This window comes from Panthera leo, assembly GCF_018350215.1.
Source record: "Panthera leo isolate Ple1 chromosome Y unlocalized genomic scaffold, P.leo_Ple1_pat1.1 chrY_random_Un_scaffold_80, whole genome shotgun sequence".
Lineage (NCBI taxonomy): Eukaryota > Metazoa > Chordata > Mammalia > Carnivora > Felidae > Panthera > Panthera leo.
The window spans coordinates 72,325-142,752 of record NW_024962234.1 but is presented as its reverse complement, the minus strand read 5'-3'; the positions used below and the strand labels follow the sequence as shown (position 1 = coordinate 142,752).

General features: G+C 48.8%; 4 protein-coding genes and 1 long non-coding RNA gene across 5 annotated transcripts; 2 read left to right on the top strand and 3 right to left on the bottom strand.

Moving 5' to 3' along the window:
- The first annotated feature begins 10,632 nt into the window (after window positions 1–10,632).
- On the top strand, window positions 10,633–11,868 carry LOC122212842 (coiled-coil domain-containing protein 71L-like). The gene is given in 2 exon segments (XM_042926817.1): window positions 10,633–11,027; window positions 11,029–11,868. Coding segments are annotated over 2 exon segments (945 nt in total). The 5' UTR covers window positions 10,633–10,763; the 3' UTR covers window positions 11,710–11,868.
- A 14,622-nt stretch (window positions 11,869–26,490) lies between these two features.
- LOC122212840 (testis-specific Y-encoded protein 1-like) lies at window positions 26,491–30,843 on the bottom strand. Its single transcript, XM_042926816.1, has 6 exons — window positions 29,387–30,843; window positions 28,087–28,164; window positions 27,819–27,930; window positions 27,535–27,680; window positions 27,338–27,429; window positions 26,491–26,644 (listed from the first exon to the last, which is right to left on the bottom strand). Exons 1-5 carry the CDS (start codon window positions 30,164–30,166, stop codon window positions 27,358–27,360), a joined length of 1,188 nt encoding a protein of 395 aa, XP_042782750.1. The 5' UTR covers window positions 30,167–30,843; the 3' UTR covers window positions 26,491–26,644; window positions 27,338–27,357.
- A 5,395-nt stretch (window positions 30,844–36,238) lies between these two features.
- On the bottom strand, window positions 36,239–39,530 carry LOC122212839 (testis-specific Y-encoded protein 3-like). The gene is made up of 7 exons (XM_042926815.1): window positions 39,113–39,530; window positions 38,391–39,022; window positions 37,621–37,698; window positions 37,365–37,476; window positions 37,127–37,272; window positions 36,949–37,033; window positions 36,239–36,431 (listed from the first exon to the last, which is right to left on the bottom strand). The coding sequence occupies exons 1-7, from the start codon at window positions 39,528–39,530 to the stop codon at window positions 36,403–36,405; spliced, it is 1,500 nt and encodes a 499-aa protein (XP_042782749.1). The 3' UTR covers window positions 36,239–36,402.
- A 3,851-nt stretch (window positions 39,531–43,381) lies between these two features.
- On the top strand, window positions 43,382–46,041 carry LOC122212841. Its single transcript, XR_006199339.1, has 2 exons — window positions 43,382–43,888; window positions 45,582–46,041. It is a non-coding gene; the product is annotated as an uncharacterized LOC122212841 (long non-coding RNA).
- A 5,294-nt stretch (window positions 46,042–51,335) lies between these two features.
- Window positions 51,336–55,693, bottom strand: LOC122212843 (testis-specific Y-encoded protein 1-like). Its single transcript, XM_042926818.1, has 6 exons — window positions 54,232–55,693; window positions 52,932–53,009; window positions 52,664–52,775; window positions 52,380–52,525; window positions 52,183–52,274; window positions 51,336–51,489 (listed from the first exon to the last, which is right to left on the bottom strand). The coding sequence occupies exons 1-5, from the start codon at window positions 55,009–55,011 to the stop codon at window positions 52,203–52,205; spliced, it is 1,188 nt and encodes a 395-aa protein (XP_042782752.1). The 5' UTR covers window positions 55,012–55,693; the 3' UTR covers window positions 51,336–51,489; window positions 52,183–52,202.
- Between the last annotated feature and the right edge of the window lie 14,735 nt (window positions 55,694–70,428).

The following is a 70,428-nucleotide window of genomic DNA, read 5'->3' as shown; positions in this document are numbered from 1 at the left end:
TGTATGGATGTAGTGACAACTATGAGGAAATCAAAACAAAATGCAGTGTTTATTGAGTGTAATGTGCCAGGATTTTTTCCACACATTTTACAGGCATTACCTATAATCTCACAACTATACTGAACATAGGCGTTATACTTCCCCTTTACAAGTTGGAAAAGCAAACTCTGAGATATAATTTGCCTACAATCTAAAACCTGGCTGGTAGAAGAAATTGATGGGGCCAGGTAATTTAAAAAATCCACAATTTTGCCCAAGGTAACCTCTGGGAAATCAGAAAATGAGCGGCTTTCATAAGCGCAGCTGCCCAGAGCCTTTTGGAGGAGCCGTCTGTGTGGAGCCAGGGCTTGGGCGCCATCACATCTCCAGGATCTCACTACCAGGAGTAACCCCCATTGTTGGGAAGGGCAAGAACCTCTATCCATGGCAACTTAAGGTGTTTTAACCCCTGTCAAGATAGTGCAAACCTCCAATTACTTCATTCGGTACTTCAAGGAACAAATCAAAGCACACCTCGTGGGATTTTCAAAAATCACTCTGAGATGAGAAATCAAACAACAAAAGTCATAGCAACACAAAGCAAGTAACACTTTCCAAAACACACTTCCAGAAGGGCCAGGCCATGGAGAGGGGATGAGCCCACTTTAATGTAGCAGTGCTCTCAGGTGCAGAGCACATAAAACAAAACAAAACAACAACAACAACAACAAAAACATTAAAACACACAAGAGATAGAAAACTATCCAAAATGATGAAATGGAAGAATTCCCCTCAGATGAAATTCCAGGAAGAAGTGACCATTAAAGAATTGATCAAAATAGATAAAAGCAGTATAACAACAAGAATTTAGAATTATAGTCATAAGATTCATCACTGGGCTTGAAAAAAGGCATAGAAGACAACAGAGAATTTATTATTGCAGTGATAAAAGAACTAAAACATAGCCATGATTAATTAAAAATGCAATGACATAGAGATTGATTTTAATTACTGATACAAAAACAGATAAGCTGGAAACTTGGACGTCCATTACCCCAGTTAGTAGTTATGAGATTGTAGCAAAAGCTAATTCTAAAAAACTATTAAATAATTAAAAACAGAAAGTTAAAATATGTCAAGGTTTAAATACCTAGCATGAGCTGTGCAGCTGTATAGTTGTTTAAAATTCTAGAATATCAAATAATATTATGTGATAGCAATAGTAACACATGTAAAGTTCACCATTTCTACCTTTGCTCTTCTAAATGTGGAGTAATAAGTTATTGGGCCTCATAGAATAACTGAAAAAATGAATATTGAAAATTAAAAAGTTTTTGAAAGTATATGTTTCTAGTGAGTTTGGTCATGTCAAACAAAGTGTGTTATTTCCAACACCTATTCACATGCACTGTTATTATGGCTAGAGTCCATGAAAAGTTATTGCACAATTGCAATAAACATGATTAACAGTGCAATCTATTTTTTTAATTCCATTTGTTCATTTATTTGAAAGCCAGAATAGAGCATGAAGCATGTACCCTGTAGGTTCTGGATTATCTCCTTGATTCCAAATGTCTTATTTGGGCTGCTACCATAAAGACGGTAAAACAATATTATCTGTACCATGAACATGTAAAATTTGGTACACCTCACTAGTATTACAATTTTGCTGTTTAGCATATATGTTTACAAATACACACGTGTGCACTGGGTGAAGTTAGATGTTTCATACTTCTATCCATATCATGAGGAATTCAATAGATTTTAAAGCGTTAGATTCCAGTTACCAAAACTAATGTGGGATAACATGCACAGTTCTTGCCTATTTCTCACTTATTGTGCAATTATGAAGTTAACATAGAGCCCAAAGGGTAAATTCTTTTTAACTACACTTAACTGAACATATATCACTGAAAGTCAAACTTTGGCCTTTCAAAGATGACATGAGACTGAACGCGGAAAACCCAAAAGACTCCATGAAAACGCTGCTAGATCTGATACATGAATTGACCAAACTCACAGGATACAAAATCAGTGTAAAGAAACTGGTTGCATTTCTATACACCAATAAGGAAGCAACAGAAAGAGAAGTCAAGAAATCAATGCCAATTACAATTTCAACAAGAACCATAAAATACCTAGCAAGAAACCTAACCAAAGATGTAAAAGATCTGTACGGTGAAAAGTATAGAAAATGCATGAAGGGAAATGATGAAGACACAACAAAATCAGAAAAAACAAACAAGCAAACAAACAATCCATGCCTATAGAGTGGAAGAATAAATATTCTTAAAATGTCAATACTACCTAAAGCAATCTACACATTTAATGCAATACCAATCAAAATTGTACCAACATTCTTCTGCAGACTGGAGCAAGCAATCCTAAAATTTGCACAGAACAACCAAAGAACCTGAATAGCCAAAGTTATGTTGAAAAAAGAAAGCCAAAGTGGGAGGCACCCCAGACTTTAGCCTCTCCTACAAAGCTGTAACCATCAAGATAGTATGGCATTGGCACAAAAACAGACACATTAACCAATGAAACAGAATAGAGATCCCAGAAGCGTACCCACAAGTGTATGGCCAACTAATCTTTGGCAAAGCTGGAAAGAGAACCCAATGGATAGAAGACAGTCTCTTTACGAATGGTGGTGGGAGAACTGGACAGCAACATGATGAAGAATAAACTGGACGACTTTCTTACAATATGCACAAAAATAAACTCAAAGTGGATGAAAGACTTAAATGTGAGACAGGAAACCGTCAAAACACTAGAGGAGAAAAGAGGAAAAAAAACCTTTGACCTCAACTGCAGCAATTTCTTCCTTAGCATGTCTCAAAAGATAAAGGAATTAAAAGCAAAAATGAATTATCAGGACCTGATCAAGATAAAAATCTTCTGCACTGCAAAGGAAACAATCAACAAAATTAAAAGGCAACCGATGGAATGAGTGAAGATATTTGCAAATGACATATTGAATAAAAGGGTTCGTATACAAAATCTATAAAGAACTTACCCAAGTCACATCTGGAAAATGTAATACAATGAAAAAATTGGCATAAGACATTAATAGACACTTTTCCAAAGGAGACATCCAGATGGCCCACAGACACACGAAAAGATGCTCAACATCACTCATCATCAGGAAAATACAAGTCAAAACCACACTGAGATACCACCTCACACTAGTCAGTGTGGCTAAAATGAGCAACTCAGGAAACCACAGATGCTGGTGAGGATATGGAGAAAGAGTAACCTTCTCTCACTGTTGATGGGAAAGCAAACTGGTGCATCCTCTCTGGTAAACAGTGTGGAGGATCCTCAAAAAATTGAAAATGCAACTACCTTATGGCCCAGAAATCAAATCTAGGATTTATTCAGAAGATACAAGAATGCTAATACAAAGGGGCACATTTATCCCAATATTTTAGAGGCACTTTCAACAACAGCCAGAATATAGAAAGGGCCCAAATATCCATCAACAGAAGAGCGGAAAAAGAAGATATGGTTAGGGGCGCCTGGGTGGCTCAGTTGGTTAGCTATCTGACTTCGGCTCAGGTCGTGGTCTCACAGTTCGTGAATTCGAGACCCACGTCAGGCTCTATGCTGACAGCTCAGAACCTGGAGGCTGCTTTGGATTCTGTGTCTTCCTCTCTCTCTGCTCCTCCCCTGCTCACACTTTGTCTCTGTCTCAAACATAAATGAACATTTAAAAAAAAAAGAATATATGTTTTATACATTCAATGTGGTACTCTTTGGCAATGAGAGAGAATGAAATCCTCCCATTGGCAACAGACTGCTCCTGTTTGTGCTTTGGTTTGTTTTCCTTACAGGGCTATTCCAAGGAAAAAGTTAAAGCACACGTGGTGGAGGGTCCAAAACATTACTACGAGTAGGGTAATAAAATAACCAAAGTCACAACCACAGAAAGCAAGTAACAATCCCCGAAATAACACCTCCTGAAGGGCAAAACCCTGGACAGTGCATGACCCCAATTTTTTTTAACTTTTTTAACGTTTTTATTTATTTTTGATACAGAGAGAGACAGAGCATGAACGGGGGAGGGTCAGAGAGAGAGGGAGACACAGAATCTGAAACAGGCTCCAGGCTCTGAGTGGTCAGCACAGAGCCTGACGCAGGGCTTGAACTCACGGACCGTGAGATCATGACCTGAGCCGAAGTCGGACGCTTAACTGACTCAGCCACCCAGGCGCCCCGCATGACCCCAATTTAACAGAGCAGTGCTCCAGGTGCAGAGAACACAACAGGCTTTGAAAACAGGTAAGGGACAGAAAGCTAGGTGAAAATGATGAAACGGAAGAATTCTCCTCAGGAGAAATTCCAAGAAGTAGCGACAGCTAAAGGATGGATCACAACTGATTTAAGCAATATAAATGAACAAGAATTTAGAATAATAGTTATAAAGCTAATTGCTGGGCTTGAAAAAAAATCTAGGACAGCATAGAATCTATTGTTACAGAGATCAAGGGACTAAACAATAGTCAGATGAATTTTCAAAAGCTATAACTGAGGTGCACAAAAAAATGGAGGTGGCTGCAGCGCTGATTGAAGAGACAGAGGGAGACTAGGTGAATTAGAAGATAAGATTATGAAAAAAGAGAAAGCTGAGAAAAAGAGAGATTAAAAAAAAAGATCCAGCACTAGAGGGGAGAATTAGAGAAGTAAGTGATGCAATCAAAGAGAACAATATCCATATCTTCAGCATTGGAGAAGAAGAGAGAAAGAAAGGGCCCAGAGGTGTACTTGAACAAATCATAGCTGAGAACTTCCACAGTGTGGGGAAGGAAACAGACATTGAAATCAAAGAGGCACAGAGAAGTCACTTCAGATGTAACTTGAATCAATCAATCTTCTGCGTGCCCTATCATCATGAAACTGGCAAAATACAAGGATAAAGACAATTCTGAAAGCAGCTAGGGATAAACGGGCCCTATAGACAAAGGTAGACTCTTAAGGGTAGTAGCAGACCTATCTACTGAAACCTGGCAGGCCAGAAAGGAATGGCAGAAAATCTTCAATGGGATGAATAGGACAAATATGGAGCCAAGAAACCTTTCTCCACCAAGCCTTTCATTCAGAAGAGAAGGAGAGATAAAAGTCTTCCCAGACAAGCAAAAACTGAAGGAATTCATCACCACTAAACCGATCTGACAAGAAATCCTAAGGGGAACTCTGTGAGTGAAATGTTGCAAGGACCACAAGGTACCAGAGACACCACTGCAAGCATGAAACCTACAGACATCACAATGACTCTAAACCCATATCTTTCCATAATAACACTGAATTTCAATGGACTAAATGCTCCAACCAAAAAACATAGCGTATCAGAATGGATAAAACAAACAACAACAACAACAACAACAGCAAGACCCATCAATTTGCTTCTACAAGAGACTGATTTTAGACATGAGGACACCTTCAGATTGAAGTGAGGGGATGGAGAACTACCTATCATGCTACTGGAAGTCAAAAGAAACCTAGAGTAGCCAACTTATATCATAAAAAGTAGAGTTTAAACTAAAGACTGTAACAAGAGATGACAAAGGGCTTTATATATCAATTTCAGGGTCTATCCATTGGGAAGAGCTAAAAATTATAAATGTCTATGCACCAAATTCGGAGACACACAAATATATAAAACAATTAATTAAAAACATACGCAACCTTATTGATAAGAATGTGGTAATTGCAGGGGACTTTAATATAGCTGTGGAGAGATCATCTAGACAGAGAATCAATAAAGAAACAATGGTCCTGAATGATACATTGGACCAGAAGGACTTGATAGATATATTGCGAACTGTGCATTAAAAAGCAACAGAATATACTTTCTTCTCAAGTGAACATGAAACATTCTCCAAGACTGATCACATACTGGGGTCACAAAACAGTCTTATTAATATAAAAGAATTGAGATCATGCCATACACACTTTCAGGACACAATTCTATGAAACTTGAAATTAACCACAGAAAAAAAATATGGAAAACCTCCCAAAGCATGGAGGTTAAAAAACATCCTACTAAAGAATGAATGGGTCAGCCAGACAATTAGAGAAGAAATTAAAAGATGTAAGGAAACAAATGAAAATCAAAACCCTTTGGGATGCAGCAAGGGCAGTCCTGACAGGGAACAACAAACAAACAAAACAACAACAACAAAAACAACAACAACAACAACAAAAACAACAAACATTGCTATCCAGGCCTATCTCAAGAAACAAGAAAAATCCCCAATACAAAATCTAACAGCACACCTAAAGGAACTAGAAGCAGAACAGCAAGGCACCCCAAACTGAGCAGAAGAAGAGAAATAATAAAGATCAGAGCAGAAATAAACAATATGGAGTCTAAAGGAAAACAGTAGAGCACGTCAATGAAACCAAGAGTTGTGTTTTTGAGAAAATACACAAAAGTGATAAACGTCTAGCCTGGCTTCTCAAAAAGAAAAGAGAGGGCACCCAAATAGGTAAAATCACGAATGAAAATGGAATTATTACAACGAATCCCTCAGAAATTCAAGCAATCATCAGGAAACACTATAAAATCTTCTATGCCAACAAACTGGACAACCTGGAAGAAATGGACAAATGCCTCCATACCCACACACTTCCAAAACTCAAACGGGAAGAAATAGAAAATGTGAACGCACCCATAACTAGTGAGGAAATTGAATCAGTCATCAAAAATCTCCCAATAAATAAGAGTCCTGGACCAGGTGGCTTCCCTGGCGAATTCCAGCAGACATTTAAAGCAGAGATAATAGCTATCCTTCCCAAGCTGTTCCAAAAAATGGAAATGAAAGGAAAACTTCCAGACTCATTTTATGAAGTCAGCATTACTGTGATTCCCAAACCAGAAAGAGACACAGAAAAAAAGGAGAATTACGGGCCAATATCCCTGATGAACAGGGGTGCAAAAATTCTCAACAAGATACTAGCAGAACACATTCAATAGCATATAGAAAGTATTATTCAACATGATCAAGTGGGATTCATTCCTGGCCTGCAGGGCTAGTGCCATATTCACATATCAATCATTGTGCTACATCACATTAATAAAAGAATAGATAAGAACTAGAGTACACTGTCAATAGATGCAGAAAAAAGTATTTGAGAAAATACAAGGTCCTTACTTAATACAAACCCTCAAGAAAGTTGGGATAGAAGGAACCTACTTTAAACATCATAAAAGCCATTTATGAGAGACCCACAGTAAATATCATCCTCGATGGGGAAAAACTGAGAGCATTCCCCCTGAGATCAGGAACAAGACAGAGATGTCCAATATCACCCCCGTTGTTGAACATAGTGTTGGAAGTCTTAGCATCAGAAATCAGACAGTAAATGAAATTAAAGGTGTCATCATTTGCAACAACGAAGTCAAACTTCCACTTCTTGCAGATGACATGACACTATACATGGAAAATCTGACAGACTCCACCAAAAGTCCTCTAGCACTGATACATGAATTTAGCAATGTTGCAGGGTACAAAATCAATGTACAGAAATTGGTTGTGTTTTATACACCAATAATGAAGCAACAGAAAGAGAAATAAAGAAACGGATCCAATTTACAATGCTCCAAGAGTCAAAAAATACCTAGGAATAAACCTAACCAAAGATGTAAAATATCTGTATGCTGAAAACTATAGAAAGCTTGTGAAGGAAATTGAAGAAGATACACAGAAAGCGAAAAACATTCCATGCTCGTGGATTGGAAGAATAAATATTGGCAAAATGTCAATACGACCCAACGCAGTCCTCACATTATATGCAGCCCCAATCACATTGCACCGGCATTCTTCTCCAAGCTGGAACAAGCAATCATAAAATGTGTATGGAAACACAAAAGACCTTGAATAGCCAAAGTAATACTGAAGAAGAAAACCAAAGTGAGAGGCACCACAATGCCAGACTTTATCCACTACCACAAAGCTATAACCATCAAGACAGCATGGTATTGGCACAGAAACAAATACATAGACTTAATGGCATAGAATAGAGGCCCCAGAATTGGACCCACATACATATGGCCAACTAATCTTTGACAGAGCAGGAAAGAATATCCAATGGAAAAAAAGACAGTCTCTTTTTTTTTATTTTTTTTAAGTTTATTTATTTTTTGAGACAGAGAGAGACAGAGCATGAACAGGGGAGGGTCAGAGAGAGAGGGAGACACAGAATCAGAAGCAGGGTCCAGGCTCTGAGCCATCAGCCCAGAGCCTGACGCGGGGCTCGAACTCACGGACCGCGAGATCGTGACCTGAGCCGAAGTCGTACGCTTAACGGACTGAGCCACCCAGGCACCCCAAAGACAGTCTCTTTAACAAACGGTGCTGAGAGAAGTGGACAGCAACATGCAGAAGAATGAAACCAGACCACTTTCTTACACCACTCACAAAAATAAACTCACAATGGATGAAGGACGTGAATGTGAGACAGGAAACCATCAAACCCTTGAGGAGAAAGCAGGAAAAATCGTTTTTGGCCTCAGCGTCAGCAAGTTCTTAGTTGACATATCTCCAGAGGCAAGGGAACTAAAAGCAAAAATGAACCATCGGGACCTAATCGAAATAAAAATCTTCTCCACAGTGAAGGAAACAATCAACAAAACTCAACAAAACTAAAAGGCAACTGACCGAAATGGAACAGATGTGTGCAAAAGTCATACTGGATAATTGGCTAGTATCCAAAACCTATCAAAAGAACTCACCAACTCCACACCCAGGAAACAAATAATCCAGTGAAGAAACGGGCAGAAGACTTGAACAGACACTGTTCTAAAAAAGACATCCAGATTGTCAAGAGACACATGAAAAGATGCTCAACAGCACTCCTCGTTGGGGAAATCCAAATCAAAACCGCACTGAGATACCACCTTATGCCAGTCAGAGTGGCTACAATGAGCAAATTAGAAGACTATAGATGCTGGTGAGGATGTGGAGAAACAGGAACCCTCTTGCACTGTTGGTGGGAATGCAACCTAGTGCAGCCGCTCTGGAAAACAGTGTGGAGGTTCCTCAAATCATTAAAAATAGACCTACCCGAAGACCCAGCAGTAGCACTGCTAGGAATTTACCCAAGGGGTACAGGAGTGCTGAGACATAGGGGCACATGTACCCCAATGTTTATAGCACTACTTTCAACAACAGCCAAACTATGGAAAGAGCCTAGCTGTCCATCAACTGACAAGTGGATAAAGAAGTTGTGGTTTATGTATATACAATGGAATACTACTTGGCCATGAGAAAGAATGAAATCTGGCCATTTGTGGCAACGTGGATGGAACTGGGGGGTATTATGCTACGTGAAATAAGGCAGGCAGAGAAAGACAGATACCATATGTTTTCATCCATGTGTGGATCCGGAGAAACTTAGCAGAAGACCATGGGGAAGGTGATGGGGGGAAAAAGTTATAGAGACGGAGGGAGGCAAACCATAAGAGACTCTTCAATACTGATAACAGACTGAGGGTTGACGTGGGTTTGGGGAGAGGGGAAAGTGGGTGACGGGCATTGAGGAGGGCACCTGTTGGGATGAACACTGGGTGTTGCTTGGAAACCAATTTGAAAATAAATTACATTGAATGAAAACGGAAATCCAGGGGTGGCTCTTACTGAATATGAGGATAGCTTTCCATTTTCAGCACTTTATGAGCATGAGGTAGTAGTAGCTTAAGCTGCGTAGATGAAAGTTTTGTTTGTGTGTTTAAGAAAAGGAGCTGAATAAAGACAGAGGCCTCTCACATGTATCACGTTGACCTTGGCAAGTTTCTCTTCTGATTGTTACCATGACTTATCACTCTTAGTGATTCACATAGTTTGGAGTCATCCTTTCATGGGGAAGTGGATTTCAGTTGATCATGGTAGGTGGTCTTTGTAGTATTTTGTGAATGAATTGTGTATGTGGTGATGATGGATGGACTATGCTGGTTGCTTTCAAAAGCACTTACACGGACGGTGTAACACGTTTTCTACCCTTGGAGTCCCATACGTTCTCTTACTCCCTTGTGTATGACTTACCTGAAATATCATGAATTGGTAGGTAGTGAATAGGTTTTAGTGGCACTGAATGCCCTACTGGCCACTCACACAGAATTCGTTGACGCTTTGCTCTTAAGCACACAATGACTCGGTCTTCCCTAGGCTGCATGAAAGTGAGCATGGATACTAACTAGGCAAACTGTTTGCTGCTGCTGTGAAGAACAGCTTCCTGAACTGTGAGCTGTACCAACACACGTATGGAACCCTAAGCAAGGCACAGTATATCGGTATTCTTTGAAAGGGAAGAGTAGTTATTTCAATTTGGCTTTCAGTGCGTTGCATGACAAGGCATTTGATTAGCTAAAACCCTCTTAGAGTCATGTTTGATTGCAAGTTGTGTGTACTGTCCACCGCTAAGTGTCATTTCATGTTAGATGGAATTAATGGAGGCTGAAGCACCCGTGCATTCACCTCTAAGACAACCCTCTTGAACTCGTGAAGAATTATGGGCCTTCTCAGGTAAGATTAGGTACAGGTCTTTCTCAAGGGCATAATCTTAAACACAGCCAAACCTAAGGCAGCTTTGGGCAGCCCAGCGTGATAAGATATGCAGACATTGTGACCTCACAAAGCGCCTGGTCTCCTAGCAACTGCGGTGTAACTCTCACAGCCTGCCGCCTGATTTGGCTTCATGGTAGGAAATTCATCAGGGCCCTGCGGCGGCCGAGAGACCTGGCAAGCGCGGGCGGCCCCTAGCGGCCTCACATCCTGAGCAGCATGAAGAGGAGGCGGCGCTGGCCCAGGGAGGCCTTGGCCCCGGCCGCCGGGGGAGGAGCCTCTAGCGCTGCAGGAGGGGCCGCGCTGGAGGCGCCTGAGGAGAAGGTGGTGTACATGCGGTGGCAACCGTCGCGACTGTCGCTGGCCAACAGCACCAAGGCGCTGATCGACGCTTTCAAGCTATTCCTGCCCGGCAGCACGGAGTTCATGAGCTCAGACGCGGAGCTCTGGAGCTACCTCTGCAGCCTCAAGCACCAGTTCTCCCCCCCACATCCTGCGCAGCAAGGACGTCTACGGCTACTCCTCCCTCCTGGCCCTGGTCCCGGACCCCCGGCACCAGCCCCCCGAGGCCCGCCTCCAGACGCGCCGGCCAGCTGCCAGGCGGAGGCGCCACGGAGCCCGCAAGGTGGCGGTCGGCCAGAGGAAGGTGCCGCCCCCGCCGCCACCGTCCCGCGAGGACAGCAGCCCCCGTAAGCCCGCGGCACCCGGGCCCTGCTCCAGGGGCCGCACCCTGGAGGAGAGTGGGAGGGCGGCCACCCCGACGTTGACCACCTTCCCCACCATCCGCGTAGTCGGCGACGTGTGGGTCGAGAGCAGCCTGGCAGAAGCGCGGCGCCAGGCGCGCCAAGTCCTGGGAGTGAACCTGGAACCCGTGGTGAGACTCCGCCGCTTCCCAGTGCCTGGGCGTGAGATGCAGGCCACCGCCGCGCGACCTCTCAGCCCCGGGACGGGTTGTGCCTGGAGGGATGAACCAGGGACAGCAGGAACCGCGTCCCCTAGTGCACTTTATGGGCGAAGAAGCACCAGACGGTCCAGGCCAGCGCCCCAGGGATGCGGCGCCGCCTTTTGGGACTCCGGGGCAGGTGTGCCCTCTGCTGCCTCCCAGCACCGGGTCTGCGGAGGGAGGAGACCCCTGGACCGCAAGGGAGGTCCCCTTTCTTCCTAACCCCAGATTGAGATGTCTCCAGGACTGTAGGGGCAGATCCATGTGCTCTCTTGTTCCCTCATTGGTCTGAAGTCGTCAGACTTCCACCCCCACCCCCTCCAAAGGAATTTGGTTCCATGCTTGTGTAATAAAGCTAGAATTTCCTTGCTGTTCACCCACCTCCGACTCCTCCAGCCTCATTTTCTTTCTTTCTTTCCTTTTTTCACTGCCACTCTTTCTGGACGAAAGATCGAATATGTGTGGAAAGTTGTTGCAATAGTTGGTATTCTCAATACCAATTGCAATAGTGGGTATTCTCAATCCCACACCTATCTGAGTTTTAACTGGATTCCAACGCTTTGACCAAGGATATTGTCTAAGAAATTCAAGCGTATCACTGTTTTTTTTTTTTTTTTTTTTTTTTTTAATATATGAAATTTACTGTCAAATTGGTTTCCATACAACACCCAGTGCTCATCCCAAAAGGTGCCCTCCTCAATACCCATCACCCACCCTGCCCTCCCTCCCACCCCCCATCAACCCTCAGTTTGTTCTCAGTTTTTAACAGTCTCTAATGCTTTGGCTCTCTCCCACTCTAACCTCTTTTTTTTTTTTTTTTTCCTTCCCCTCCCCCATGGGTTTCTGTTATGTTTCTCAGGATCCACATAAGAGTGAAACCATATGGTATCTGTCTTTCTCTGTATGGCTTATTTCACTTAGCATCACACTCTCCAGTTCCATCCATGTTGCTACAAAAGGCCATATTTCATTTTTTCTCATTGCCACGTAGTATTCCATTGTGTATATAAACCACAATTTCTTTATCCATTCATCAGTTGATGGACATTTAGGCTCTTTCCATAATTTGGCTATTGTTGAGAGTGCCGCTATAAACATTGGGGTACAGGTGCCCCTATGCATCAGTACTCCTGTATCCCTTGGATAAATTCCTAGCAGTGCTATTGCTGGGTCATAGGGTAGGTCTATTTTTAATTTTCTGAGGAACCTCCACACTGCTTTCCAGAGCGGCTGCACCAATTTGCATTCCCACCAACAGTGCAAGAGGGTTCCTGTTTCTCCACATCCTCTCCAGCATCTATAGTCTCCTGATTTCTTCATTTTGGCCACTCTGACTGGCGTGAGGTGGTATCTGAGTGTGGTTTTGATTTGTATTTCCCTGATAAGGAGCGACGTTGAACATCTTTTCATGTGCCTGTTGGCCATCCGGATGTCTTCTTTAGAGAAGTGTCTATTCATGTTTTCTGCCCATTTCTTCACTGGGTTATTTGTTTTTCGGGTGTGGAGTTTGATGAGCTCTTTATAGATTTTGGATACTAGCCCTTTGTCCGATGTGTCATTTGCAAATATCTTTTCCCATTCCGTTGGTTGCCTTTTAGTTTTGTTGGTTGTTTCCTTTGCTGTGCAGAAGCTTTTTATCTTCATAAGGTCCCAGTAATTCACTTTTGCTTTTAATTCCCTTGCCTTTGGGGATGTGCCGAGTAAGAGATTGCTACGGCTGAGGTCAGAGAGGTCTTTTCCTGCTTTCTCCTCTAAGGTTTTGATGGTTTCCTGTCTCACATTCAGGTCCTTTATCCATTTTGAGTTTATTTTTGTGAATGGTGTGAGAAAGTGGTCTAGTTTCAACCTTCTGCATGTTGCTGTCCAGTTCTCCCAGCACCATTTGTTAAAGAGACTGTCTTTTTTCCATTGGATGTTCTTTCCTGCTTTGTCAAAGATGAGTTGGCCATACGTTTGTGGGTCTAGTTCTGGGGTTTCTATTCTATTCCATTGGTCTATGTGTCTGTTTTTATGCCAATACCATGCTGTCTTGATGATGACAGCTTTGTAGTAGAGGCTAAAGTCTGGGATTGTGATGCCTCCTGCTTTGGTCTTCTTCTTCAAAATTACTTTGGCTATTCGGGGCCTTTTGTGGTTCCATATGAATTTTAGGATTGCTTGTTCTAGTTTCGAGAAGAATGCTGGTGCAATTTTGATTGGGATTGCATTGAATGTGTAGATAGCTTTGGGTAGTATTGACATTTTGACAATATTTATTCTTCCAATCCATGAGCAGGGAATGTCTTTCCATTTCTTTATATCTTCTTCAATTACCTGCATAAGCTTTCTATAGTTTTCAGCATACAGATCTTTTACATCTTTGGTTAGATTTATTCCTAGGTATTTTATGCTTCTTGGTGCAATTGTGAATGGGATCAGTTTCTTCATTTGTCTTTCTGTTGCTTCATTGTTAGTGTATAAGAATGCAACTGATTTCTGCACATTGATTTTGTATCCTGCAACTTTGCTGAATTCATGTATCAGTTCTAGCAGACTTTTGGTGGAGTCTATCGGATTTTCCATGTATAATATCATGTCATCTGCAAAAAGCGAAAGCTTGACTTCATCTTTGCCAGTTTTGATGCCTTTGATTTCCTTTTGTTGTCTGATTGCTGATGCTAGAACTTCCAGCACTATATTAAACAGCAGCGGTGACAGTGGGCATCCCTGTCGTGTTCCTGATCTCAGGGAAAAAGCTCTCAGTTTTTCCCCGTTGAGGATGATGTTAGCTGTGGGCTTTTCATAAATGGCCTTTATGATCTTTAAGTATGTTCCTTCTATCCCGACTTTCTCAAGGGTTTTTATTAAGAAAGGGTGCTGGATTTTGTCAAAGGCCTTTTCTGCATCGATTGACAGGATCATATGGTTCTTCTCTTTTTTTTTGTTAATGTGATGTATCACGTTGATCGATTTGCGAATGTTGAACCAGCCCTGCATCCCAGGAATGAATCCCACTTGATCATGGTGAATAATTCTTTTTATATGCTGTTGAATTCGATTTGCTAGTATCTTATTAAGAATTTTTGCATCCATATTCATCAGGGATATTGGCCTGTAGTTCTCTTTTTTTACTGGGTCTCTGTCTGGTTTAGGAATCAAAGTAATACTGGCTTCATAGAATGAGTCTGGAAGTTTTCCTTCCCTTTCTATTTCTTGGAATAGCTTGAGAAGGATAGGTATTATCTCTGCTTTAAATGTCTGGTAGAACTCCCCTGGGAAGCCATCTGGTCCTGGACTCTTATTTGTTGGGAGATTTTTGATAACCGATTCAATTTCTTCGCTGGTGATGGGTCTGTTCAAGCTTTCTATTTCCTCCTGATTGAGTTTTGGAAGAGTGTGGGTGTTTAGAAATTTGTCCATTTCTTCCAGGTTGTCCAATTTGCTGGCATATAATTTTTCATAGTATTCCCTGATAATTGTTTGTATCTCTGAGGGATTGGTTGTAATCATTCCATTTTCATTCATGATTTTATCTATTTGGGTCATCTCCCTTTTCTTTTTGAGAAGCCTGGCTAGAGGTTTGTCAATTTTGTTTATTTTTTCAAAAAACCAACTCTTGGTTTCGTTGATCTGCTCTACAGTTTTTTTAGATTCTATATTGTTTATTTCTGCTCTGATCTTTATGATTTCTCTTCTTCTGCTGGGTTTAGGCTGCCTTTGCTGTTCTGCTTCTATTTCCTTTAGGTGTGCTGTTAGATTTTGTATTTGGGATTTTTCTTGTTTCTTGAGATAGGCCTGGATTGCAATGTATTTTCCTCTCAGGACTGCCTTCGCTGCATCCCAAAGCGTTTGGATTGTTGTATTTTCATTTTCGTTTGTTTCCATATATTTTTTAATTTCTTCTCTAATTGCCTGGTTGACCCACTCATTCGTTAGTAGGGTGTTCTTTAACCTCCATGCTTTTGGAGGTTTTCCAGACTTTTTCCTGTGGTTGATTTCAAGCTTCATAGCATTGTGGTCTGAAAGTATGCATGGTATAATTTCAATTCTTGTAAACTTATGAAGGGCTGTTTTGTGACCCAGTATATGATCTATCTTGGAGAATGTTCCATGTGCACTCGAGAAGAAAGTATATTCTGTTGCTTTGGGATGCAGAGTTCTAAATATATCTGTCAAGTCCATCTGATCCAATGTATCATTCAGGGCCCTTGTTTCTTTATTGACTGTGTGTCTAGATGATCTATCCATTTCTGTAAGTGGGGTGTTAAAGTCCCCTGCAATGACCACATTCTTATCAATAAGGTTGCTTATGTTTATGAGTAATTGTTTTATATATCTGGGGGCTCGGGTATTTGGCGCATAGACATTTATAATAGTTAGCTCTTCCTGGTGGATAGACCCTGTGATTATTATATAATGCCCTTCTTCATCTCTTGTTACAGCCTTTAATTTAAAGTCTAGTTTGTCTGATATAAGTATGGCTACTCCAGCTTTCTTTTGGCTTCCAGGAGCATGGTAAATAGTTCTCCATCCCCTCACTCTCAATCTAAAGGTGTCCTCAGATCTAAAATGAGTCTCTTGTAGACAGCAAATAGATGGGTCTTGTTTTTTTATCCATTCTGATACCCTATGTCTTTTAGTTGGTGCATTTAATCCATTTACATTCAGTGTTATTATAGAAAGATATGGGTTTAGAGTCATTGTGATGTCTGTATGTTTTATGCTTGTAGTGATGTCTCTGGTACTTTGTCTCACAGGATCCCCCTTAGGATCTCTTGTAGGGCTGGTTTTGTGGTGACAAATTCCTTCAGTTTTTGTTTGTTTGGGAAGACCTTTATCTCTCCTTCTATTCTAAATGACAGACTTGCTGGATAAAGGATTCTCGGCTGCATATTTTTTGCTGTTTAGCACACTGTAGATATCGTGCCAAGCCTTTCTGGCCTGCCAAGTTTCAAAGGAGAGATCAGTCACGAGTCTTATAGGTCTCCCTTTATATGTGAGGGCACGTTTATCCCTTGCTGCTTTCAGAATTTTCTCTTTATCCTTGTATTTTGCCAGTTTCACTATGATATGTCGTGCAGAAGATCGATTCAAGTTACGTCTGAAGGGAGTTCTCTGTGCCTCTTGGATTTCAATGCCTTTTTCCTTCCCCAGTTCAGGGAAGTTCTCAGCTATAATTTGTTCAAGTACCCCTTCAGCACCCTTCCCTCTCTCTTCCTCCTCTGGGATACCAATTATGCGTATATTATTTTTTTTTAGTGTATCACTTAGTTCTCTAATTTTCCCCTCATACTCCTGGATTTTTTTATCTCTCTTTCTTTCAGCTTCCTCTTTCTCCATAACTTTATCTTCTAGTTCACCTATTCTCTCCTCTGCCTCTTCAAGCCGAGCCATCGTGGATTCCATTTTGTTTTGCAATTCGTTTAAAGCGTTTTTCAACTCCTCGTGACTGTTCCTTAGTCCCTCGATCTTTGTGGCAAGAGATTCTCTGCTGTCCTGTATACTGTTTTCAAGCCCAGCGATTAATTTTATGACTATTATTCTAAATTCACTTTCTGTTATATTATTTAAATCCTTTTTGATCAGTTCATTAGCTGTTGTTATTTCCTGGAGATTCTTCTGAGGGGAATTCTTCCGTTTGGTCATTTTGGAGAGTCCCTGGCGTGGTGAGGACCTGCAGTGCACTTCCCCTGTGCTGTGGTGTATAACTGGAGTTAGTGGGCGGGGCCGCAGTCCGACCCGATGTCTGCCCCCAGCCCACTGCTGGGGCCACAGTCAGACTGGTGTGTGCCTTCTCTTCCCCTCTCCTAGGGGCGGGATTCACTGTGGGGTGGCGTGTCCCGTCTGGGCTACTTGCACACTGCCAGGCTTGTGTTGCTGGGGATCTGGCGTATTAGCTGGGGTGGGTAGGCAAGGTGCACGGGGGCTGGAGGGGCAGGCTTAGCTCGCTTCTCCTTAGGTGATCCACTTCAGGAGGAGCCCTGTGGCAGCGGGAGGGAGTCAGATCCGCTGCCGGAGGTTTGGCTCCGCAGAAGCACAGAGTTGGGTGTTTGCGCGGAGCGAGCAAGTTCCCTGGCAGGAACTGGTTCCCTTTGGGATTTTGGCTGGGGGATGGGCGGGGGAGATGGCGCTGGCGCCTTTGTTCCCCGCCAAGCTGAGCTCTGCCGTCCGAGGGCTCAGCAGCTCTCCCTCCCTTTGTCCTCCAGCCTTCCCGCTTTCCGAGCAGAGCTGTTAACTTCTGACCTCCCAGACGCTAAGTCGCGCTTGCTGTCGGAACACAGTCCGTCCGGCCCCTCCGCTTTTGCCAGCCAGACTCGGGGGCTCTGCTTGGCCGGCGAGCCGCCCCTCCGCCCCGGCTCCCTCCCGCCGGTCCGTGGAGCGCGCACCGCCTCGCCGCCCTTCCTACCCTCTTCCGTGGGCCTCTGGTCTGCGCTTGACTCCGGAGACTCCCTTCTGCTAATCCTCTGGCGGTTTTCTGGGTTCTTTAGGCAGGTGTAGGTGGAATCTAAGTGATCAGCAGGACGCGCTGTGAGCCCCGCGTCCTCCTACGCCGCCATCTTCCGGAACCCCCGCGTATCACTGTTAATAATGTAAGGATTTGTATGGCTTTGAATGTCATGGGCTCGGTGATTACAAACCAAAAGATTCAAAGTTCAACTGTGTACACATTCTTAAGACGTTTCTAAAGATTTTATATTGAAATGTAATGTTTATGTTTACTGAGCTCCTAAAGGAAATGGTAGACACTCGGGAAGTTTTGTTTAGTAAAATTAACTTGGGAAATTCTTTATAAGTGGGTAAAATTGAAAGTGCATTGAGAAACCACATGGTTTCTATTAAAAACCAAAGAGTGAATTTCAAAAAATAAATGAATGAAAAACTGGTTATGGACATGGATGGAATCCACTCGGAAATGACTTGGCCTTGTACCAATCTCGCATACTGATCTGGGAATCTTTCCAGGATAATTTATTTTAAAATGGAAATCACATAGTGTAAATGAGTAGGGGTAAGCGTGGTGACTAAACCTGCATACATAATAGCTGTTGGAATTCTCTGAAGTATTACTGATCTAGAGCGGTGGTACATTTTTTTTGGCACCAAATAACTGGTGGAGGTTATCTTTGGGCAAAATAGATTTTCCTCACTTGTGTTTGTCATTGTTGTTGGATAACAGGAAATATCCACATTACCATGCATCACTCTTATAAATATCATGGCGGTTGGTTAACAGTTTTGCTCCAGGACTTTCCTTTATTATCTTATGTCCATGCACAGTTATGTTAGCAGGTATTGGTCTTTTGTTTGACAATCAAAGACCACAGGGATCAAACAGGAGAGCCACACAGAGTACTTTTCACTTTTATGATAGTGTTTATATCCTGTGGCCCAGCATGGAATTCTTGATTATCCAGGTGACCTCAGTTATTGGTGGCAGCAAGACTTAATGGTGTTTAGTCAGTGGTGCCGCAGCCAGATTTTACTGCGATATCGGAAGGGCCAAGGAGTGATTTTGTACCACTATTCTTTTAAGTTTAAGTATTCTGCAATAGAACCATCCATCCCAGGCTGAAACATGACCTATTAAATCTTCCATATTACAGTTTCTCTCTGCTTGGCAGCTTTTAGGGGAATAATGAGAGTTGTGATTTTTTTTAATTTTCTTTTAATGTTTATTTATTTTTGAGACAGAGAGAGACAGAGCATGAATGGGGGAGGGCCAGAGAGAGAGGAAGACACAGAATCTGAAGCAGGCTCCAGGCTCCGAGCTGTCAGCACAGAGCCCGACGCGGGGCTCGAACCCACGGACCGTAAGTTCATGACCTGAGCCGAAGTCGGACACTTAACCGACTGAGCCACCCAGGCGCCCTGAGAGTTGTGATTTTGACTCTTGGGCTTGTAGAGTTCAAATGGCATAGCTTCCTAATATACAGTTTTCAGTAAGCCTCATATTCTTTTATTCACTACTCAATGATAATGTGTTGTTACAAATACTGCCACATGAGTAAATAAAAGTGAATAATTATTTAAAAGATGCAGAGGGTTAAATTATACTCGTTTCATAGGAAGCTTATATAAATTTTCGTTACTAGCTTCCATGGCCAATGGTATTTCAAATACAGAGGTTTTTCTCCCCCACCCTTCCCAAATTAACTGTTTTAGCTAATTAGCCCCTGAGGAAAAGATACATATTTGTACAACTTCCCTATTGTATATTGTTGTATAATAATTAAAAATGAATCCAATGACCATATTAGAATGTAATTTCAACATACAGCTTATCGAGGTAGCTTCCCAGAGGGTTTTGAAATTAGATGTAGCTGGGAGGATAACTTTGCTCAGCACAGCTTTGAAACACAACCATTGACACCATGCAGTTATTTGAACTTAACTGAGAATCTTAGTTTATCCCTGCTATACCTTGTTATTTTATTGCACTTGAACTTGCATTCATGCTTTGGGTTATCTGGGCTATCTGATTTTGGTTTGGATCTGAATGTCCATCCTGAATTCAATATGTTGTTTAGCTGGTCCCTTAAAAAATATTGCCATTTCTAGTTTAAAAAACAGGATGTAAAAAAAAAAATCTTTATTTTTGCCAAGTTTTCTTTAGCAAAACCTTGCTGAAGTTTTGTTTTACAACTTATAAAATGTGAAGAAACAACTAATATAGTTGATTCATATATTAATAGGAAAATGAAAGTATTTTATGTATCCTTTTGGGCAGACCGTGAAAAGGAACTTGACACGGTGGCCTTTCTGGTGAGGCATTCATTTACTGTCTTCTAAAACGAGTCTGTGCTTAGGTTGTACAGATTTTTGAAATAAATCCCATAGTCTTTATTCATTCTCGTACCTTTATATCTCATATGGCACAAGTAACTAGGAAGTTTATGACCTTGCTATGCTTGAGTGCCTATATGTGGTGACTGGCACCTCAAATAAGCTTTTGAATTCCTGATGTCATTTTTATCCCCCTTCTACTTGTCACCCAGCAACTTAATTTTCCTTACAGAACCAGTAATGTTATAATTGTAGAGAGCAAGCTTCATTGTTGTTTACTGTCACTATTGTGCTGTGTGTTTTGTGCAAGTTTGAGTACACAATTGTTCCAGTATAATTTAAACCGGTGGCTGACACATATTGATTTGCTGTGTGCAAATAATAGTACTAGTGTTCTGAACACTGTTGAATAAAAATGCGTGAAACATATTTGAATACAAAGAAATCTGAGCAATTTTGAACTCATAGTTTTTTGGTGTTCCAAGGATTGCCACGGAGCTCGTAAAATGAGTGTTTTTAGTGCATATATAATTTATATATATAATATTTACATTATTTAGTGGGTATATATATTATATAGTGGAGATAAAAAACATATATATAATATATTTGCTTTATTTGTGTGCTTAAAATATTTTTGGTAGATTTTCATGTCTTATGGGAATTAGAACTCAGTTGTTTGTCATGGAACTGAATTGTGTTCTTGGACAGTTAATGTGTACTTATGATTAAGATTTACAATCTGCTTGTACTTTTCTTTTTAATGTATTAACTGTAAATACATATTAGAAAATATACAGTGTCTGGCTCTTCTAATGATGTTGGAAAGTTTTTTTAAATGGAATCTTATGTTTGCATGTGAATCGCAAAGCAATGTGAGAAATTTTTATTTCTTTTGTTAACGGCAACATCCTGGAAGCCTGGAGATATGGTTTTTATGCTATTTTGGGAGTCAACAGTATGTCAATATCAAGTCTGATGATCTAGTGAATCTCTGAGACAATGCTTCATGCCAGAGTCCAAACCATTACCCAGTTTGCCACAATAAAGACTTTAAAAATGCATCAAAGTTCATTTTGAGTCCTGACTCCAACCCCCGTCTAGTAGTGATAGAAAGCCTAACACTCACGTGTTTTTATATTATAAAAGAACGTAAGTGTGCTGCATAAGAGTAGCAGCAGTAAAGGCTGTCCTAGAGAATAAAGTAAAGCCAGAATTTTCATTACAGCCTAGCGGGTAGACGTAGAGTGCTAGCAAGGGCAGGATTCATAGTATTATGTGCCCTGGATTTGTCTTTGTGTCTGAGTTCCTATCAATAATTGGAGGCAGCAGTGTACTAACTGTGGATCACATTGACTGTGGTGGGATGAAAGACTGACCACTGGAAACCATTAGAACTGTACGTAAGTTACAGAAATGCTCTGTGCTTTAGCTTCCTGAAGAATCACATGTGGTTAGTAAAATAAACTATTGAAAGGATTAAAAAAGGATGTTAATGGGTGAACACATAGAAAATGCTTCATAAATGCTATCAATTGGAGGCATGTGGGCTGAAAATAAATATTTATGCTGAGAGGTACTTGCGAGTTTAACATCCTGAAAATAGAGTGTGGTCTGAGAAAGCCAAAAGACAAATGATGAGAAGGTAATGTATGAGTGGGTTTAGTTGAAGAAAGAGACAGCAGGAGGTGAGGTTAAGTTGATTTATTAGGTAGTTTTCACTGTTGGAGGTTTTCTAGACTTCCTTAGATATTTGGAGTCTTTTTATCATTTCTTTCTGAAATATATTTAAAATATGCTGATACGTATATTAAACTATCTGAGAATGTATACAAGTAATAAGAGTTCTTGATGAAGAACTTGCCAAATTTCAACACTAAATTTTCACTTTGGGTAAGCTCGGTGAGGTTTGCATTAAATCCATGTGAGTTTACATGTACAAAACTAAATTTGAAGGAATGTGTGTGAGTTTTGTACTTCCTGTGTTAAAGGAAACAAGTAAGTGCAGTAGTTAGATTTGAAAAAGCTGAAAGCTGTTACCAAAGGGAAAAGCTATCCTCACATTTGAATCATTGACACACTCATCTTTAGATTTGGGTCTAATGCCTGTTATTCAGCTCTGATTCCACTCCTACCTTCAGAAGGAATACAAACACATTCTAGGTTGGGGAGCAAGTCAACATTGCACTAGCTGAAATTAACATTAAAGAATTTCCCTAGATGGAAGTTATCCGGTGGTAGGATGATCAAAACTCAGCCTGATTATGCAAGAGCAATGACTTCTCGTCAGCACTCACTTGTCTTGGTAATGTCACCTTTAACTGTACACTCCTCCTCCACTTGTTTCTTCTCCTGCACCCAGTCATTCATTCCTCCCCTCCTCCTCCTCCCCCCCCCTCCTCCTCCTCCAACACTTCCTCCACCACCTCTTCCTCCTCAGTTTCTCCCTCCTTCTCCTCCTCCTCTTTGCTCTGCTTTTGTCCTCCTCATCATCCTCCCCCAATGCTCCTGCTCCTTTGTCTCCTGGCCTCTTCCTCCTTGTCCTATACTTCCTCCTCCTCCACAAGTTCCTTCTCCTACACCCAGTCATTCACTCCTTCTCCTTTTCTCCCCTCCTCCTCCTCCCCCCTCGTCCTCCTCAATTTCCTCCCCATCTACTCTCCCTTCCTCCTCCTCCTCTGCTGTCCTCCTCCTCTACCTCCTCCCCCTCCTCCTCATAATCCTCCTCCTCTAATTCCTCCCACTCCTCTTCCTTCAACTGATCCTCCTTGTCCTCCTGCTTCACCTCTTCTTCCTCTTCCTCCACCTCTTCCTCCTCAGCCTCTTCATCCTTCTGCTCCTCCTCTTCTGCTACTGCTCTTCCAGCCCTGGCTCTATCTGTTCTCCTCCTCCTCTTCCCTCTGTTCTTGTCCTCCACAACATCCTCCCCCAATGCTCCTGCTCCTCTGGCCCGTAATCCTCCTCTTCCTTGTCCTGGACATCATCCTCTTCCATTTGTTCCTTCTCCTACACACAGTCATTCACTGCTCCTTCTCCTCTTCTCCTCTTCTTCTAACCCCACCCAATCCTCTTCCTCCAACCTCACCTCCTGCTCCTCCTCTTTCACCTCTTCCTCCTCCTCCACCTCTTCCTCCTTCTCCTCCTACACTTCTACTCATGCTCTGGAAGCCCTGGCTCTATCTTTTCTCCCCACCCTCTTCCTCTGCTCTCGTCCTCCTCAACATCCTCCCCCAGCTGCTCCTGCTCCTTTAATCATGCTCTTCCTCCTCCTCATCCTGGACATCCTCCTCCTCCACTTGTTCCCTCTCCTGCACCCAATCATTCACCCTTCTCTTCCAGCTCTAACTCCTCCCAATCCTCTTCCTCCAACTCCTCCTCATCCTCCTACTCCTCCTCGTCCTCTTCCTCCTCCAATGCTTCCTCTGGACATCCTTCTATTCTCCAGGCACATCTTTGTCCCTTAAGACTACCACAATCTCCTCTAAGGACGGGAGCAATAGATCTCGCACTGCCCCCAAGTCATCCGCAATGAGCACCGGACCCTGCGGATGGGCTCTCACAAGCCTTTGTGTCCCTGCAAAAGGAGCCTGGCAACCTCCCAGGCCTCCCGGGGAGACTCGGTAGTGGGAACCTGGGAGCAGCGACGGGATCCCCGGTGCAGCGACACCCAAGGGATGGTCATATCGTGCTCTGTCTTTTCAACAACACCTACAGCAGTATCGGACCTAGAGGCCGGGACCCAACGGGCCTCACACGCGACCCCTGACCAGCCAGCCTTGTGTCGGCAGCGCCATCCAGGAGGAAGCTCACCGACACATATGCCAGGCCTGGGACCCCAAGGCGCTTCGATCACCCCCTAGGCGGATAAGGTCAGGCCTAGGTTACTGCATGGGACCTGATGCATCCGTACAGTCGTCCCCAGTTCCTTGTAGGACAGGTCGGACATCCTCCACTGGGCCATGGGGTCTCCATGCTGTCAGCTGGCAGCAGCCAACACATGACCAGCGGTACTGGGACACCGTCAAGCCTTTCCTCTCATGCTGGACGGTGGCCGTGTGTTTACCGAAAGCCCTGTATGGGGGCAACGGGCTGCGGGGAAGGCAGGTAGGTGGGTGGCCAGGCACAGACGAGACCACCCGCTGTGCTCCCGCAGGGTCACTGGGACTTCACTTCCATCTGGCCCACACGCAAATTCTAGGGATGGGGCTTTGGGGGCAGTGCGGAAGCCTTGCAGCTTCAGCGTCAAGGAGCTGGGCACACACACCTGTGGGCACAGCCGGCAGCAGACTGGGACCAGTGTTCCTCCCTAGGCCCCTTTGACCGTCCACCACCTGAGAAGAATACTGGAGGGGCTGTACGGCTTTAGCCTCCCCAAAGCGCACACACAGTGGGCCATGTGCTGCCCACTGTGGTTTGGGGCAGGGCGGGGGGAGCCCGGTCAGAATCCTGACCACAATGTCCACAGCATCCTCTGTCGACATGCAACCGCTGAGACACTGAGAAAGGAACCCAGTTCCCCATTTACATGAGGCCAGGAGTCGACAAAGCCTGAGGCTAATCAGGGTCACCCGCACAGGGACTGAGAGGCGCATTCTGGCACCACTTACATGCAAGGGGAACACAGTTCTGGGACACACCTTGACATGTCCCCAGCCCAGCTGCAGCGACAGTGGTGATCTTGTGCTGCGGGGAGAGGTGTTGCTGGCAAGGAACTGTCCCCTCAGAGAGCAGCTGGCAGGCTGCTCACCTGCCCATCCACACATGGAACACCCACACCACCCTGCTATGGCACCCCTGGGGGACTCAAGTCACCTGAGGTCTAGGGTCCCAGCTCCTCCCTTTCCCTGGGCCTGGTGCACAGGAAGCAGAGAGGAGAGCCCCGAGGAAGAGCTGACTGGTGACAAAACATGGCTCGTCTGCCAAGAGCAGAGATTCTTGCTGGACGGCTCCCTCCAGGGAAATACCTACGCCCTCTGCACACCACGTAGCCTGACAGGTTGGGTTCCCTAGCTACCCTGTGCACAAAGCCTGGGCACACCATGTAGCCCCTACGTATTTGCTACTGTCGGCCCACCAGAGCCACTCACACACACACACACACACACACACACACACACACACTCACTCCCACATAGACACACACTAACACACACACAAGCACACTTACTCACAAGTGGTCCACTGGCCACTGGACACAGGCTTTCCTCCCCTCGGCCCCCCTCTTGACCTTGCACCAATCTCCCTTTTGCATCCTGACTTGAGCCCCCTGGCACAGCAACGACTGCACCCATCCCAGCGATTACCATCAGGACTCAGGAGGGAAGGGACTGCACTCTTGTATTCTGGCACCTGACCGTCCCACATAAGCACCTCATTCACACAGACCGCTGTGTCTCTCCTTGTCTCTCCAGTGGCCTAACCACCCACTCCTGCACACACAGAGACACACGGCTACGCAATCGCACGAACATATGCACGCTCACACTGCCGGCACCACCACGGATCTCAGGCCCACTTTGCCACAGACGCCCACACACAAACTCGCACGAACTCACGCTGGATCTCTGCCCTCGTGCGTACTCTCTCCATGAATTCCCACTCATAAGCCTCGCTGCTGCCCACAACCCACACCTGCCCCTCCCCCTCACACATCTCCCATCCTGAGCCACTGTCTGAGGACAGGGCTCGGGGTCAAAGGAGCCCCGGGTGTGGGAGGCAGCAGCAAGGTATACTGGCATCGACTATGAGAAGGCTGCCTGCTCCTGAGTTGTCCGGGGACATGTGGTCTTAGCTCTGATCCTGACTGGAGGCTTTGCTGACTGGATTCTATCTCACCAAGGACACAACACCCCTCTGGGAGCAAGGGTCCTGGATGAAACCCCCCGAGTCCTGGCCACACTGTACCACGACCCAATGGACCAATTTGGTCCCACTGTGCAATCCCCTTCCCTGCCTTTCGGCTCTGGCCTATACAATAAACCTCCAAATAACAGGTCTGTCTCTTCCTCCTCCTCCTTCCAGGCTCTTCCTGCCCAAGAAGGCAGGCCTCTGTGCACATGGCAACACCGGCCCCACCCCAGTACTGCACCTCTCCTGCACACACAGAATCACCCGGGCAGCGGCAGGACAGTCACACTCAGGTCCCTTCCTCATCGTCCCTCCTCAGGTCCCCATACACACACACACACACACACACACACACACACACACACACACACACACACACACCAAAACCAGAAGGGTTTTTAGCTTCCTGTATGTGTCCACATAAACATCGTGGAAACTCTTCAAGGCTGCCACACGTTATCTCTTCCTCAATTCTCTCCGGGGCACGTAGAAGACAGGAGACTCATCCACCCATCTCTTCCAGCACTGGTGGCGTCCTCCATTGTTTCTGCATGGGCAAAGATAGAAGCTCTGCGCCATTCACGCCCACACAGATGCAGAGCCCCTGACGCATGTGGGCACACGCAGACACATTTGCGTACACGCACACACACGCACCCCCACGCAACAGACACCAAGAATGATACGGGATATTTGCAGATACATCCCAGATGGTGTCACTCTTGTGCCTCGCCCTTTTGCGATCCCCCTTGCTTTCTCACCCAGGGATTCATTTCCAGCCCCCAATGGCCTTGGACCAGTTCTAAGAATGGCTGTCGGGTTGCGGGAGGACATGGCGTGGTGGGGCACATGGAAGGAAGTGCGAGATTCTCACCACAGTGGCTCCTGGGGACACGGCAGCTCCTGACCCAAAGACTGGCAGGCAAATCCAGACTGAAGGAGCAGGGGGAAGCCCGGGACAGGGCGGACATCCACGGGGAGCATTTGTGGTGAAGCACTGCTCCTCCCGAGTTGCTCTCCAAAGCCCCAGCCCACAGCACAACTGCATTTGGTTTGCAGGCTTCGACCCTCTGTGTGTTTGCAGCTGAGTCTCTGCAGGTCCCCTGTCATCCTCCCACCCTCTCCCCATGCTACCTGTGTCCCTGTGTCGGCGGACCTTCCATTTCCAAGCCAATGTGTGGCCCACGTTCCCTTGCCCATACAACACGCAGGTCAACACACCGCACACTGGGGTTCTCACCGACACGTGAGCACGTCAGATCACTGTCTTCTGGTCCCTTCCTCCCTCAGGTAGTACTGCAGGGGATTGGGCCACAGGTCCTCGATGATGATCTGGAAGAGGACACAGGCCGGCGCCACATTGGGCATAGCCCACTCTCCTCTCTGGCCGGGGGCCACCCACATCCCCACTGCTGACGAAGGCCTCAGGGGCCCCACCTCGGCAATCCTGTTCGCCCCTGGGCAGCTGTGCTCACACAGCCAGTTGAACAAGTTAAGGCTGGTGGGGTCATGCCTGCGACTGGGAGCTCCACGTTCATAATCCCAGAACCACTGGACTGGAGTGGAACGCGATGTCCTGTAGCCTGCAGGAAGAGAGGATTTGAGGAGCAAGCTGACGGCCTCCTCCCCACCCACCTGCCCCTCCCCCTCCCCCTCCCTCCTGCCCCTGATTCATGCTCCTCATCCCCCTGCCCCGCACCATCATGGGACCCACACCCTACCAGCAAAGCTCAGCTGATACTCCTTAATGATCACTGGGTTCCGGAAGTACGGGTTGGCCCCAAAGAAAAACATCACTCTGCAGCGGTACTTGGGATGGCCCACTTCTTCCACCTGCCGTGAGCAATGGGACAGGAGGGGGCAAGTGTCCTCCCTCGGGGTCCTGAGCTACTTGCCTGGCTGTGAGGGTGAGCACCTTTGCCTCACCCTCTCCTGCCCAAATCCCACACCCGACGGGACGGCCCCCAGCCACAGCCTCCCCGGTCTCACCTCCAAGTCGACCACGTAGCTGAGCACGTCTTTGTCCTGGGCACCGATCATGGCCGACAACTGGGGGTGATTCAGAATCTGTGCTGTGTCAAGGAGCTGTGCCTTCAGATGCTGTGGAAACAGACACAGCCCCCCTCCAACCCTCCCAGGCTAAGAGCAAGGGACTAGATCACGGCATGTGCAGAAAGACCAGGAAACACTAGTCCCCACACTCCTCAGCCTCTGCAGATGCATCAGACCCCATCGACACTGGGCAGTCCGTTGGCTTCCTGTACCTCCCACGCTGTCTGCACACAGCAGGGGGAGACTCCACTGCCTGCACGCCTCACAGTTCCTTCCTATATCTGACCTGTGTGGGCTGCCAGCAGCCCATCATAGCTTGTGATGTCGGCATGTGCTCTGACCCCTCCTCACGGCTGGGTTTCTTGGCATATTCCCGTGAAGACCTATGTTGTCACCAGCCTCCTGAGTCCAGATGGAATAACATGGCTTACAGGAACCCGACTGCACATTTACGCCGCAAGCGGAGGGTGTGGGAGGGAGAAAGAGATCGAGAAGCACGGACGAGGAGGGCCGAGGAGGGAAAAGGATTAGACACAGTGACACAGCCAGTCCGGAGAGAAAGACATGGGTGGGACCGAGCCGGAGCCTGAGGACAGAGAGGGAAGCAGGGGTGGAGATACCAGGAGAGAATCCTCTGTGTGTGTGTGTGTGTGTGTGTGTGTGTGTGTGTGTGTGTGTGTGTGTCAGGGTCTGAGGAGGCAGCTTGTACCCCATTCGGAGTGGGTCTCAGTCGTCCTACTGTCTGGCAAAGGGGCGTGGCGTGGTTCCACTAAAGGTCATGAGTGTGTGTCTGAAATGCTCTCTTTTGAAGGAACTGCTAGGAAACGTGCACAGCCTGTGAATGTGAAGGTGGGTGTGCGGCCTGCGTAACTCTCCCATTTTGCAGCGAAATGTTTCCTTGCCTTATCTGCTCTGAGTGAAGGCTGCTTTGTGCTACCCTAGCTCTGGTAGCATGGGGACACATGGCTCGTGTCTGCAAGTAATATTTGAGACCAGCCTGCAGGCCAACGTTGGCGGAGACCTAGAGGAAACAGACCCAGTCACCAAGTCCCCCCATCCCCAACAACCGCCCCTGTCCAAGGCCTTACACTGGATCCCAGACCACACCAACCCAGGGCCAGGGACCATTCCCCAGCTCTCCTCTCTGGGGGCCATCGCCCTGAGGCACCCTGCTCTCAGTGCCCAGCCCTCCTGCACAACAGCCCCCGCCATCACCCACCAGCACAAGGCAGGATACCGCCTGGGCCCAGAATCCAGGGATGTGCTTGATGATGGCCCTTCTGTGATCCAGGTAAGAAATCTGCCTCCGAAGAATCCTGCGCTTCAGCCGCCATAAGGCCCTGGAATCCTGGGCATTCCCAGCGCTGATCTCCAGCTGAAGACGCTCCAGTGCTGCCAGCGGGTCCTGGGCTGAGGCAGGACGCAGCGCTGGCTCTTGCTGCTGCAGCGGCTGTGAGAGCTGGGGCCCCTCCTCCGCCTCTGCATCTGCCTCGCGCTTCTCCTCTTGCTCCTGAAACTCCTCCTGCTGCTGTCTCTCAACTTCCACCTCCTCCTCCTCCTCGTGCATGTCCTCTGCTTCTGGCTTGGCTTCCTCAGAATTCTCCTCTCCAGCCACCTCATCCTTGGTCGCCTCGCCGTCCTCTTCCTCCTCCCCGATCACCACCTCAGCCGCCACCATTCCGTCATCCAATATCAGCACCAATTCCTCCGCTGGGCTTGCCACCTGTATCTCACACCCGGCCTGGGTTTCCTGCACAGGATGGGCGCTTGCCGCCCCTGAACCTGGGGACTGCGGCCAGCCCACGCCCTCCAGCGCCCCTGCATTCCCGCGGGGCCGGGACTCTCCACCTTTCGCATCCGGGACGATCAGGGCCCAGGGTCGGCGGGAATCTCCGCTTTGTCCGGACCGCGACACGCTGGCCATGACGCTCGGCCCCGGCCCCAGTGTAGCTAGGGCAGCCTCAGGACAAGGACAGGAAACGGCAGCAGGTGGGGGGAGCCTTGGCCGCAAGACCATTAGCTCCCTGAAGCCTCCCGCCGCAGCCCGCCAAAGTTGAGCGCAGGCGCACAGGCTCTGGGATTTGAGGACTCCGCATTGGCTGTGGCTGCTGTGGAGGAGGGGCCGAGACAGAGGCAGTGAAGAGTGTGCGCATGCGGCCTGGGGGCGAAGTGGTTCCAGGGCAGGTCAGGCCAGCTGGCCAGGTTCGGGGAGCAATCGGTTGCAAGACAGCAAGACAGGGTGCTGGCCGCCAGCAAGCGCGCGCCAATGGCCGGTCCAGGCTCTGGAGCGAGTGCCAAGGTGCCAGCGTGGCCCCCGTTTGCCGCATGTCCTCTTCAGCGCTGTCACCTTCCAGGCTTCACTTGCGAGGTCCCCGGTATCGCGCAGTCTGTGGTCGCTTATACACCCTTTCCCCAGAGGCCTCACTACGGGCACCAGAGCATTCAGCACAGGATCGTCCACGCCGTGAGCCACTCCCTGCTCCGTCCCTTGCCCCTTCTTCATGAAGCTGGGGCAAAGCCTGGAGAAGTCCTTAGTGTCACGCCTACCGGGGCCACATGGCCGTCCGCACGGTATCTCCTCCTTGGCCGTCAGGCTGAGGGCGGCGGTAAGGTGGGTGCCCACCCAGAACCAGTGACACCCACCCTAGACCCACCCCACCGCCATGTCCTTGCAAGAACACAGCTCAGTAGACCTCACTGCACTGCAATGCACAGCAAAGAACAACCCCCAGAGCACCATCTGCCACTGGTGCCCTACTGATCTCCGTACAGAGCGCCAGGGAGATGGGGTAGTAGGATTTAGCAGCTTGCTCCGGTCCTGAAATCTAACCTTCCACTAAAAGGAGGACGGCTCCAACCACGCAGGGCACGTAGGGGCCCTTCACCGAGAATTGCAGACTTGTCTGTGTCTGTCTCTGAGAAAGCCCTGTGCCTGCTTTCACTAGTACACACGAAAGCAGACGAGTTCCCTTCCCATTTCCCAGGCACCAACAAGAATTCTGAAGAAGCATGCACCCAGACACAGAAGGTCCACTGAGAGAGACAGCGAAAAAGAGACACACAGAGAGACAGAGCTATAGAGGGAGAGAGAGAGACACGTGCAAGCAGAGCAGATGAAGGAAGGACGAGTGGAGGGGAAGACCGGCCTGGAGAGGGAGAGTCCGGGGAGATTGGCGGGAGAGACAGGGAGGAGGAGCAAGACAAGAAGAGACAGAGGGGCACCTATTACAAGGAAGACAGGCGGAGACAGGGGGAGGCATTAGTGATGGAGAGGAGGGAGACGAAGACAAAGAGAGCTGGAAGGAAAGTGGGAGGGAGGGACAGGAAGAAGACAAGGGAGGGGGAGGTAAGGAGAGGGTAGGAGGAAGGAGAGCAGGGGCAGCCGAGGCGGAGACAGGTGGGCTGACTCTGAAGACAGGGCAACTGCAGTGTGCACTTTCACCTGGTGAAATTCACCTGTGCAATTTGCACAGAGACGAATGCTGTACAGTGGTCAGCCCTCAGCACAAAAGGCACCGCTCCCACCTGGACCTTAAGGGCAGTCTGAAACGATCGCTGAACTAGAAGGAAGCTGCAATGAGGTCATTCGGGGTGAGGAAGAGGGCACCGCAGGGAAGAAAACAAGGACCCGTTCCCCACAGGGCTGCTGGAAGCCCTGCACTTACCAGCAGGAGACAGGAAACGGGACTGCCGGAAAGACACAGCAGAGGTTTAGGCACAGCACGTGCGGGAAGAAATCACGTCCCAAAGCTCGGCAAATTCAAGCAAAAGCAGAGGCTGCACATCCATGAATGTCAATGCTTTCCGAGTGGAGCCAACGAAGTTCTCACAGATGCCCAGGAAATGTGCTCAACTCTGAGGCCCCCTCGCCTCTGGCAAGCTTCTCATCCAAAGCGACTCATCACAGAGAAAGGGTGGACCGTGAGCAAAAGAGCCAAGGTCTCCTTCGGATCCCCGGACGCAGACAGGTGATCCGCCCAGTAATTTCAAGCCAACGTATGGTGATAAAGGTTACCTTCCACCACAGTGATGGAGGAAACTCGCACCCGAGGGGAGGACAATGAGTGAGAACCGCATCCCAGGCTGTAAGCTAAGGACAGACCATCAAGCTGTATTGGAAGGTCACGAGACCGTGACTCAAATGTCTGTACAGACACAGAGCGTCTGCAGAAGCACGAGGGCTGGATAGTTGTAAGCAGGTAGCAGGATTTCTAAGTCTGGGCTGCCTGTATGATACGAAAGGCTAACACGTGCAAGCAGAGCTATGCCCATGTGATGCGGATCAGCCTCCTGAGGCGGTACTTTGTACCCTGTGGAGGACCTGGGAGACGCATGCAGGCGGGCTCCTTGTGCACCTCTGCCACCAGGCACACGTGTGGGAAATGTAGGGCCAAAGGGTTTGCCGCCGGGCTTAGTGTGGCTCACCCTTCTGCGGGTGCATTGAGCATCAGTGCAGAAAGCACTGGGCTCACTGAAAGAAGCCAGCGCCTGACAGAAGCACAGTGGTGGTGAGCCCTGCCTGATGGATTCCTGAGGAGACTAAAGGAGTTAAAGGCATGCAGTCCACCAGAGAGTAGAGTGGTGCTAATCAGGGGAGGGTGCGATGAGGAGGTGTCGGGGCTCGGGTGTGAAGATGCAGTCATGCCATGTGCATGAGTTCTGGAGATCTAACTTGCACAGGGCAGCCGTAAGCAATGCTTCACCGCCTCGTCAGATTTCTCAGAGGCAAGTGCTCTCACCACAAACAAAGAGGGGTCGCTGAGAAATGTCCCGGTGAAGGTGGCTGGACGGAGCGCTTGCACGTGAAGGATACGGGCACATCCGTCACTGCCCGTTGTGTCCCTCAGGCACGCACTAGTCCTGGTGGACTAAGCTGAGCTCAGAACCCAGCAGTCAAAGGTGTCAGCCTCGTTCCTGCAAACATGGATCAGACTCCCAGGTAGGACGTAATGGACAAATTAGGGACCAGAACACACAGGAGGCACACGGAAACGAGACACACACTGGCAGGGGGAAGTCTCTCCCAGCCAGGAACATGCCACGTGGCAAAAGAGTAAGTGGGAAAACGTTGCCGGTCCGCTTTTCACAATTTACGCCTGCATCTGCAATGTGCAGGCCAGTGACGTTTGAGCCCCTCGGGCGCAAAGGGTTTGAAAACAGAAGGACAGAAAATAGAGGTGTGACGGAATGCTCACAGCAAGCCAGCTGCATTTGGGGACATTGACTGGCTGGCAGTGAGTGCATGGCCAATCCTCTGACGAAGGTCCTACAGGCACGGAAGGATTTCTGGCTCCTGGAACATAGAACAGAACACGCAGAAGCCCCTCCACCTGACAGCAGGACAGCAACTGGATCTGTCAGTGGAAGAAAGGGGTTGAATGCAGAGGGAAGCACACTCAAGCGCAGAAGCATACACCAAAGACAAGACAGGCCACCAGAGCCACAGCTGACCCAACACACAGGTGTGCAGAGACGAAGGCGGTTACACGGGTACAGCTGTGCCCACTTAGGCCAGGCAAGGAGGCATCACCAGAGAGGTGTCGGCACAGGCAAAGCCAGGAAAAGACACAAACACGCCAGGGCTCACTCAGGGAGACAGAGGAGCACAGGCAATGCGAGACATTTCCTGTGAACAGAGAACAACGTGACGATCCCGACAGGCCAATGAGACACGTGTGGTTCAGAGACATGGAAGTCAGAAGGCTCCTGAATTGCTGAGGGTGTCCTCTCTCGAGGGACAGCACTCTGGAGCCCACACACGCTGATGTTGGGGTGGAAGAGGCCGCTGGGCAGCAGATACAGTTGTGCAGGGGGTTTAGCAGCTCCTGGACCCTAGGGCTCCCCGGGGAGAGCTGCGGATACAGGAGGACACCCGGGGATGCCGGGTGTGCAGCATGAGGGCTGTAATCCCTCGGACACAGAGCACCGAGGCCTCTGCCCACGGACCTCAAGTGTCCACACTTGAGGGTTTGGCTCTGGGTGCCGTGAGTGTATTCCACACCCACACTTTGTCCGTACCTTGTCTTTGGGACAGGCCGGGCGGAAACGTCACCCTGGCCCCGAAGGAGGTATTGGCTGGAGATATTAACATGTGGGGGACCCTGTGTTCACCTGTCCCGTAAAGTGTTCCTGCTCGGCAAGACCTATCAAGTAACGGCCTGCTTGTGCAGAAAGATGCCCCAAAGGGCCCAGCCTCATGACCACTGAGGCCGTATTCCCACTGCACAATCACTGGCCATACTTTCTTTGGATGTTCACACCCAAAGACTCGGGTCAGCACTGGGAGCTTTTCCAGGGTACCCTGACATTTACCCATCAAGCAGCTGAGAAGACGTGCCTCTCCAGCCAGTGTGCAGACAGCAGCGAGAGAAAGGCCTGCCTTCCCTTCTAGAGAGTGCGACAGCCTCTGCCCTGGAAGAGGTAAGGCTTGGTCGCACAGATCCTCAACTCCACAGCGTGCTGACACCCCGCTGACCATGTTGTCTGCATATGATAGGGGCAAGAGGCCTCCATGCATTGGGACTGCCCACGCCTTCTCTGGAATAGACCCACTGCAGAGAAGGCTCTTGTACTGCAGAGCTGTGCAGTGGGGATCCTGGGGAGCTTGGGCAGCTTGGGAGACAGGAATATTAGTGTCGGGAGGTCAGTGTCAGGCACGCTGTGCTGGGGGCCGTGTTACATGGGGATACAGAAGAGCCTGCGATGGACAAGGCTGAACTCTGTCTACTGCACTGCTCGCACGGTGGAGCTTTTGCCCCATCCCTAGCACAGACATCTCTGGCAAGCAGCCATCTGCTGTGTAAGGAGTATCCCAGCACTCACGTCTTCGCAGGTGAGGCTCGTCCCAGTCCTTTCTAAGCTCCAGGCCTGCCGGGGACCTCTGCACAGAATGCTAAGGCCTCACAAGTCCATCGTTCCCTATGTGGCTGAGGCAGCCTTTGTCCTGGCACTCAGGCAAAGGAACACAGGCTGCCTGGGACGAGGCGACCTCCCTGAGCGCCTGCTGGTGTTTGCACTTGGGAGTCTTCTCACAAGTCTCACATGGCGTGTTGGACACACGGCTTAAGCCTGTGGACACAGAGGAAGAGCATCACCCGACTCATCACGGCTGATGATGAGAGGGCAGAGGGCACACGGGAGAGGTTGGCGTGTTCGTGCCCTTGAAGAGCCCCACCTCCCCGCGACCCTCCCCTCTGTTGGCTTGCAATCTGGGCCACCCATTCGTAACCAGAGGTCTTTTCAGAAACAGCAAAGTTCACACAAGGGCATCAGCACTAGGACTCCTTCAGGAGTCGTGTGTGTGTGTGTGTGTGTGTGTGTGTGTGTGTGTGTGTGTGTGGTGTGTGTGAGAATAAGTGAAGCGGTGTTTGGGAGGCTCAGCTTCAGGAAGTGGAACCAGAAAAGTTGGCTGTGATTTTGGAGTTGCGTGAGACTGTAGTGGGCTGTTTTCTCTGCAGTGTGTATGTTGTCCCTGTCAACTCTGCCTGAAGCAGAACTTCATCGGTCTTACCCACCCACTCTGCCTCTGGTCCCTCGGTTCCTTCCCCTGGACACCAATCTTACAACCTGCTCACAATCCCTCAAATATGTGTGGCTGGTCCTGAGATCCTGACCTTGTCCACAAGACAGTCTGCATTGGTAGACGTCTGAAAACCAGAGGGTAATCAACCCTGGAATTCCTCCCTGTGTGGCGGTTCAGTCAACATGACTGAGGGTGTCCCCATGAGGGATTCTGGGGGCACCATCATGGACATGCCCAAACCCTGAATATTGGACATCCCTGGCCTGTGCTGGCCTCTCCGTTTCCTTGAATTTCCTCATTTTCACAGGAAAGCTATGAACCTGGGCACTGGCCTTTCTCTCAGGTTTGTGCCCTGGCCTCCCTCACTCAAGTCCCCATTGCTTCAATCTTACTGACCTCACATGCAATCCCAATGTGTGACCCATCCCTACGGACAATGTCCTACGTCCCGCCCTTCCTTGGAACTCCAATGTGCAGGCACAGAACACTTACACCTCTGGACAGCCGCATGTATACATGGACACGCCCCAGAGCGAACCTGAGAGGAAGACACACACAAACACTTCATGCTGTTTATCTCCCATTCTATATTTCTTCAAATGTATTGGACCCCCGCCCTGCGCCACGTGTCACCACCACCCTTGTCCTTATTTCATGGCCAGGAGAATCTTGTGGACCATCGGTGAGCATCGGAAGGGTTTCCACTGGGGTCGATGAAGTGCGACGCTCCTTCATACTCTTCTCAAGATCGTGCATATCCCTGGGGTATATGGGTACACACAGACAGACACACACACACACACACACACACACACACACACACACACACACAGGACAGGTGAGAGTCTTATCTTGGACCTGAGTAAGGTTGCGTGAATGTTTCCAAACGGAAAGTAGGATGGGAGGGTGTGATAAGCTGTGCCAAAGCTGACAAGGGGATCCAGAAGCCAGACAACATGTGGGATGGTGGTAGGAGGCCTGAGGGTGGGGTTCATGGTCCGGGAATGACAGTTGTCACCGTGCTATGTGATGAGCCAGCTTTGGTTGTCCCGCTTTGCTCATTCTTTTTGTCTAGCCCCCTTCCCACCTTCAGGCTCCCCAAAGGGGCAAAGCCTCTTTGACACGTTACTTCTTAAGACTCCCTGTCTCAGGCTGATGCCCTTTTGACCTGGGGTCACCTCCTGTGCCGCTGTGAGTCTCGGTGCCTCCATGCAGAAGAGAATTGTGCCCTGGACCCCACGGCACACATTTCCGTGCCCACACCCTTGGCTGCTCACCTCTTTCCCTCTCAGTTCTCTCTCCTGGGGCCTCCTTCATCTTGAAATACGGCAGGGGGTTGGGCCAAAGATCCTCTATGATTATCTGGTAGGGGAGACAGGCCAGGCCTCAGGTAGCTATCCCACGCAGTGGGGGAACCCATGAAAATCACCTCCCTTCCTTGTTACAGGGCCCCACCTCAGCAATCCTGCTAGAGCCGGCAAAGCTGTGGTCAGAGAACCAGTTGAAGAAGTTGAGGCTGCTGTTGTCATGCCTGCGTCTGTAGGCCTCCTGTCTGTACCTTGGGTACCACTGGATGGGACTGGAATGAGACGCCCTATACCCTGCAGGAAGACGAGTATGTGAGAAGGCGCCAGAGAACTTATCGCATTCAACCCTCCACCCACTGCCGCCCATGCAGTCAGTGGACACTTACCATCAAGGCCTAGGACATACTCCTTCGTAACGACTTCATTCTGGAAGTAGGAGTTCTTGCCAAAAAACAGCAGGATCTTCCGGCATTCCCTGGGAAACTTGTGTTCCTCCACCTGCCGTGGTACAGTGGGGCAGAAATGTGAAATCTTGTTCCAGGAGACCCGCCCTCCCCTGAGGAAGGAACACATCACTTCTCCCCACCACCTCCCCTCCCCACACAGCCAGCCACCCACACCACCTCCCACTCCCAGGCCGACCTTCAAATTGGTCATGTGGCGAAGCATGCTTTCATCGGGCTTACTAATCAGGGCTGACATCTGAGGGTGGTTCACAAACTGCCGCAGGTCAAAGAGCCTTCAGGTGCTGGGCGTGAGAGAGCTCGAACCAGAGAACCAGTGTGGACAGCATCCAGGCGTCCTCCCCCCGGGACTGGCGTCCTCCCCCAGGGTCTCAAGCCCTCCCCACAGGCTGCGTCCAGGCCCACGGGGTCTCAGGATCGCGCAGGGCTCTGCTAGACACGCACAGGAGGCTGTGCATGCCCAGACGCCCGCAACCACGCCTAGCTTTGTGTGCTCGTGAGGACACTGAGGACGCTTACTTCCACACAGCCAGACAGCACACATCCGGTCTCGCGCCGACCAGTGGGCATTCACATCGCCTTCCCCGCAGCAAGATGCTTAGCGGGACCCAGAAACGTGCCCCCACGCGGCTTTGTGTGGGAAGAAGCCCTCGGTCATTTCCCCGACCTGGCCTGGACCTCCACCGCCACTCCCCACTCTCCCAGCGCTGTTTCCGTGCCAGGTGCGACGTAAAGCACACATGCCTCCTCCACCCCGGCACTGCCCTCCTCCCACACTCATTGCAGAGCCAGGACCACCGGATGGGATCACGTTTGCACGTTCCCGGCCACTGGAGCGTGGCTTAGCTCCAGTCCCTGTCCTGGGTTCCTCTAAATGGCACCGCCCTTTCCTTCCTCTTGCGCAAGCCCAGCCCCCTCTGGACCCTCCACCAGCAGCAGGAAGGATACAGCCTTGGCCCAGAAACCACGGATGCCCTGGATAAGGGCACCTCTCTGCTGCAGATGTCGCTGCCGCCTCTGCCACATCCTGAGTTTGAGTCGAGCGTGCTCCCGGCTGGCTTGTTTATTCACCGGCTGTAGCTCTATCTGAAGGGCCGCCAGAGCCTCCAGAGCCTCCAGTGGGGAAGGGCAAGGACGGAGGCCTGACTCTACCTGCTCCTTCTTATCCTGCTTCACCTGCAGCTGCTGGGCTTCTTCCACCCATCGGCCTTCCTGCTCACTCGGCTTCTGTTCCTCCTCCTCCCGCTCCTCCTTGTCCTCCTTGCCCTCCACCTCCTCCTCGCCCTGCTGCTGCTCCTCCAGCGCTTCCTTCTCCTGCTCCTCTTCCTCCTCGGTTTGCAATTCTGCTCTCCCTTTAATGGCTCGCACGCCTTCCCTTCCTCCTCCTGCTCCTCCTCCTGGTCCCCTTCCCCTGCCACTGCCGCCGCCAATGCCTCCACCGCCACCGCCGCGGCCGGCGCCCTGGCCGCCGCCGCGCCTGCTTGTATACCCTGCTGCTCCTGCTCCTCCCCTTTCATTTCCGCCAACTCCTCCTCCTTCTGCTCTTCCTCCTTCTGCTTGGGCTTCTGCTGCTCCTCCTCCTTCTAATCTTTTACTCCTGCTGCCTCTCCCCCTCTTCCTCCTCCTCCTCCTCCTCCTTCTGCTCTTCTGGTCCTGCTGCTCCCCCTCGCCCTTCAGGTCCTCCTCCTCGTGAACTTGGACCTTCTCCTTCCCCGGCTCCTGCTCCTCGTCCTCCTCCCCCTTCTTCCTCTGCTCATGCCCCTCTTCCCCAGGCGCGTCCTCTTCCGCGGCCGCCACCTCAACCTCCTCCTCCGCCAGGCCCCACAGCGCCTCCACCGCCACTATGTCATGCACCAGCGGCACCGATATCTCGCTGGGGCCGCCCACCTGCCTCTCGGGTCGGGCCTGGCCTTCCTGCACAGGCTGTTCGCTTGTGGCCTGCAAGCCTTCGGCCTGCGGCACCTCCGGCCCTGCCGGAGACCCAGTGTCCCCACGGGCCCTCGTCTCTCGACCGCCCCGTTCCCGGTCGAAGGCGGCATGGGGCCTCCGGGCATCCCCAGTGTTTCGGAAACACGAGTCGCGCAACATGCGGCCCCGGCCCGAGACACCAACTGTGGCTCCTACCGACCACGAAGCGGGAGGTGAAAGCACGGCCCCCCTCCCCAGACCCAGTGAGTGGAGCCCTGAGGGCAATGGCTGGCAACTCGCTCCCCCTTCCTCCCAGAGCCCAAAGGTCGAGGGGGCGCATGCGCATGCGCATGCGCATGGTGCTGTACCCAGGATGCCTCGGCGGTGGCTATCGCTATGCCGATGCTGCCTCGGAGGCCTTTGTGGTGAGAGGTGTGCGCCTGCGGCTTTGAGGCTGAGGGAGCTCCAAGCCACGCCCAGGCCGCTTCACTGCCTTCAGGACCAATGATAGGGACGGTGGCGTGCGTGGCTTCGGCGGTCCCGCCCCTAGGTCACCCGGAAACTGGGGCGCGTCTGTTGCATAGGCAGGAAGGCTCTGGGCCCCGTGCAGTGCAACTCCTCCGGGGGGCTTGCAGCCGGCCCTCTGTGCGCTCTGGGTGCCCTGTTTGGCTTCTGGCCATGCGAAAGCGACCTTTGCATTCCACGCTGCGCTGGGCACGCGGCTATCTACACACACGGGTAAAGGGGGACCTCCCCGCTTTGCCCATTTACACCGCCACCTTTGTTCATTGTGCCCCTAGTCCGACAAATCCACTCAGCGGATCACCTTGGCTGTCCGGGAGACGCATGTCAGCTGTGCGCCTGCTGTCTGTGCACCCCGGTTTTCCATCTGCTCAGCCTCCTTTGCATACTCTCTACGTCCATCCTTGCTCCCAGAAGACACGTATGTCATGACAGCAGTCTAGCAGTGCACCGGCTAGGGAAGGTCGGTGACCAGAGGTGTGTGACGTGGAGAGGACGCCACACTAGGGGAGGCTGCGTATCATGCGCGCCGCTCTTGCCGTTTGTCCCCGTTGCCTGGAAAGTGACACACTGGCAAGCACACACCCCCCTCTCATGATGGGCTGCCCATTGCTCCCGTGTGTGGCAGTGCACAGGAAAGACCCGTGACCGTGGGCCCTGGGATTCCTGGAGCTTGTGTCTGTCCCACAGACAGCGGTCCCCTTCCTCCCACAATGCTTGGCCATCTTCTCACAGGGACCCTCCCCAGGCCTTCGTTGGCCGTATGTCTGTTCATCCTGGTCCCATTTCCTTTACCACTCACTTAGGCGGCAGGCTGCCATGAGCGTGGGCGCTGGCTCAAAACACTGTCCCCCTGTGCCACAGGCAGCGTGCTTTCAAGGGTCTCCGAGAGGTATCGGGGGGTTGGGGGATGCAGTGTTGGGACCCAAGTGAGGGACACGCCCCAGGGTCTACATGAAGCCACATGACCACTTTGGGAAAGCAATAAGCTGCAGACGGTGTGCAGTGAGGGCGATGATGTGGTCTCCCTCCCTGTCAGGGCAGTGGTGATGTGGACTCCCTGCCGGTCTATGTCAGACAGCATAAGCTACACACACACACACCACACAGAGCCACTGCAGGATTGGAGGCTCGAGATGCATTGCCTGGCCAGGCACCACACTCATGCATTGCCTTTTCCCTTTGGTGGAATGCAGTGTTCCCCTACCTCTTTATGGGACCAGGAGGCTGCCAGGCAGGCGGGGGATTCTAGGATTTCCAAATTCGTGTGCCGGGCCCTCTGGCCAACATGTTGCTTCCGTGACACAGAAGAGGTTCCTCCAGACTCGCTGGGCTATGTCAGGATACGAACGGGGTACAGAAATGCTCCAGGGTGGCTGTGATATATGAGGCAGCACACCACCGCTTCAGGTGACAGCAATGCATAGAAACGCAGGTGGATGGGGGGAGGCTGAACAGGTGGTAGGGGGCTGAGAGGGGGTGGCCAGTGTGACCGACAGAGAGGCAAACTCTTACCCAGAAAGGGAGAGGAACAGGTCCAGTGGTGAGCCCTCAAGCTGCCCTCAGCAGAGGACGTAGCGGGTGGGCAAGACAGGAAAGCAGGCCCAGACCCTGGTGCACCTGACCTATGCAACTCACTCCCTCCAGAGAAATGGGGCCTGTCAAACTCCCACGCATCGCCGGGAGACCCCGCGGCAGGAACGTGGGAACAAATCTGGGTCCCAGGTGCAGGGACCGTCTGGGACAAGCAGGCAATGCCTTTCAGTTTGAACAACACCTACCACAGTATTGGGGTCCAGGGGCCGGGCCCCAACTTCGCAAGGGACTCTAGACCAGCCAGGCCTGTCTCTGCAGGGTCATCCAGGAGGATGTTCACCGAGACACATACCCTGGCTGGGACCACAAGGCCTTGCGATGATCCCCTAGGCCGCTCCAGGAGCAGGGCCAGACTTACTCATGCTCTCTGCTGCCTCCCTCCACTAACGCCCACTTCCTTGCAGGGAACTTTGGTCCTCCTCCACTGCGCCATGGGTGGCCCAACCCCAACTTGCCCCTGGCCAAGGCAACACAGGACGAGCGGACCCAGGCAAAGTCCGGGCTTTCCTCCCGTCATGAAAGGTGATCAGCTAGCTCCGTGTCGATCCCAGGCGCGAAGGGATTGCACTCGCTGCACTTTGGCACTGGAGCCCCCCCTTACTCACCAAGTCAGGAAAGCCCCCAGTCTCTTTCCTTCGCTTGCCAACGGCCTACACACACTCACTCAGGCACAAAGATGCACGGCCACGCGGCACGTGGACACAGACACGTGCACGCTGCCAGCACAAACGCTAGGTCTCAGGCAAAAGTACTCACAGGCGCCAGCCACAATACATTCACAGACACACTCTAGTGGACCTGTGCACTCACTCATGCCCTCTGCCACATCCCACTCACGAGGCTAGCTCCTCCTCACGACTCACACTTGCTTTCCCCCCTCACACAGCACGTGCATTTGTCCTGGGGCCCAACCTGGCTGAAAACTAGGGCAGATTCAGGACCTCCATTGGGTCACGGAAGCTTGCATTGAGATGCCAAGGAAAGAGAGCCACAACTGATACCAACCTTCCAGTACCAATGGCACCGGAACATGGCATGTGGAGAAACACCAGCTACGACTAGGTTCCCTGCCTCCTCGGCTCCTGCCCTTTCTTCAGACCCTCTCAACACCGGGCAGTCCCTTGGGTTTCAGTACCTCCCAGCTGGCTGCAACCTACAGGGCAAGGGCCAAGGGACTGACCTTTCTCAGTTCACATGTATACCCAGCTTGTGTGGGCTGCCTGGAGGCAGTCACGGCTTAGGAGGTCTGGATGTGCTCTGACCCCTGGTACTTGTGCGTTCCTTTGTGTGTTCCCCTGCAGCCCTGTGCCATCAGCAGCCTACTCCGTCCATATGGACACGCACAGCTCACGGAAACCCAGATGCACTGATACTGTGCAAGGACAGCACAGAGACAGAGAAAGAGAGATGGAGGTGCGGGAGGGAGGAAGCGTTCCCTCAAGAAAATGATCACAGGGACTCAGAGACAGACAGAGGCCAGAGGGACATGGAAGGAGGCCAAAGAAGGAGAGTAAGTCACCACTAGAGACAGCCACAGAGGGGGAGTGTGTGTGTGTGTGTGTGCCCGTGCCCGTGCGTGTGCGTGTGAGTGCGTATGAATGAGTGAAATTGTCTGGGACTGAGACAGGGGTGTTGCCACGATTCCTGGACTCTCGAACGCCCTCTTCCAGCAGAATGGAGGCCCGGTATTGTCAGGAATCTCAGCGTTTTCCGGAACAGGACTCCCTTGCTTTGGGGCCCTAGCCCATCCTCAGGCTAGGGCCATAGAGCAGAAGGAGTGGGAACTTGAGGCATGAGGCTCCAGACTAGGCCCAGCAGGTGGAGTGTCAAGGCCCAAGGTTTTTAAATGCCTGCTGCCTCCTTCTGGAGCCCACCAGCATTTGGGAAGCACGCCCACGGCCCCGTGGCCCTTCGGACACTGAAGTGGCTGTGGCTGTGGCTGTGGCTGTGGCTGCGGTGGAGGTGGGGGAGAGGCAGAGGCAGAGGCAGTGAACTTTTTGACCATGGGTCCTTGGGGTGAAGGCGCTCCAGGCCAGACCCAGACAGTTGGCTGCTGTTCAGGAACAATCAGCTGGAGGGCAGTGGGCGTGGCTCCAGCATTTGAGCCCCTGCCTCCCCTCCCAGGTCTGGAGCAGGTTCTCTGCCTCCCCCTCCAGGGTGACCTCCCTGTTTGGTACATGCCCTTTTCCGCTTTGTCACCGACCACAACTTTCCTGTGGGATGTCTCATATCGGAGAACTGGTGCTACAGATCTCACCTCTTTGGGGAGGAGCCCGGATGGCAGACAGCATGGAAGCTTCTTAAGTGTCTCGCGTGCATGAGATACAGCCAGACCAACACTAAACCATCCTACCCACCCAGGAAACTGACTGGAGGATTAGCACAGCAATCTGCATATCCTGAACCACCGAATTCAGCAGGTACGTGGCATGCAGAAGTGAACTTGGAGAGCGAGGAGGCATGGGAAGGGAGGTGCTTTTGTGCGCGGAGAGGCGAAGGAGACTGGGCAGGTGGAAATTTTACTAACTTTCTTTAATACTCTTCTACATTATTCTTTCCTTTTGTGTCTATATTCACAGATTCTATTTTACTCCCATCTTCTCCTTTTAGTCTACTTCAGTGTATTGATTTTTCAAATTCTCACAACATTTCCCTTTTTAATATTTTTTATTAGTATTTTCTAAATTTTTCTCCACTCCCACGTTTTTTTCTCTCCTGTGTCAAAACCACTTTCAACACCCAGGTGAAACATGCCTAGAATCTAGCATCATTCATTCCATTATTCACATGTGTGTTTTTAAGTTTTTACTTTTAACATTTTATAATTTGAATATTTCATTGAATTTTCTACCTCATGAGTTCCTTTTCTCCATTCAAAATGACAAAGGGAAGGAATTCACCCAGAAAGAAAGAGCCTGAAGAAACGAGAGCCAGGGATTCAACCAACACAGACACAAGCAAGATGTCTGAAGCAGCATTTAGAAGCACGATTATGAGAATACTAGCTGCAGTCCAATGTAGATTAGAGTCCCTTTGTGCAGAGAAAAAATGCAGTAAAAACTGGCCAGAATGAAATTAAAAATGATATAACTGAGCTGCAATGACGGATGGATGCAGCGGTGTCAAGGATGGATGAGACAGAACAGAGAATCAGCGATTCAGAGGACCAACTTATGGAGACTATGGAAGCAGCAAAATCGAGGGAGATTAAGGAAAAGAGCACGATTGAAGAATTGGAGAAATCAGTGACTCATGCAGAACGAAAAACAACATCAGAATCATAGGGGTCCCGAAGAGGAAGAGAGAGAAAAAGGGGTAGAAAGGTTATGTGAGCAAATCATAGTGGGAAATTTTGCTAACCTGGGGAAAGACACACCATCAAAATCCAGGAAGCACCGAGGACCCCATCAGATTCAACAAAAACTGACCCTCAGCAAGGCATATCATATTCAAACTCACAAAGTACTCAGGCAAAGAGAATCATGAAGGCAGCAAGGGAAACAAGTCCCTAAACTACAAGAGAAGACAGATCAGGTTTGCAGCAGACCTATCCAGAGAAACTTGGCAGGCCTGAAAGGAGTGGTAGGATACGTTCAAAGTGCTGAATTAGAAACATCCACAGTGAAGAATTCTTTATCCAGCAAGGCCGTCATTCAAAATAGAAACAGAGGAAAAAGGTTCCCAGATACACAAAATTTAAAGGAGTTTGTGACCGCTAAATCACACCTGCATGCAATTTTAAGGGGGGACACTCAGAGGGAAATGGATATCTATCTATCTATCTATCTATCTATCTATCTATCTATCTATCTTTATAATTATATTTATATATACAAATAGATATAGAATTATATATATAGATGTATATAGACATATACATATCGATATAGATATAGATATATAGATACAGTTAATACAATACATATACATAGACATACATATACATATACATATACATATACATATACATATACATATACATATACATATACATACACATACACATATACATATAGATGGAGATGGAGACGTAGATACAGATATAAAGATATATAGATATGTTTTCCTCCAACTCTTCAAACAAGATAATGGCCATAAAATCGTGTCTTTCAGTACTACTTTAAACGTCAGTGGACTGAATGCTCCAATCAAAAAACATAGGGGAACAGAATGGATGAGAAAACAAGTTCCATCGATATGCTGTTTACCAGAGACCCACTTTAGATGTGAAAACAACTTCAGAGTGAAAAGAAGGGGATGGAGAATCATCTGTCATGCTACCCGTCAACAAAACAAAGCCAAAGTAGCCATACTTCTATCAGACAATCTAGACTTTAATTTAAGACTGTGTCAAGTGATACACAAGGGCATGATGTCATAATTCAGGGGTCTATCCACCAAGAAGACCTAGCAAATGGATACATTTATGTGGCATATTTGAGAGCAACCAAATATACAAACCAATTAAACGCAAACATAAGGAACCTCATTCTTAGTAATGCCATCATAGGAGGAGACTTCTATGCACTCACTCACTGCAATAGACAGATCATGTAAACGAAAAATCAACAAGCAAACGGGGGCTTTGAATGACACACTGGACAAGATGGGCTTCACAGATATGTTCAGAACATTTCATAATAAAGCAGCAGAATATACATTCTTCTCCGGTGCTCATGGAATATTCTCCTCTATAGATCATATGCTGGGGAAAACAGTCATCCCTAAGGAAGTTCAAAGAGATCGAGGTCACACCGTGCATATTTTCAGACCACAACACTAAGAGACTCGAAATCAACTACAAGAAACAATTTGGAAAGGTAACAAATACTGGGAGACTGAAGAACATCCTACTAAAGATTGAATGGGCTAAGCAAGGGTTGAAAGAGAATATAAAAAGTATACGGAAGTCAATGAAAATGTATATGGAAGTCAGTGATAACACCACAACCCAAAACCTCTGGGACGCACCAGGGTCGGTTATAAGAGGACCTATCTAGCAAGTCAGGTCTTCCTAAAGAAGAAAGAAAGATCTCAGAGACACAACCTCACCTTACGCCTTAAGAGGCTGTAAAAAGAACACCATACGAAACCCAAAACATTCAGGAGACAGAAAATAACAATGATTAACGGAAATTAATGCTATTGAAACCAAAAATCAAACAAAACAAAAACAAAAACAACCTCAAACAAACAAACAAAGAAACAAACCAAAATAGGAGAACAGATCAATGAGCCCAGAAGCTGCTTCTTTGAAGGAATTAACAAAATTGATAAGCCAGTCATCAGTTTGATGAAAAAGAAAAAGGAAAGGGCCCAAATAAAGAAACGCAAGAATGAAAGAGGAGACATCACAACCAACACAGCAGAAAGGCAAACAATAAGAAGAGAATATTAGGAGCAATTATTTGCCAATACAATGGGCAATCTGGAAGAAATGGACAAATTCCTAGAAATATATACACTACCAAAGCTGAGAGAGGAAGAAAAGGAAAATTTGAACAGACCCATCACCAGTAAAGAAATCAAATTAGTAATCAAAAACCTGCCGAAGGAAGAAGACTGCAGGGCCAGATGGCTTTCCAGGGGAGTGCCAGCAAACATTTAAGGAAGAGTTAACACTTATTCTCTTGAAGCTGTTCTCACAATAGAAATGGAAGGAAAACTTGCAAACTCTTTCTATGAAGCCAGCGTTACCTTGATTCCAAAACCGGAAAGAGACCCCACTGAAAAGGAGAACTATAGGCCAATTTCCCTGATGCACATGGATGCAAAACTCCTCAACAAGATATTAGACACTCGGATCCAACAATACATGAAAATGTCATTCACCACGACCCAGTGGGATTTGTACCTGGGACGCAGGGCTGGTTCAACATCTGCAAAACAATTAACGTGATTCCTCACATCAATAAAAGAAAGGACGAGAACCACAGGATCCTCTCAATCGATGCAGACAGAGTGATGGACAAAATACAGCATCCTTTCCTGGTAAAACCCCTCAAGAAAGTAGGGATAGAAGGAGCACACATCGAGATCATAAAGCCATGTATGAACGACCCAACGTGAATATCATCTCAAGGAGCAAAAGCTCTCAGCTCAAGTCACGAACGAGACAGGAATGTCCACCGCCTCCACTGTTATTCAACACAGTATTGGAAGTCTTAGCCTCGGGCCTCTTCATCCTTCTGCTCCCCCTCTGCAGCTACTGCTCTTCCAGCCCTGGCTCTACCTTTCCTCCTCCTCCTCTTCTTCCCTCTGCTCACGTCCTCCTCAATTTCCTCCCCAGCTACTACTGCTCTTCGACTCGTGCTCCTCCTCTTGCTCGTCCTGGACTTCCTCCTCCTCCACTTCTTCCCTCGCCTGCACCCGATCATTCACTCGTCTTCCTCCTCCTGTAACTCCTCCCAGTCCTCTTCCTCCATCTGATCCTCCTCGTCCTTCACCTCTTCCTCCTCCTCCAACTCTTCCTCCTAGGACTCTTCCTCCTTCTCCAGGTCCTCTCCTGCTACTGCCCTTCCTGCCCTACCTCTGACCTTTCACCTCTTCTTCCCTCTGCTCTCGTCTTAGTCGACTCCGTCCTCCAGCTGCTCCTGCTCCTCTGGCCCGTAATCCTCCTCTTCCTGGTGCTGGACATCATCCTCTTCCATTTGTCCTTCTCCTGCACCCAGTCATTCACTGCTCCTTCTCCTCCACCTCTTCTTCTAACCCCACCCAATCCTCTTCCTCCAACTCCTCCTGCTCCTCCTCTCCCTCCACCTCTTCCTCCTTCTCCTCCTACACTTCTACTCATGCTCTGGAACCCTGGCTCTATCTTTTCTCCCCACCCTCTTCCCTCTGCTCTCGTCCTCCTCAACATCCTCCCCCAGCTGCTCCTGCTCCTTTGGCTCGCGCTCCTCCTCATCCTGGACATCCTCCTCCTCCACTTGTTCCCTCTCCTGCACCCAATCATTCACCCTTCTCTTCCAGCTCTAACTCCTCCCAATCCTCTTCCTCCAACTCCTCCTCATCCTCCTACTCCTCCTCGTCCTCTTCCTCCTCCAATGCTTCCTCTGGACATCCTTCTATTCTCCAGGCACATCTTTGTCCCTTAAGACTACCACAATCTCCTCTAAGGACGGGAGCAATAGATCTCGCACTGCCCCCAAGTCATCCGCAATGAGCACCGGACCCTGCGGATGGGCTCTCACAAGCCTTTGTGTCCCTGCAAAAGGAGCCTGGCAACCTCCCAGGCCTCCCGGGGAGACTCGGTAGTGGGAACCTGGGAGCAGCGACGGGATCCCCGGTGCAGCGACACCCAAGGGATGGTCATATCGTGCTCTGTCTTTTCAACAACACCTACAGCAGTATCGGACCTAGAGGCCGGGACCCAACGGGCCTCACACGCGACCCCTGACCAGCCAGCCTTGTGTCGGCAGCGCCATCCAGGAGGAAGCTCACCGACACATATGCCAGGCCTGGGACCCCAAGGCGCTTCGATCACCCCCTAGGCGGATAAGGTCAGGCCTAGGTTACTGCATGGGACCTGATGCATCCGTACAGTCGTCCCCAGTTCCTTGTAGGACAGGTCGGACATCCTCCACTGGGCCATGGGGTCTCCATGCTGTCAGCTGGCAGCAGCCAACACATGACCAGCGGTACTGGGACACCGTCAAGCCTTTCCTCTCATGCTGGACGGTGGCCGTGTGTTTACCGAAAGCCCTGTATGGGGGCAACGGGCTGCGGGGAAGGCAGGTAGGTGGGTGGCCAGGCACAGACGAGACCACCCGCTGTGCTCCCGCAGGGTCACTGGGACTTCACTTCCATCTGGCCCACACGCAAATTCTAGGGATGGGGCTTTGGGGGCAGTGCGGAAGCCTTGCAGCTTCAGCGTCAAGGAGCTGGGCACACACACCTGTGGGCACAGCCGGCAGCAGACTGGGACCAGTGTTCCTCCCTAGGCCCCTTTGACCGTCCACCACCTGAGAAGAATACTGGAGGGGCTGTACGGCTTTAGCCTCCCCAAAGCGCACACACAGTGGGCCATGTGCTGCCCACTGTGGTTTGGGGCAGGGCGGGGGGAGCCCGGTCAGAATCCTGACCACAATGTCCACAGCATCCTCTGTCGACATGCAACCGCTGAGACACTGAGAAAGGAACCCAGTTCCCCATTTACATGAGGCCAGGAGTCGACAAAGCCTGAGGCTAATCAGGGTCACCCGCACAGGGACTGAGAGGCGCATTCTGGCACCACTTACATGCAAGGGGAACACAGTTCTGGGACACACCTTGACATGTCCCCAGCCCAGCTGCAGCGACAGTGGTGATCTTGTGCTGCGGGGAGAGGTGTTGCTGGCAAGGAACTGTCCCCTCAGAGAGCAGCTGGCAGGCTGCTCACCTGCCCATCCACACATGGAACACCCACACCACCCTGCTATGGCACCCCTGGGGGACTCAAGTCACCTGAGGTCTAGGGTCCCAGCTCCTCCCTTTCCCTGGGCCTGGTGCACAGGAAGCAGAGAGGAGAGCCCCGAGGAAGAGCTGACTGGTGACAAAACATGGCTCGTCTGCCAAGTGCAGAGATTCTTGCTGGACGGCTCCCTCCAGGGAAATACCTACGCCCTCTGCACACCACGTAGCCTGACAGGTTGGGTTCCCTAGCTACCCTGTGCACAAAGCCTGGGCACACCATGTAGCCCCTACGTATTTGCTACTGTCGGCCCACCAGAGCCACTCACACACACACACACACACACACACACACACACACACACACACACTCACTCCCACATAGACACACACTAACACACACACAAGCACACTTACTCACAAGTGGTCCACTGGCCACTGGACACAGGCTTTCCTCCCCTCGGCCCCCCTCTTGACCTTGCACCAATCTCCCTTTTGCATCCTGACTTGAGCCCCCTGGCACAGCAACGACTGCACCCATCCCAGCGATTACCATCAGGACTCAGGAGGGAAGGGACTGCACTCTTGTATTCTGGCACCTGACCGTCCCACATAAGCACCTCATTCACACAGACCGCTGTGTCTCTCCTTGTCTCTCCAGTGGCCTAACCACCCACTCCTGCACACACAGAGACACACGGCTACGCAATCGCACGAACATATGCACGCTCACACTGCCGGCACCACCACGGATCTCAGGCCCACTTTGCCACAGACGCCCACACACAAACTCGCACGAACTCACGCTGGATCTCTGCCCTCGTGCGTACTCTCTCCATGAATTCCCACTCATAAGCCTCGCTGCTGCCCACAACCCACACCTGCCCCTCCCCCTCACACATCTCCCATCCTGAGCCACTGTCTGAGGACAGGGCTCGGGGTCAAAGGAGCCCCGGGTGTGGGAGGCAGCAGCAAGGTATACTGGCATCGACTATGAGAAGGCTGCCTGCTCCTGAGTTGTCCGGGGACATGTGGTCTTAGCTCTGATCCTGACTGGAGGCTTTGCTGACTGGATTCTATCTCACCAAGGACACAACACCCCTCTGGGAGCAAGGGTCCTGGATGAAACCCCCCGAGTCCTGGCCACACTGTACCACGACCCAATGGACCAATTTGGTCCCACTGTGCAATCCCCTTCCCTGCCTTTCGGCTCTGGCCTATACAATAAACCTCCAAATAACAGGTCTGTCTCTTCCTCCTCCTCCTTCCAGGCTCTTCCTGCCCAAGAAGGCAGGCCTCTGTGCACATGGCAACACCGGCCCCACCCCAGTACTGCACCTCTCCTGCACACACAGAATCACCCGGGCAGCGGCAGGACAGTCACACTCAGGTCCCTTCCTCATCGTCCCTCCTCAGGTCCCCATACACACACACACACACACACACACACACACACACACACACACACAAAAACAGAAGGGTTTTTAGCTTCCTGTATGTGTCCACATAAACATCGTGGAAACTCTTCAAGGCTGCCACACGTTATCTCTTCCTCAATTCTCTCCGGGGCACGTAGAAGACAGGAGACTCATCCACCCATCTCTTCCAGCACTGGTGGCGTCCTCCATTGTTTCTGCATGGGCAAAGATAGAAGCTCTGCGCCATTCACGCCCACACAGATGCAGAGCCCCTGACGCATGTGGGCACACGCAGACACATTTGCGTACACGCACACACACGCACCCCCACGCAACAGACACCAAGAATGATACGGGATATTTGCAGATACATCCCAGATGGTGTCACTCTTGTGCCTCGCCCTTTTGCGATCCCCCTTGCTTTCTCACCCAGGGATTCATTTCCAGCCCCCAATGGCCTTGGACCAGTTCTAAGAATGGCTGTCGGGTTGCGGGAGGACATGGCGTGGTGGGGCACATGGAAGGAAGTGCGAGATTCTCACCACAGTGGCTCCTGGGGACACGGCAGCTCCTGACCCAAAGACTGGCAGGCAAATCCAGACTGAAGGAGCAGGGGGAAGCCCGGGACAGGGCGGACATCCACGGGGAGCATTTGTGGTGAAGCACTGCTCCTCCCGAGTTGCTCTCCAAAGCCCCAGCCCACAGCACAACTGCATTTGGTTTGCAGGCTTCGACCCTCTGTGTGTTTGCAGCTGAGTCTCTGCAGGTCCCCTGTCATCCTCCCACCCTCTCCCCATGCTACCTGTGTCCCTGTGTCGGCGGACCTTCCATTTCCAAGCCAATGTGTGGCCCACGTTCCCTTGCCCATACAACACGCAGGTCAACACACCGCACACTGGGGTTCTCACCGACACGTGAGCACGTCAGATCACTGTCTTCTGGTCCCTTCCTCCCTCAGGTAGTACTGCAGGGGATTGGGCCACAGGTCCTCGATGATGATCTGGAAGAGGACACAGGCCGGCGCCACATTGGGCATAGCCCACTCTCCTCTCTGGCCGGGGGCCACCCACATCCCCACTGCTGACGAAGGCCTCAGGGGCCCCACCTCGGCAATCCTGTTCGCCCCTGGGCAGCTGTGCTCACACAGCCAGTTGAACAAGTTAAGGCTGGTGGGGTCATGCCTGCGACTGGGAGCTCCACGTTCATAATCCCAGAACCACTGGACTGGAGTGGAACGCGATGTCCTGTAGCCTGCAGGAAGAGAGGATTTGAGGAGCAAGCTGACGGCCTCCTCCCCACCCACCTGCCCCTCCCCCTCCCCCTCCCTCCTGCCCCTGATTCATGCTCCTCATCCCCCTGCCCCGCACCATCATGGGACCCACACCCTACCAGCAAAGCTCAGCTGATACTCCTTAATGATCACTGGGTTCCGGAAGTACGGGTTGGCCCCAAAGAAAAACATCACTCTGCAGCGGTACTTGGGATGGCCCACTTCTTCCACCTGCCGTGAGCAATGGGACAGGAGGGGGCAAGTGTCCTCCCTCGGGGTCCTGAGCTACTTGCCTGGCTGTGAGGGTGAGCACCTTTGCCTCACCCTCTCCTGCCCAAATCCCACACCCGACGGGACGGCCCCCAGCCACAGCCTCCCCGGTCTCACCTCCAAGTCGACCACGTAGCTGAGCACGTCTTTGTCCTGGGCACCGATCATGGCCGACAACTGGGGGTGATTCAGAATCTGTGCTGTGTCAAGGAGCTGTGCCTTCAGATGCTGTGGAAACAGACACAGCCCCCCTCCAACCCTCCCAGGCTAAGAGCAAGGGACTAGATCACGGCATGTGCAGAAAGACCAGGAAACACTAGTCCCCACACTCCTCAGCCTCTGCAGATGCATCAGACCCCATCGACACTGGGCAGTCCGTTGGCTTCCTGTACCTCCCACGCTGTCTGCACACAGCAGGGGGAGACTCCACTGCCTGCACGCCTCACAGTTCCTTCCTATATCTGACCTGTGTGGGCTGCCAGCAGCCCATCATAGCTTGTGATGTCGGCATGTGCTCTGACCCCTCCTCACGGCTGGGTTTCTTGGCATATTCCCGTGAAGACCTATGTTGTCACCAGCCTCCTGAGTCCAGATGGAATAACATGGCTTACAGGAACCCGACTGCACATTTACGCCGCAAGCGGAGGGTGTGGGAGGGAGAAAGAGATCGAGAAGCACGGACGAGGAGGGCCGAGGAGGGAAAAGGATTAGACACAGTGACACAGCCAGTCCGGAGAGAAAGACATGGGTGGGACCGAGCCGGAGCCTGAGGACAGAGAGGGAAGCAGGGGTGGAGATACCAGGAGAGAATCCTCTGTGTGTGTGTGTGTGTGTGTGTGTGTGTGTGTGTGTGTGTGTGTGTGTCAGGGTCTGAGGAGGCAGCTTGTACCCCATTCGGAGTGGGTCTCAGTCGTCCTACTGTCTGGCAAAGGGGCGTGGCGTGGTTCCACTAAAGGTCATGAGTGTGTGTCTGAAATGCTCTCTTTTGAAGGAACTGCTAGGAAACGTGCACAGCCTGTGAATGTGAAGGTGGGTGTGCGGCCTGCGTAACTCTCCCATTTTGCAGCGAAATGTTTCCTTGCCTTATCTGCTCTGAGTGAAGGCTGCTTTGTGCTACCCTAGCTCTGGTAGCATGGGGACACATGGCTCGTGTCTGCAAGTAATATTTGAGACCAGCCTGCAGGCCAACGTTGGCGGAGACCTAGAGGAAACAGACCCAGTCACCAAGTCCCCCCATCCCCAACAACCGCCCCTGTCCAAGGCCTTACACTGGATCCCAGACCACACCAACCCAGGGCCAGGGACCATTCCCCAGCTCTCCTCTCTGGGGGCCATCGCCCTGAGGCACCCTGCTCTCAGTGCCCAGCCCTCCTGCACAACAGCCCCCGCCATCACCCACCAGCACAAGGCAGGATACCGCCTGGGCCCAGAATCCAGGGATGTGCTTGATGATGGCCCTTCTGTGATCCAGGTAAGAAATCTGCCTCCGAAGAATCCTGCGCTTCAGCCGCCATAAGGCCCTGGAATCCTGGGCATTCCCAGCGCTGATCTCCAGCTGAAGACGCTCCAGTGCTGCCAGCGGGTCCTGGGCTGAGGCAGGACGCAGCGCTGGCTCTTGCTGCTGCAGCGGCTGTGAGAGCTGGGGCCCCTCCTCCGCCTCTGCATCTGCCTCGCGCTTCTCCTCTTGCTCCTGAAACTCCTCCTGCTGCTGTCTCTCAACTTCCACCTCCTCCTCCTCCTCGTGCATGTCCTCTGCTTCTGGCTTGGCTTCCTCAGAATTCTCCTCTCCAGCCACCTCATCCTTGGTCGCCTCGCCGTCCTCTTCCTCCTCCCCGATCACCACCTCAGCCGCCACCATTCCGTCATCCAATATCAGCACCAATTCCTCCGCTGGGCTTGCCACCTGTATCTCACACCCGGCCTGGGTTTCCTGCACAGGATGGGCGCTTGCCGCCCCTGAACCTGGGGACTGCGGCCAGCCCACGCCCTCCAGCGCCCCTGCATTCCCGCGGGGCCGGGACTCTCCACCTTTCGCATCCGGGACGATCAGGGCCCAGGGTCGGCGGGAATCTCCGCTTTGTCCGGACCGCGACACGCTGGCCATGACGCTCGGCCCCGGCCCCAGTGTAGCTAGGGCAGCCTCAGGACAAGGACAGGAAACGGCAGCAGGTGGGGGGAGCCTTGGCCGCAAGACCATTAGCTCCCTGAAGCCTCCCGCCGCAGCCCGCCAAAGTTGAGCGCAGGCGCACAGGCTCTGGGATTTGAGGACTCCGCATTGGCTGTGGCTGCTGTGGAGGAGGGGCCGAGACAGAGGCAGTGAAGAGTGTGCGCATGCGGCCTGGGGGCGAAGTGGTTCCAGGGCAGGTCAGGCCAGCTGGCCAGGTTCGGGGAGCAATCGGTTGCAAGACAGCAAGACAGGGTGCTGGCCGCCAGCAAGCGCGCGCCAATGGCCGGTCCAGGCTCTGGAGCGAGTGCCAAGGTGCCAGCGTGGCCCCCGTTTGCCGCATGTCCTCTTCAGCGCTGTCACCTTCCAGGCTTCACTTGCGAGGTCCCCGGTATCGCGCAGTCTGTGGTCGCTTATACACCCTTTCCCCAGAGGCCTCACTACGGGCACCAGAGCATTCAGCACAGGATCGTCCACGCCGTGAGCCACTCCCTGCTCCGTCCCTTGCCCCTTCTTCATGAAGCTGGGGCAAAGCCTGGAGAAGTCCTTAGTGTCACGCCTACCGGGGCCACATGGCCGTCCGCACGGTATCTCCTCCTTGGCCGTCAGGCTGAGGGCGGCGGTAAGGTGGGTGCCCACCCAGAACCAGTGACACCCACCCTAGACCCACCCCACCGCCATGTCCTTGCAAGAACACAGCTCAGTAGACCTCACTGCACTGCAATGCACAGCAAAGAACAACCCCCAGAGCACCATCTGCCACTGGTGCCCTACTGATCTCCATACAGAGCGCCAGGGAGATGGGGTAGTAGGATTTAGCAGCTTGCTCCGGTCCTGAAATCTAACCTTCCACTAAAAGGAGGACGGCTCCAACCACGCAGGGCACGTAGGGGCCCTTCACCGAGAATTGCAGACTTGTCTGTGTCTGTCTCTGAGAAAGCCCTGTGCCTGCTTTCACTAGTACACACGAAAGCAGACGAGTTCCCTTCCCATTTCCCAGGCACCAACAAGAATTCTGAAGAAGCATGCACCCAGACACAGAAGGTCCACTGAGAGAGACAGCGAAAAAGAGACACACAGAGAGACAGAGCTATAGAGGGAGAGAGAGAGACACGTGCAAGCAGAGCAGATGAAGGAAGGACGAGTGGAGGGGAAGACCGGCCTGGAGAGGGAGAGTCCGGGGAGATTGGCGGGAGAGACAGGGAGGAGGAGCAAGACAAGAAGAGACAGAGGGGCACCTATTACAAGGAAGACAGGCGGAGACAGGGGGAGGCATTAGTGATGGAGAGGAGGGAGACGAAGACAAAGAGAGCTGGAAGGAAAGTGGGAGGGAGGGACAGGAAGAAGACAAGGGAGGGGGAGGTAAGGAGAGGGTAGGAGGAAGGAGAGCAGGGGCAGCCGAGGCGGAGACAGGTGGGCTGACTCTGAAGACAGGGCAACTGCAGTGTGCACTTTCACCTGGTGAAATTCACCTGTGCAATTTGCACAGAGACGAATGCTGTACAGTGGTCAGCCCTCAGCACAAAAGGCACCGCTCCCACCTGGACCTTAAGGGCAGTCTGAAACGATCGCTGAACTAGAAGGAAGCTGCAATGAGGTCATTCGGGGTGAGGAAGAGGGCACCGCAGGGAAGAAAACAAGGACCCGTTCCCCACAGGGCTGCTGGAAGCCCTGCACTTACCAGCAGGAGACAGGAAACGGGACTGCCGGAAAGACACAGCAGAGGTTTAGGCACAGCACGTGCGGGAAGAAATCACGTCCCAAAGCTCGGCAAATTCAAGCAAAAGCAGAGGCTGCACATCCATGAATGTCAATGCTTTCCGAGTGGAGCCAACGAAGTTCTCACAGATGCCCAGGAAATGTGCTCAACTCTGAGGCCCCCTCGCCTCTGGCAAGCTTCTCATCCAAAGCGACTCATCACAGAGAAAGGGTGGACCGTGAGCAAAAGAGCCAAGGTCTCCTTCGGATCCCCGGACGCAGACAGGTGATCCGCCCAGTAATTTCAAGCCAACGTATGGTGATAAAGGTTACCTTCCACCACAGTGATGGAGGAAACTCGCACCCGAGGGGAGGACAATGAGTGAGAACCGCATCCCAGGCTGTAAGCTAAGGACAGACCATCAAGCTGTATTGGAAGGTCACGAGACCGTGACTCAAATGTCTGTACAGACACAGAGCGTCTGCAGAAGCACGAGGGCTGGATAGTTGTAAGCAGGTAGCAGGATTTCTAAGTCTGGGCTGCCTGTATGATACGAAAGGCTAACACGTGCAAGCAGAGCTATGCCCATGTGATGCGGATCAGCCTCCTGAGGCGGTACTTTGTACCCTGTGGAGGACCTGGGAGACGCATGCAGGCGGGCTCCTTGTGCACCTCTGCCACCAGGCACACGTGTGGGAAATGTAGGGCCAAAGGGTTTGCCGCCGGGCTTAGTGTGGCTCACCCTTCTGCGGGTGCATTGAGCATCAGTGCAGAAAGCACTGGGCTCACTGAAAGAAGCCAGCGCCTGACAGAAGCACAGTGGTGGTGAGCCCTGCCTGATGGATTCCTGAGGAGACTAAAGGAGTTAAAGGCATGCAGTCCACCAGAGAGTAGAGTGGTGCTAATCAGGGGAGGGTGCGATGAGGAGGTGTCGGGGCTCGGGTGTGAAGATGCAGTCATGCCATGTGCATGAGTTCTGGAGATCTAACTTGCACAGGGCAGCCGTAAGCAATGCTTCACCGCCTCGTCAGATTTCTCAGAGGCAAGTGCTCTCACCACAAACAAAGAGGGGTCGCTGAGAAATGTCCCGGTGAAGGTGGCTGGACGGAGCGCTTGCACGTGAAGGATACGGGCACATCCGTCACTGCCCGTTGTGTCCCTCAGGCACGCACTAGTCCTGGTGGACTAAGCTGAGCTCAGAACCCAGCAGTCAAAGGTGTCAGCCTCGTTCCTGCAAACATGGATCAGACTCCCAGGTAGGACGTAATGGACAAATTAGGGACCAGAACACACAGGAGGCACACGGAAACGAGACACACACTGGCAGGGGGAAGTCTCTCCCAGCCAGGAACATGCCACGTGGCAAAAGAGTAAGTGGGAAAACGTTGCCGGTCCGCTTTTCACAATTTACGCCTGCATCTGCAATGTGCAGGCCAGTGACGTTTGAGCCCCTCGGGCGCAAAGGGTTTGAAAACAGAAGGACAGAAAATAGAGGTGTGACGGAATGCTCACAGCAAGCCAGCTGCATTTGGGGACATTGACTGGCTGGCAGTGAGTGCATGGCCAATCCTCTGACGAAGGTCCTACAGGCACGGAAGGATTTCTGGCTCCTGGAACATAGAACAGAACACGCAGAAGCCCCTCCACCTGACAGCAGGACAGCAACTGGATCTGTCAGTGGAAGAAAGGGGTTGAATGCAGAGGGAAGCACACTCAAGCGCAGAAGCATACACCAAAGACAAGACAGGCCACCAGAGCCACAGCTGACCCAACACACAGGTGTGCAGAGACGAAGGCGGTTACACGGGTACAGCTGTGCCCACTTAGGCCAGGCAAGGAGGCATCACCAGAGAGGTGTCGGCACAGGCAAAGCCAGGAAAAGACACAAACACGCCAGGGCTCACTCAGGGAGACAGAGGAGCACAGGCAATGCGAGACATTTCCTGTGAACAGAGAACAACGTGACGATCCCGACAGGCCAATGAGACACGTGTGGTTCAGAGACATGGAAGTCAGAAGGCTCCTGAATTGCTGAGGGTGTCCTCTCTCGAGGGACAGCACTCTGGAGCCCACACACGCTGATGTTGGGGTGGAAGAGGCCGCTGGGCAGCAGATACAGTTGTGCAGGGGGTTTAGCAGCTCCTGGACCCTAGGGCTCCCCGGGGAGAGCTGCGGATACAGGAGGACACCCGGGGATGCCGGGTGTGCAGCATGAGGGCTGTAATCCCTCGGACACAGAGCACCGAGGCCTCTGCCCACGGACCTCAAGTGTCCACACTTGAGGGTTTGGCTCTGGGTGCCGTGAGTGTATTCCACACCCACACTTTGTCCGTACCTTGTCTTTGGGACAGGCCGGGCGGAAACGTCACCCTGGCCCCGAAGGAGGTATTGGCTGGAGATATTAACATGTGGGGGACCCTGTGTTCACCTGTCCCGTAAAGTGTTCCTGCTCGGCAAGACCTATCAAGTAACGGCCTGCTTGTGCAGAAAGATGCCCCAAAGGGCCCAGCCTCATGACCACTGAGGCCGTATTCCCACTGCACAATCACTGGCCATACTTTCTTTGGATGTTCACACCCAAAGACTCGGGTCAGCACTGGGAGCTTTTCCAGGGTACCCTGACATTTACCCATCAAGCAGCTGAGAAGACGTGCCTCTCCAGCCAGTGTGCAGACAGCAGCGAGAGAAAGGCCTGCCTTCCCTTCTAGAGAGTGCGACAGCCTCTGCCCTGGAAGAGGTAAGGCTTGGTCGCACAGATCCTCAACTCCACAGCGTGCTGACACCCCGCTGACCATGTTGTCTGCATATGATAGGGGCAAGAGGCCTCCATGCATTGGGACTGCCCACGCCTTCTCTGGAATAGACCCACTGCAGAGAAGGCTCTTGTACTGCAGAGCTGTGCAGTGGGGATCCTGGGGAGCTTGGGCAGCTTGGGAGACAGGAATATTAGTGTCGGGAGGTCAGTGTCAGGCACGCTGTGCTGGGGGCCGTGTTACATGGGGATACAGAAGAGCCTGCGATGGACAAGGCTGAACTCTGTCTACTGCACTGCTCGCACGGTGGAGCTTTTGCCCCATCCCTAGCACAGACATCTCTGGCAAGCAGCCATCTGCTGTGTAAGGAGTATCCCAGCACTCACGTCTTCGCAGGTGAGGCTCGTCCCAGTCCTTTCTAAGCTCCAGGCCTGCCGGGGACCTCTGCACAGAATGCTAAGGCCTCACAAGTCCATCGTTCCCTATGTGGCTGAGGCAGCCTTTGTCCTGGCACTCAGGCAAAGGAACACAGGCTGCCTGGGACGAGGCGACCTCCCTGAGCGCCTGCTGGTGTTTGCACTTGGGAGTCTTCTCACAAGTCTCACATGGCGTGTTGGACACACGGCTTAAGCCTGTGGACACAGAGGAAGAGCATCACCCGACTCATCACGGCTGATGATGAGAGGGCAGAGGGCACACGGGAGAGGTTGGCGTGTTCGTGCCCTTGAAGAGCCCCACCTCCCCGCGACCCTCCCCTCTGTTGGCTTGCAATCTGGGCCACCCATTCGTAACCAGAGGTCTTTTCAGAAACAGCAAAGTTCACACAAGGGCATCAGCACTAGGACTCCTTCAGGAGTCGTGTGTGTGTGTGTGTGTGTGTGTGTGTGTGTGTGTGTGTGGTGTGTGTGAGAATAAGTGAAGCGGTGTTTGGGAGGCTCAGCTTCAGGAAGTGGAACCAGAAAAGTTGGCTGTGATTTTGGAGTTGCGTGAGACTGTAGTGGGCTGTTTTCTCTGCAGTGTGTATGTTGTCCCTGTCAACTCTGCCTGAAGCAGAACTTCATCGGTCTTACCCACCCACTCTGCCTCTGGTCCCTCGGTTCCTTCCCCTGGACACCAATCTTACAACCTGCTCACAATCCCTCAAATATGTGTGGCTGGTCCTGAGATCCTGACCTTGTCCACAAGACAGTCTGCATTGGTAGACGTCTGAAAACCAGAGGGTAATCAACCCTGGAATTCCTCCCTGTGTGGCGGTTCAGTCAACATGACTGAGGGTGTCCCCATGAGGGATTCTGGGGGCACCATCATGGACATGCCCAAACCCTGAATATTGGACATCCCTGGCCTGTGCTGGCCTCTCCGTTTCCTTGAATTTCCTCATTTTCAGCAATCTGGGCCACCCATTCGTAACCTGAGGTCATTTCAGAAACATTGAAGTTCACACAAGGGCATCAGTACTAGGACTCCTTCAGGAGTCTTGTGGGTGTCAGTGTGTGATCAAATTGTTTAATCAAAAAATTAGGTATTTTGTTTTGTTTACAATTTTATTTTCAACATTCATTCTCAAAATTGTTATGCTTTAATATATGATTTAAAAAAAACTCCTTCAACGTATGATTTGATATTCGATCTTGCAAAAAAGCCTCTTAATTTTTTTTTAATTTTTTTTTAATGTTTTCTTTATTTTTGAGGCAGAGAGAGATAGGGCATGAACAGGGGAGGGTCAGAGAGAGGGAGACACAGAATCTGAAAAAGGTCCAGGCCGTGAGCTGTCAGCACAGAGCCCGACGCAGGGCTCGAACTCACGGACCGCAAGATCATGACCTGAGCTGAAGTCGGCTGCTTAACCGACTGAGCAACCTAGGCGCCCCTTAAATTTTTATTTATTGAAAATTGGGATGAGAAGTTTAATGTCAATATTTAAAAGTTTCTCAAATTCATTCCATCTGACAATGTTGCCATAATTGCTGATATTGTATTTGATTTTAAAATTTCTCAACTTATCTTTTTAAAAGTGATTAATTTTGAAAGAGAGAGAGAGATAGAGACAGCAAGAGAGGGGGAGGGAGAATAAAGAGGAGAGGCACAGATACGGTGAGATAGAATCTCAAACATAAATTAGTAATCCAAAAGCTCTGAAGAAAGAAAAGTCCAGGACCAGATTAATTGTACTATAAACTTAAAGAAATGTTACTCCCTGTTCTTCTCAAAGGAATTCCAACTTTATTCTAGGAGACCAACGTTAACTTTATATCAAAATCAGAATACTACTCCACTAAGAAAAAGAACTGCAAGCCCATATGTTTAATGAACATAGATGCAAATATCCTCAAGAAAATACTTGCATACTGACTGAAATAATACATTATAAAAAAAGTATTCACCACAATTGAGGTAGATTTCTTCCTAGTTTGCAGGTATAGTCCAATATTCACAAATCAATTAACATGTTACAGTGCACCAATAAGATAAAGGAGAAGAACCCCATTATCATTTCAATAGCTGCTGGAAAAGCATTTGAAGAAGTACAACATCCATTCATGATAAACACCCTCCACAAAATAGGTTTAGAGGAAAAATACCTCGACATAATAAAGGCCATCTATTAAAAACTCATAGCTAAAATCTTTTTTAATGGGGAAAACCTGAAAGCTTTTCCCATAAGCCTAGGAACAAGACAAGGATATCCACTCCCACCACTTTTTTATTCAGCACAGTACTAGAACTCCTAGCCACAGCAATTAGACATGAAAAAGAAGTAAAAGGGGATGGAATCAATAAAGAAGAAGAAAAATGTTCTCGATTTATAGAGGACATGATACTCTACTGTAGAAAACCTGAAAGATTCCACGGACAAAACTGTGAGAACTGAAGAACGAATTCAGTAAAGTCATAAGATAAAATCAACATAAAGAAACCTGTTGCATTTCTATACACTAATAATGAAGCCGCAGAAAGACAAATTAAGAAAACAATCCCATTTATAATTGGACCAAAAAAATAAGATATCTAGGGGTAAACTTATACAAAGAGGTGAATAACCCATACTCTGAAACCTATTAAATAAGGTTGAAAGAAACTGAAGTCAACACAAAGAAATGGATAATTCCATGCTCATGGTTTGAAAGGGCAAATAATGTTAAAATGTCTATGTTACCAAAGCGATCTACATATTTAATGTAACCCCAATGAAAACACCAACGGCATTTCTCACAGAACTAGAACAAACCGTCCTAAACTTTATATGGGACCACCAAGGAACCTGAAGAGCAAACAATCTTAAACAGACAGACAGACAGACAGACAGACAGACAGACAGACAGACAAACACTTGAGGCATCACAAACTCCAGATATCAAGTTATACTACAAAGCTGTAGTTATCAAAACTGCACGGTACTGGCACAAATTGGAACGTAGACCAATGGAACAGATAGAATACCTAGAAATAAACCCACAACTATCTGGTCTATTAATCTTTGACAGAGCAAGAAAGCATATAAAATGGGAAAAAGGTATTCTCTTCAGCAAATGGTGTTGGAAACCTGGGCAGAAATACGGAAAAGAACGAAACTGGACCACTTTCTTACAAAACACATGAAAATAAATCCAAAACGGATTAGAGATATAAATGCTGAACCTGATACCATAAAAATCCTAGAAGAGAACACAGGCAGTAATTTTTTGACATTAGCCAAAGAAACGTTTTCTAGGTATATCTCCTGAGACAAGGGAAACAAAAGCAAAAATAAACTATTGGGATTGCATCCAAATAAAAAGCTTCTGCACAGCTAAGGAAAAAATCCACAAAAATGAACGGCAACCTACACAACGGGACAAGATATTTGCAAATGACATATCCAGTAACGGATTAGTATCCACTATATAAAGAACTTACAAAACTCAATACTGAAAAACGGAATTATCCAATTAAATAATGGGCAGAAGACCTTAACAGACACTCTTCCATGAAGACATCCAGATGGCCAACAGACACGTGAAAAGATGTTTATCATCACTTACCATCAGGAAATTGCAAGTCAAAAGGACAATGAGATACCACCTCACACTTGTTGGAATAGCTAAACTCAGCAACACAATGAAAAACAGGTGTTGATGAGGATATGGAAAAAGAACTTTAGCACTGTTGATAGGAATGCAAACTGGTGCAGTCACTGTGGAAAACATAGTAGGTTCCTCAGAACGTGAAAAACACAACTGCAGCAATCACACTACTGTGTATTTAGCCAAAGAATACAGAAACGATAATTCAAAGAGATACAAGAACCCTGATAATTTTGGCAGCATTATCTAAAATAGCAAAGATAAGGAACAGCCACGTGTCTATCAAATGATGAATGGATAAAGATTTAGTATGTATATATGATGTGGAATTATAATGTGGTATTATACACACATAATTATATGATGTGGTATATTATGTATAATACCCACACACAGTGGAATAGCACTCAGCCATGTAAAATAATGAAATCTTGCCATCTGCAACAGCATGAATGGAGCTAGAGAGTATAATGCTAGGCAAAAGAAGTCAGTCAGAGAAAGACAGATACCATATGATTTCATTCATAGGTGAAATTTAAGAAACTAAACAAATGATCAAAAGTTGGGGAAAAAGAGTAATAGACAAATCAAGAAACATACACTTAATTATAGATAACAAACTGATGGTTACCAGTGTTTTGGGGGGGGGGGGTGCAGTTGTAGTGAGTGAAATATGTGATGGGGATTAAGGAGTGCACTTGTTGCCATGAGTACTGGGTATTGTAAGGGATTGCTGAATCAGTATATTGTACATCTGAAAGTAATATAACACTATATGTGAAAAAAATAGGGGCTTCTAGGTGGCTCAGTTGGTTGACCATCCAACTTTGGCTCAGGTCATGATCTCGCAGTTCGTGGGTTCAAGCCCTACATTGGGTCACTGCTGTAGGCATCACGCCCACTTCAGATATGCTATTCCTCTCTCTCTGACCCTGCTTGCATTCTCTCAAAAATAAATAAGATATTGTTTAAAAACCATAAAATATTTAAAAATAAATTCAATTTATAGGAAAAAGAAAAAAAAAACTTTAGAGCACCTAAATAAATTACTGGAATTTCTGATATTTTAGGTATCAGGAAATTCATTTGTTTGCATATGTGTTATTATGTCTTTTTAGGTATTCTCTGTCCTGTCCTGTTTTAATAATAATAGCAGTAATAATAGGATTCTATATAAGGGGTGTTTGCTATGTTTCAGATATTGTTCTAAACTCTTTATATGATTATCATATTCATCTCTTGGTCTTACATATATGAGAACTAAAGCACAAAAGCATTAAAAAAAATTGTGCCGATGATCATACACCTAGTACTGCTGAGACAGGATGTAAACTTGGGTACGCTGGCACTAGAGGACACTATTTCATGCCACCTCTCAGTTCCATCACATGCCACCTGTGTTGACCTTGGGAGCAGACAAGTTCCTTAACCTCTGAACTTCTTCAATTTGCTGATGTGTAAAAGGAGGTTAATAGTAACCCCTCCCTCCTAGGGCCCTTAGGACAATGACATGAATTACTTGTGAAATGTTCAGAACCTCCCCTGGTATGAGTAAGAACTAAGTAAGTGTTGGCAAGAAACATCTCAGCCAGGCTAGTTGGTCCCCAAGTCTTACGCATTTGCTCCAGTGTTAGAGGTATGGGGTTATGCTAGTTTTTCAAAGAAATGACTCGCATCGCTTCCATTCTCTTGCTGCCTTTTCTTAAACCAGTTGTAGTCATTTACATTGCCTCCAAAACATTCATTGTCTATTTTATTGGCATATGTACATAGGATTTTTTCATAACCAAAAGCTCTATAATGTTACCATGTTTTACTTTAATAATTTGGTTTCCTTGAATTTTCTGTTTAAAAGAAAAATGCTTTAATTTTACTGATTTTATCTTAGGTAACTTTATAATTTCTTGGTTAAATACAAAAGTTTTTGTATTTAAGGAAAACATCTAACACTTTAAAGGGGCCCTTGTACAGCTTTGATCATATCTGACAATTACTGATTGGTGCTATTCCTAATCACCCTGCTTTTTGGGGGTTATCCCAATCACATTGTTCAGTGAGCTCCTCTCTGGGTCACATTTGTTTCCTCTCCAATTGCTCTCTCAGGCTACCCTCACCTCAGGGGCTTCTCTTCTAAGACTGAAATTCTCTTGACTCTGTTTATCTCCTTCCAACAAATGTCAATTATACATAACTGCGATGAAGGCAGGGAGATCAGATTTTCCATGAGTCTTCCTGATGAAATTACATGATCCATGTTAGAAGGTAACAATTTAGCATTCTCCCATACAAACAAGAAATAATTAGAAATATAGTCAGAGAATTGGCACCATTTGCCATAACAGAAGAAAAAGGAGAAGGAGGTGGAAGGGGGGAAGGAAGGAAGGAAGGAAGGAAGGAAGGAAGGAAGGAAGGAAGGAAGGAAGGAAGGAAGGAAGGAAGGAAGGAAGGAGGGAGGGAGGGAGGGAGGGAGGGAGGGAAGGAAGGAAGGAGAGAAGGAGGGAAGCAGGGAAGGAGGGAAGCAGGGAAGGAGGGAACTTAACAAGAAACATGAAAGAAATATATAAAAAACTTTTCAGAAAACTTTAAACTCTTCTGAGAGATATTTTAAAAAAAAGCTTGGGGCGCCTGGGTGGCTCAGTCGGTTAAGCGTCCGACTTCAGCTCAGGTCACGATCTCGCGGTCCGTGAGTTCAAGCCCTGCGTAGGGCTCTGGGCTGATGGCTCAGAGCCTGGAGCCTGCTTCCGATTCTGTGTCTCCCTCTCTCTCTGCGCCTCCCCCATTCATGCTCTGTCTCTCTCTGTCTCAAAAATAAATAAACGTTAAAAAAAATTAAAAAAAATTTTTTGGAAATAATAAAATAAAAAAAAGCTTAAATGTAAACATTCCTTGTGTTGGAATAAGAAAAGTTATTATTGTAAGAATGCCAACCATCTCTAAATTACTATGTAAATTTGTTGCAAGCCCAATAAAATATGGATTTTTTAAATCAGATCAGCTGGTTCTAAGGTTTTTGTATAAATATCAAAATTCAAGCTGATCCAGAAAACATTTTCTGAAAAGGAAGCATATGAATTAGGCGAGTTCTACCAGATGATAAATTATGTTATAAAGCAAATGTGGCTAAGCTCAATGAATGAATCGTCATAGAGAATCCAGAACTAGGTTCAAAGCATATGAAAATTTAGTATATAACTAAGTGAACCTTTCAAAGCAAATGCATTGTTCGAATAATAGTAACAATGATACTATTTATGAAGTTTCAGTACTTTTCTTATACATGTCTTAATTTGTATAATGTCATATTATTATATGTTATAATATTGTTACCAATGTTATATGTTTTCTAATAAAAATGCATCTATAAAATCCTAGGAGAAAACAAGAAAGTTATTTTTCTATTCTCTATTGGGATAAGCCTTCTTAATGTTTACTGAGCGTTTGTTGCTAAGAAATTTTAAGCACTTACGTATTATTTATTTACTTATTTAATTTCCACACTGTGATAATGCCCGTTTCACAAAAGAGAAAGCAAAGAACAAAAAAGGTAAGGGGACTTTATTTGTTTCCCTATAGCTCAAGATGGAAGTACATAGTCAGATAGTTTTACTCTAGAGCGTGTGTTCTCAACCGTGATGATCACAACTGACAAACACCAGAGAGAGCAGAAACAATGGTGGAGCCCAGTGGAAGGCCCTGGGCTCAATACCTCCTTGGCCTTAAAAGGTAGGCAGTATCTGCCTGCACTTGTCCACAGATGGGCCATTGGTAGCATAGGCATAAAAATGTCTTGGCATCATTACTTAACCTGTGAACAAGTGGCAGTATGGTCCTGGTTGCAGAGAAAGAAATGTTGCCTACTACCAGGAAGCGATGTGTGAGAGGCAGTCTTACAAACTGTAAATTAGTTAGGCTGTACCTGGCAGCACCTTAACCTGGAAATACAAAATTCCATTATAAACAACCGATGCGTTTCCCCCCAAGAGTAAAAAAAAAAAAAAGCCCAGGAGGCAAGCTTAACCCCATACCTGCAAGGAGGATGGCTTCCCACATGCTTTGTTTAAGAAGTATCTATTATGTGGATCAAAGGAAACTATAACTCTCTTAGGTAAGATTTATGTGTCAAAGCGTTCATTTTTGCCAACGCTCCAACACAGTCATCTGCAGAATCACTTTAAATCTCATCTCACTGCCTCCCCCAGTTTTATTACAAATGGAGAAGATATTTTTTATGTAAGTCAATCTATGAAGTCTTAGGAGAAAACATGGGGGAATCATTCTTATAATACAGAATGACAATGATCTTTCTAAAATAGGGGTGGATATTAAGCTCAGATGTAACGATAGTAGAGAAGGATCATGTTTATTATATTGAATATATATATTTTTAAATTTTGTAAAGAAAAAATAAAGCCAAAAAAAAAAAAAGGAAAAAGAAAAAATAAACTCAGGTGCCTGGGTGGCTTGGTAGGTTAAGCGTCCAAATTCGACTCAGGTCATGATCTCATGTTTTGTGGGTTTGAGCCCTGCATCTAGCTCTTTGCTGACAGCTCAGAGTCTGGAGGCTGTTTCAGATTCTGTGTCTCCCTCTCTCTCTCTTCTCCTTCCCTGCTCGCACTCTCTCTCTCTTCTCAAAAAATAAATAAACATTAAATTTAAAAAAAGAACAAAAAAAGAAAATAAAGGCAAATGAAAATTAGTGGAAATATTTGCACCACCAATAGAAACCCAGAAGACAAATTCCCATAATGCTTGTATTGCTTTTTTTTAAAGCCACACTGTAAAACAAAACACAAATCCAATAGAAGGAATAGAGGAAAGAAAAAGGAAGTTCACCAGAAAACAAGCATAAATGACTTTTAAAAAATGTCAAGATGTACAACCACAGTTTTAGAAAGCAATTGCAAATAAAAATGAAATACTACTAATCATCTATTGGACACAAACTTTGGTAATGCACACTATAGATAAGGGAAGAGGAAAAAGGCATTTCAGAAATGTAATTGGCTAACTGGTACCTCTTGTTTGGAAGACAGTTAAACATGATAATAGTAAAAATAACAGTAATAACGTTTATTGAGTGTTTGGCATGTTGGACAGACACTGACCTCTTTCACATATTTTAGTTTAATTATTCCTCATAACAACCAAATGAAGTGCTTTATATTACTACCCCTCTGAGAACTCAGAGGCACAAGAAGATTAAGTCATGTGTTGTGAATGGAGTAGCTGAATTCAAAGTCAGTATTAAAAATTCAGTTCAAAATACCAAACTTGACAAAACCCATAAAAATTCAAACTATTTATACCTGTTATCTGTATACCTTCATGAGGGTTAGGTTTTTCCCTACAACACAGAACAAGGAAGAACTATGATTTCAATAGGGTACAAGTGGATTTCTCTCCCAAATAAGTGAAATTTGGAGGTATACAGCTCAAGTCTGATTGGGCAGCTATATTCTATGAAGTGCAAAGAAATCTAGTTCCTACCAGCTCTTGCTGGAAGAATCTCAGTTCACTTTCCATCCAAATGGTTTGGCCCTAGAGTTCAGGATCCAAGGCAGCATGTGAATGACATCAAAGAAAAAATAAAGGTCACAAGGCACACAGCTGTCTCAACTTTCTCAGAAAAGCTGCCACATGACACTTCCTCTTATATTGCTTTGGCTGCAAGGGAAGCGGGGGTATGTAGTCCTAATTCTGAGTGCCCGTAGGCACAGCTAAGCGCTGGTAATAACCAGCAAAGGAAGGAGGTGGAGGAATGGATGTGGAAGAGGTTCTTTCTGTCCTACTGATACCACAATTCCAGTTCTAGGAAATTTCCCAAGATTTTTACATTACAAATCATCCTTGATTTGGGATGGAGTCACCTCTAGATAAAACCATTGTGAGTTGAAATTATGCTAAGTCAAAAATGCATTTAACACACGTAATGTGCGGAATATCATAGTTTAGTGTAGCCTCTATTATGTGTGTTCAGAATAGTTGCATTAGCTGAAACTATGAGACATCATCTAACACACAGCATATGTTACATTAAAGTTTAACTGTCTCATGTATTTCAGTGAATACTGTGTTGAAAGCATAAACACAACGGTTGTGTGAGTACAGAATGGCTGTAAGCATATAGATTGTTCACCACCATGATCATGTGGTGGACTGGGAGCTGTGGCTGGTTGCTCTGCCAGGCATCACAGGAGAGGGTCGTATCGCGTCTCATTAGCAGTGGGAGAGGTCAAAAATTTAAATTTGAAGCATAATTTATCTTTTAAAACGTTTAATGTTTATTCAAGTTTTGGAGAGAGAGACAGAAAAAATGTGCGCAGGGGAGGGGCAGAGAGACAGAGAGACACACAGAATCTCAAGTCAGCCCCAGGATGCAAGTTGTCAGCATAGCCTGAGGCAGGCTTGAACTCATGAACCGTGAGATCTTGACATGAACTAAAGTCAGATGCTTACACCCCTGAGCCAGCCTGGTGCTCTTCAAAGTACAATTTGTAAACAATGCTATCATTTTCACACCCTTGTGAAGTCCAATAACTATAAGTCAAACAATATTAAGCCAGGGACTGCTAATCCTCCATTCATCCTTGCAGATATATTTTTGATCATCCTATGCCTGCCAGTAAGCTGACCTCCATGGACTGCATCGTTTAGGCTTTCTTGTCCTCTGGCTTCCATCCATAGTTGGCAGGTATACTGATAGGTAGCCAGAGAGCAAAAGAAAAGCAGTCATTATATGTACTGTGAACTCTGGAATTCTGGCAGTGGCTTATTCCTCAGTCTATGGCCACATCTCCTGTTAGGTGGCTTCTCTCCCAGCTGTGGGCTCATTGTCTTCTAGTAACACTTGTCCTTTCCTTGTCCCTTGGTGCCTGGGAGAGGTGAAGTCTTCACTTGCTAGTCCCCAAGAACTCGACCACTTAGTTTTGAGCCC

Bases quoted from the DNA above. Each gene is read 5' to 3' on its own strand.
- LOC122212840 (XM_042926816.1), bottom strand. From the start codon at position 30,166: ATGGTCTTGCGGCCAAGGCTCCCCCCACCTGCTGCCGTTTCCTGTCCT. The intron at 28,165-29,386 runs GTATCCTGCCTT...GACACAGCACAG, and splicing joins CTGGATTCTGGGCCCAGGCG to ATTCTGAATCACCCCCAGTT. The intron at 27,681-27,818 runs GTAGGGTGTGGG...CTCTTCCTGCAG, and splicing joins GTATCAGCTGAGCTTTGCTG to GCTACAGGACATCGCGTTCC.
- LOC122212839 (XM_042926815.1), bottom strand. From the start codon at position 39,530: ATGTTGCGCGACTCGTGTTTCCGAAACACTGGGGATGCCCGGAGGCCC. The intron at 37,477-37,620 runs GTCGGCCTGGGA...GTACCACGGCAG, and splicing joins GCCACATGACCAATTTGAAG to GTGGAGGAACACAAGTTTCC. The intron at 36,432-36,948 runs GTGAGCAGCCAA...CATATACCCCAG, and splicing joins GAGAACTGAGAGGGAAAGAG to GGATATGCACGATCTTGAGA.
- LOC122212843 (XM_042926818.1), bottom strand. From the start codon at position 55,011: ATGGTCTTGCGGCCAAGGCTCCCCCCACCTGCTGCCGTTTCCTGTCCT. The intron at 52,526-52,663 runs GTAGGGTGTGGG...CTCTTCCTGCAG, and splicing joins GTATCAGCTGAGCTTTGCTG to GCTACAGGACATCGCGTTCC. The intron at 52,275-52,379 runs GTGGGGCCCCTG...GTCCTCTTCCAG, and splicing joins GGGCGAACAGGATTGCCGAG to ATCATCATCGAGGACCTGTG.